This window comes from Eubalaena glacialis, chromosome X, assembly GCF_028564815.1.
Source record: "Eubalaena glacialis isolate mEubGla1 chromosome X, mEubGla1.1.hap2.+ XY, whole genome shotgun sequence".
NCBI classification, from domain to species: Eukaryota; Metazoa; Chordata; class Mammalia; order Artiodactyla; family Balaenidae; genus Eubalaena; species Eubalaena glacialis.
This window is the reverse complement of record NC_083736.1, coordinates 135,240,955-135,313,043: the sequence shown is the minus strand read 5'-3', so window position 1 is coordinate 135,313,043 and position 72,089 is coordinate 135,240,955. Positions and strand designations below refer to the sequence as shown.

Genomic DNA, 72,089 nt, shown 5'->3' with positions numbered 1-72,089 from the left:
CTCCCCACCCGGTCCCCATGGCCGTTGGTTCCTGGAAATGAAAGGAGTCTCTCATCCACTTTCCAGGTTGTGGTGAGGGATAGGACCTTCCACCATGCCCCTCCCCACCTCAGGGCGCAGCTTCAAGCTATACGACCGCTTGGCTGCAGTATGGAATTGTCTCCTCCAGACACAGCACTCCATGTCTTGCGCTGCCGGTCACCTGATCCTCGTGGAACTGAGGCCACGAGGAGGTGACAGGAGCTCAGTGTGGAGCTCAGACAGGAGCCGGTCACCTGATCCTTGTGGAACTGAGGCCACGAGGAGGTGACAGGAGCTCAGTGTGGAGCTCAGACAGGAGCCGGTCACCTGATCCTTGTGGAACCGAGGCCACGAGGAGGTGACAGGAGCTCAGTGTGGAGCTCAGACAGGAGCCGGTCACCTGATCCTCGTGGAACTGAGGCCACGAGGAGGTGACAGGAGCTCAGTGTGGAGCAGTGGGAGAAGATAAGTTCAGACGAGGCCACCTCTCCCCACTCCGAGGTCCTTCCCAACCCCTGGTTTCTTGCCTTTCTCATCTCGTTTCCTACCATCTAGCCCAGGAAATGTACATATTTTTCTCAGTTCTGATTATAAAAATAATATGCTCCCATTGTGGCAATTTTAGAAAGAACCACTCACAGAGAAAGCCATTATTAAACTTTGTATATATTGCCGTCCTGTTTTTCACTCTATAAATCCAAATTTACATCATTTAGTTTATGCAATGTAAAAATTTTTGTTAATTTACTTTGGTTTTTTATCTGATTATACAAGTCATAGTATGCACATTATAAAAACGTTAAGGCAAACATACGTATATAAAATAGAAAGTTAAAAATCACCCATAATCCCACCGCCTGGTTAGAATCATTTTAGTATTTGGGATTTATCCCTCTGTATGCTTTCTTCCACTGCTTTTTCCCCTTGACAAGATCTTATGACTTTGTGGGCATCCCTTGCATTGACAAAGCGTATGACTGAACCAAAGCTTCCCGATTTCCCACTTCTTTCTGATTCCAATTCCCATTGCTCTCTTTCCATTGTAAACAACGCTGTTGTGGCCTCACTGGTACACTCATCCTTGGCATTTGACCATGTTCTCCTTTTGCTTTCATGCTTGCAAAGCCCTTCTCCACCCCCAACATTTTTTTAAAAAATGACTCATGTCACCATTTTTATGTTTTCATTACTTAACATGTCAGTTTTTAATCTGTCCAGAATTGAATTTGGTTTAATACTTAAGCTAGGGATTAGCTGTATTTTTTCTAATTGTTTAATCTGTTTGTAAAACATCGTCATTTCTCCATCCGGGTTGGAGAGAAAGGGTGGCTTAGGGGACTTGAGCCCCTATAATAGCTATGTTAATTAACCTCCCCTCCCCAGCATATATTTGATATAGACAGTTAATATTCCCTCAGCCTTCAAGAATCACCCGCCACTACTGACCAGAGAGCCGCCCTGAAGATTCATCTCTAAAGCAAGTCTGAAGCCACAGCTACGCCACACTGATTGAGGTGCCAGCCCTGCCATGACCTTCTTATATATCCTTGGCTCCATTTCTGGTCTAGCCCATCTCCTCCTATGTCAGCCACACACTGTTAAGACCAGTGTAGCTCTAACACGCCTGTAATATAGGCTGGGGCAAGTACCCTCTTACCCTTTGCGCCTAATCATATCTACTTCTCTCCCCCCATAATTTCATTATTGCTTATTTACTCTTCTATCAGAACTCTGGAATAGTTTCATAAAGTTACAAAAGAAAAATAATAGCATCGATATCATGGTTGTAACTGCATTAAATTTATGCATTAAATTTGGAGAAAACTGATAACTTTACAATATAAATCTTTTCAATCAAGCTCATGGTATTTCTCTTTATTTTCCTAAATCTTATGTCACGTTCCTCAGTAAGGTTTTTGAGTTTTGTTCTTATATGCCCTACATATGTTTTAATATTTTATGTAGAGTGTGTGTGTATAAATACATAACATATATGTTAACATATGTTATATAATGTTATATCTAGTCTATTGTATATATTATACATTTTACATAACATAGGATATATTAGCATATATTATATAATACGTAATGTATATATATTTGTTGCAATAGTGAATGGAATCTTTTTTCTGGCTGGTTATTACTGGTTTATGAGAAAGGTGCTGATTTTTGTAAAATTCTCTTGTATCCATCTGTCTGGCTAAAAACGTTTCTTAATCAGGTGTAGTCTTCCAAGTAGGTGATCATAGAATTTGCAAATGATGATAAAAGTATCTCTTTCTTTCCAATATGCCTCCCATTTGTTTCTTGTTCTGATCCCACTGCAATGTCCTGCCCTTGGCCTTCATGGCAACCCCTCTGGGGATTCACTATGCATACCAATGTTTCATTTACCATTGGTTCAGATACATTTAATATATCATGTTGAGGAAGAATCCTTTTAGTCCTAGTTCACTAGTATTTGTGATTTTAATCAGAAATAGAAGTTGAATTTTATTAAATAACTTTTGTTGATTTGCCATATTTTTAAATGAATACAATTTCATTGCATGGAGGTTTCAAAATGTACCTAACCATTCCTCAGGGAATTGGAGGCTTAGGTTGTTTCTAGTTTTCATTATTGTAAATGATGCTGCAAATGAATATCTTTCTTTAAAAATATAGATATGCATCTTTTTTTTTTTTCTTTTTTACATGAGGAGGAAGAAAAGTGAGTGACCTAGATTGTCAAGCATCGCCTATGGACCTGGTATTTGGAATGGTGTGTCAAGTCTGCTGATCTTTCTGATTCATCCATGCTCAAATTAGTTGGGGGACACTTCTAGCAGTTAAGTTTTGGTGAATTTTCGAATGAGTAGGAGGTAGCTAACACAGAACGAGGAGTCTATTTTTTTAGACTTCTATTCATTTTTCAGCTTAATTTAGCTCAATAAATAACCACTGAGTGCTTCTTGTGAATCAGGGAAGGTGTGGATTAAAGGCAGATTCTACCCAGCCTCTGCCTTTAAGGGTCTCTTGGTCACCACGTCCTCATGTAAATGAGAATATGCATCTGTTTCTTAAAAGTAGAATTATGGGGAGTTCCCTGGTGGCCTAGAGGTTAGGATTCCGGGCTTTCACTGCCATGGCCCGGGTTCAGTCTCTGCTTGGGGAACTGAGATCCCACAAGCCGCGAGGCACGGCCAAAAAAAAAAAGTAGAATTATGGGTCCCTAGCAGTAAAATGATTGGTTAAAAATATAAACCTTTACAGGGTCTGATCCTGAAGAGCTGAGCTGCTATACAACAAGGTTGGTCCAAATCCCAGTGTGTAAAAGTATTCATTTCACCTTGCTTTTGCCAGCAAAAAAAATATGGTAGTTTAATTTTCTTTGCAAAGCTTATTAAAATATTTCATAGTTTTATTTTACATTTCTATGATGCTCAGTTTTTCACACATTCTTTCACCATTCTCCTTTTCTTTTCCATGAATTATCTGTATGTTCTCATTTTTTTGCTGCAATCTTCCTTTTTTTCTCGTTGATGCACATATGCCCTTTGTACATATTTACACTCTCGCTTGCCTTTTCTTGTTGCATATCTTCTTGTTGTTCCTTTGAGATTCTTTCCATTTCTTTTTTTTTTTAATTAATAGCTACTTTATTCATTTATTTATTTTTGGCTGTGTTGGGTCTTCGTTTCGTGCGAGGGCTTTCTCTAGTTGCGGCAAGCAGGGGTCACTCTTCATGGCGGTGCGCGGGCCTCTCACTATCGCGGCCTCTCTTGTTGCGGAGCACAGGCTCCAGACGCGCAGGCTCAGTAATTGTGGCTCACGGGCCCAGCTGCTCCGCGGCATGTGGGATCTTCCCAGACCAGGGCTTGAACCCGTGTCCCCTGCATTGGCAGGCAGATTCTCAACCACTGCGCCACCAGGGAAGCCCTCCATTTCTTTTAAACATAGAAAACCTCATCCATCCAGGGATCAGAAAGATATTTCATACATTTTTTTCTTAGGTTTTTTTTTTTAATGGCTTTATAGTTTCAGGAAAAAAATAAATTTCCCAGGCCTTTGCTGTGGAGGTTTCTTCTCCCTGTAATGTCCACCAGCCCCCCTTCTCCAACTGGTGACATTCATTTGGAGCTGAGATCCAGTAGAGGCCTGCACCTGGACTCCCCTTCTAGCTAGAAAGGGTCTTGTCATCGTTTTTACCTCCACTCAACAAACTACTACATGCTTCCATTACAGCGTCTGCACGTCTTCCACTTTTTTTTTTCAATATACACCTAATGCTTGTCCACCCTGTTTCCTGGGCTCTGGAGAGAGTGGGAAATCAGCCTTGAGCCCACTCTATGATACTTGCTGTTCAGAAGCAGGGGCAGAAGGCAAATAGTTATTTATTCAATATGTTTAAGTCCATTAATTCACTTATTTATTCAACAAAATAATATATAAGTACACATGGATATAATTAGTGTCGTTAGGAGCATTTATGAGAGGGGAGAGGATTATAGTTAAAATAATATAGTAACATTAGAACAAGAAACAAGAGGCATACATATGGAAAATGATACATGGCAAAGGTATATCATTAATAGCAAATTCTGTGATTGCTTGCTTGGAAAGCTAAAAATGATTAACTAAGAAATCTTTTTAGCAAGGCGGATGGATACAAGACAGCTTTACCCAAAAAACCCAACTGTTTTATTAATCAGCAATAACCAGCTAGAAAATATAATGGAAACAGATCCCACTCACAGTTGCCACTTCTGCTTTGAGGAGGAGGTATTTAAACTGAGACCTAAAGGGAGAGGTGGAGTGAGCCACGTAAGGGGGTATTAGCTGATAAGCATTTCTGGCAGTCCCAAGGCAGAAGAGTGCCTGATGTTCAAGGCCATAAGGGAGGCTGGCGTGGTTGGGGCCTGGAAAGCAAGGGTGGGGCAGAGACAGGAGAGGAGTTCAAAGAGAGGGCAGGGACCCTAGAGGACTTTGCAAGGGGCTCACAATCTCTCTAAGTACAATGGAATGCATTGGAGGGTTTGAAGCAAGCAAGTGATGTGATCAGTTTTACATTCTATAAAGACCACTCTGGAAGTGGTGTAGGGAATGGACGGTAAGGAGCAAGAATGGAAGTAAGGAGACCAGTGAGGAAGTCCTCGCAGTGAGACACGGGAGAGACGGTGGTGGGAAGTTGGCAGGTGAAGAGCAGCAGATGGATGATTTTGGCAGTCGAGCCGACAAGACGTGGCTATTGAGTGGATATGGAGAGTGTAGAAAACGAAAGTAGTTAAGGCTGATCCCAAGAGCATTAGTACCATAAACTGGGTGACTGTCTTAGTCACCTGGGGCCGCCATTATGAAATACCACAGGCTTGCGGGGCTTAAACAATAGACATCTATTTTCTCACGGTTCTGGAGGTTGGGAAGTCCAAGATCAGGGTGCTGGCAAATTTGGTTCTTGCTGAGAGCCCTCTTCCTTACTTGCAGATGGTAACCTTTTCGCTGTGTCCTCACATGGCCTTTCCTCTGTGTGAGCGCAGTGAGAGAGGAATCTCTGGTGTCCTTTCCTCTTCCTCTAAGGATACCAGTCTTATTGGATCAGTTCCCCACCCTTAGAACCTCATTTAACCTTAATTACTTCCCTAAAGACCTCCTCTCCAAAAAGAGTCCCATTGGGGGTTAGGGCTTCAACATATGAATTTAGAGGGGGGTACATAATTCAGTCCACAACAGTGGTTTAAATAAGAAATGTATTGTCTCCCAGTTCTGGAAGCTTGAAGTCCAAGATCAAGGTGTGGGCAGGATTGGTTCCTTCTAAGGGCCGTGAGGGAGAACGTGTTCCAGGCCTCTCTCCCAGCTTCTGATGGTTTATTGGCCATCTTGAGTGTTCCTTGGCTTGTAGAAGCATCACCCTGATCTCTGTCTTCATCTTCACATGGTGTTCTCTCTCTGTGTGTCTGTGCTCTAATTTCCTCTTTGTATAAGGACACAGTCATAGTGGATGAAGGACCCACCCTACCCCAGTATGACCTCGTCTTAACTAATTACATCTGCAATGACCCTATTTCCAAATAAGGTCACATTCTGAGGTCCTGGGGGTCAGAGCTTCAACATATGAATATTTGGAGGACACAGCTCAGCCCATAACATCAGATTGCTGCCTTATAGAACTGGGGGAACGAAGGGTTCCATCTACTGAAAGAGGGAAGACTATGGGTCAGTTGCATATATGAGTCTGGTTCGGTGAAGAAACGTGGTGTGGTGTGGTGTGGTGTGGTGTGGTGTGTGTGTGTGTGTGTGTGTGTGTGTGTGTGTGTGTGTGTGATTTAAAGTTATGGGACTGGATGTGATCACCTAGTGTGTGAAAGGAGGTAGAGAAAAATCCAAGACCCAAGTTTAGGAGTCGGGAGGAAGAACCAGCAAAGGAGAGTGAGAAGGAGCAGCCAGTGAGGTAGTAGGTGGGGTAAACAGAAGTGAGGTGTCCTAGAATCTTAGAGAAGGGAGTGTTTCACAAGAAATGTTGTCCAGTGAATCAACACTGCTGAGAGCCAGAGTAACACTAGGGCAGAGAAATGAAGGGTGAACTTGGCAACATGGAGTTCATAGGCGACCGTGGTAAGAGAAATTTCAGTGGAGGGGTGGCAGCTGAGGCTGAATTCAAGTGTGTTGATGACTACACTGGGAAGAGAGAGGAATTGAAGACAGTACCTGCAGACAGGTGCCTTGAAAGGAAGGAAAAAAATGTGGCACTTTCTGGGGAAGGAGGTGGGAGTCAAGAGATGATTTTTCTTTTTTTTTAAGACGGGAACGATGACAGCACGTTTGCATGGTGAGGGGACTAGTTAAGTAGAGAGAGGGAATCCAGTGAGGCTGGACAGAGTGGCAAGTGGGAGGGGATGGGATCTAGAGTACAGAGAAGGCATCAGCCTTAGAAAAGAGAAGGGAGATGTCCACTGTTTTAGCTTGAGGAGAGGAGGAAATGTTGGTTAGAGAGGAAGGCAGGTTAATATGCTTGGTGACGGTATGGTGAGGGGATTTCCATTCCATATGTTCTCATTTCTAAATTGAATGTAGACAAGGCAAGCAGCAGGGAAGTGGGAAGACATGGGGACTTGGAGGAGAGAGCAAATCACCGTTCTGAGAATGGACTGGAAAAACACAAAACACAGAAGTCCTTCTGCACAGTGAGGTGTGCCAGGGTCAGGCTGGAGATCATAAATCTATAGGGCTGTACAATCTGCCAGCTTGTGTGATTCTCTCTAGCAACACAGAGATGCTTAAGTGCAGGCGCACAGAGTACAAATAGTTGGGTTCAGGTACCACCCTTCGCAGCCATTGGGAAGAAGCAGCTGCAGGCCCAGTCACTTGTCAGAGTGCCTCCTTGGTACGTTCAGGTACATCTCCCATTGTGTCAGCACGTGCAGAGCATTTCCAAGAACCAGTTCTCTTAGCCAGGGAGCTGACCAAGGGCTGGACTGAAATCTTGAGGATAGCATTCTGTCCGGCGTAGAGCCTGGCCCAATGTAGGTGCTCAGGAAATATTAATTGAATTGGTCACAAGGGAGCCCACTGGGGAGCGGCAATACTGTGACCATACGCCAGGGGGCAAGAGACGACAAGAAATGAGTCTGACCAAGCCCCGCCTAAAGTTTGGGGGCTGTGTGGCCAGAGGCCCTCCTGCCTGCTCTATGCCTCCTCAGGCCTCGGGGGTAAATGATGCTGCCTACCCAAGCTGGAGTCTACTGTAGGCACCACCAGGTGGCTGGTGGTGGAGTGTGTGGGGCAGGAACTGAAGAAACCATGAGCCTTAAGACAGAGATAAAGGAACCTCCTTCGTGCGTTCCTGTCCTGCGCTCCTGGTTCATGTCTGGGCTCTGGGGAATGCCCCAGCCCTGAGCAATCACACGCTAAGTGTTCTTGGGCACCCTAAGGTACAGAAAACTGGTACCAAGAAGCCCAACCTATGTGTTGGCCCTGTGGAGCCATCCCACCTTCCCTCTGAGACTAGTACCGTGGGATATAGTCTCACATGCTGGCCCTGACCTAGAGGGACCCTAGAAGGACCCTAGAGCTACGTACCCAGAATCTGGAAAGGTGTTTTGCTGAAGCAGGGGCCTGGGAAGTTTCTGGAGGAGAGGAGAAGCCCATTGCTCAACACATCTTCCCTGATACCGCCTGTGTGCCCAGCTCATGTTGGGAACACAAGACAACGTCAACTATCCAGTCATCTGTTCATCCATTCACTCCCTCATTCATTCACACTTTCCCTGCCCCCTACTGTGTGTTAGTGGCACCAATGTCTGACTCCTGGCGTGGGTAACTGAGAGGATGAATGTGCCTGTCCCTGAGAGGGGAGCTGGTTTCCGGAGATGCTGAAGAGCCGGTTTTTGGCTGCATTGACCTTGAGGTGCCCAGGAGACATCCACAGGGAGACGTCCCGTATGCAGTTGGATCGAAGGGTTCGGTGGCCAGCGGGGAAAGCAGAGTGGGGTATTGGGGTTTGGGAGTCATGGTCATTTCCCAAGTGGGGGCTAGGGGCTGGGGAGGGGGAAGTGCAGTAGTCAAGGTGGAGGTGGGTCTCAAGGGTGGCTGCCAGGGGGCTGCTGTCCTTCCCGGGAGCCCTGCTGTCCATAGACGCCCCTCTATGCACGAAGTCTGGCTTTTCTGGTGGACCACGTGCTCCAAGGTTCTGGGCGTAAATCTCCCCGTGAGCCCAGCTCTTTCCCAGAGACCTGCACCCTGTTGTCAGCCGAAATCACACCCCAGTTCAGCTGGACTTCCAGCCCCTCTCCCACCTACCCTCCCCCCAGGCTGGCAGGCTAACCTCTAAATAGATTGCACAAACACTTGCATGTGCAGTACTAAATACTACAATTTGTCTGTCCTGTCTGTTGACCTTTGCCTCCATGCCTTTGACATGTTTTGATTCTCCAGGGTTGTGGGTTTTGTTTCATCAACAAGGTGACCGTGTGGTTAATTACCCTTTGACCTTTGGGGTCAGGGCCTCCATCTGGGCAGGAAACATCCACGGCTCCGGGAGTTTCTTGGCATTTAGTTGTCACTGCCACCCCGCCCTGCGCTCCTCCCCCCCACCTCCCTGCAGTATTCCTGCCTCGCCTGGGCCACAAAGGGACGTGCCAACTCGAGGGCAATGCTTCGTGCTTCACGACTTGCCCCCGGCTCTCTCATCCACCAAGCCCTCCACTGAGTCCCATTGGAAAGTGGTGATTCAGGGGCCAAGACTGTGGCCCCAGGGCAGGTTCTGCTCGCCCTCATCTCTGAGTCCCTGCCTGAGGACGAAGCCTGAGGAAGGGCGGCAAGATGGCGGGCTAATGTTCAGGAGCTTAAGAAAACTTACACCTGAGCTCAGTAGAAGGTGGGCTGCCTTTTGGCCCCAGGGACGGCCTGCTGGGAGTTTGCCCAAGAAGGCTGGAGGGCCTCACCAGCTTGGCTTGTCCCTTGAAGATCCTGCCTCAAGCAGCTGTTTTTCTTTGTGAAACGTTCTCCAGGTAGCTGGAAGGACCGTGGTTGAAGATACTCATTGGAACGTGTGTAGAGAGAAGGCTCGGTCTGCCAGGTATTGTGTTCTGGGGGCCCCAGCTTCTCTGCCCGCTGAAGCTCAGCCGAGAAGAGGCAATGGCACACGTGCAGCAGGGGCTGAGCAGGGACACACGTGCTCCAGGTGAAGCCCAGGCAGGGAGCAGAGAGAGCCTTCAGGCCAGGCTCTGCCTCATGGGCAAAGATCAGAAATGCAGAGACGGGAGGGGAGGACATTCCAGGTGTAGAGAAGAGAGACGAATCCATGAGGGCAGGAAAGCCCTGGCTTGTGTCCAACCCTGCGGTTCCACGAGGCCAGGGGCAGTGTGTGACGAGCAGAGGGCCGTGCAGTTGTGGAGGAAGGGTGAGGCCGGGCCACGCCAGGCTGAGAACTCGGGTTTTATTTGATAAGCAATGGAGAGCCATTCAACATTGTCTTGCTTAGCCGTGAAAACAGAAGAACATTCCAATGATTTCCCATGCCCTATGGAACATTTAATTGGGTCCTAGCTACAAACTGGAGTCTTCGTTACGTTTGTTGGGACCCGTTTTGAGAGATGGGGATGGAATTTGCGGCAGCTCTAAGCCCCCAGGCCCACCTCAGCCCCTTCTCTTCTGCCCGACCTTTCTCCCTCAACCTTTCCTTCCCAGGGATTTTGGCGGAAGTGGACAACACTCACAGCCCAGAACGTTCAGAGGCCGCCTTCACTTTCATTGCCTTCGAAGTACTTGGGACACTCGAGACACCATGGAGGGCCTTGGCCGGTGCTGTGCTGTGTCCTGCCGATGCAGGCAAGGAAGAGCATGGATCAGGGCTGGGGTTTTAATGACTCTTCCTTCTTTATTATCAAAGTCGTTTGGGAATAGGAACATTTATAAATATTTGATGACACAAAAACCACATGAACATTCAGCCGTTAAAGTCTGTGCTTGGAATATTCTATTACGTCCTGACTGAGTCTCGCTCAGTGAGGAGGCTGTGCTGCCCACCTGGGGGTGAGCTGACGGGGGCAGGGGTCACGGCGGCTGTGTCTGGAAGGTCTGCCACGTGTGGCAGCAGGGGCAGCTCTGTCGTGTTCCTCCAACTTCCTCCGCCCTATCAACCCCCAGAGAAATGCAACTCCCATAATTTTCCAGACAGGGGATGCCAATTTGGCTTCATGCTAGAGGGGTAAAGAAATCCTCACCAAGCCACCTTGAGGTCCTGTGGGGTAACGGTAAGGCGATGATGCTCTGGGTCAGGGTCCACCTTGCTGACCTCCTTGCGAGGGGCTGCCCGCTTTGCATCTTGGGGCTGCTGGTGCCAGTGTCGAGGGAAGGAAGGCTAAGGTCTGGGGTCCTGGACTGTGTCTGGGCCCACTTCTGCTGTAGGAGCCCCGTGCCCACAAGATCGTGATGCTCTGGGCACTCTGTCTCTCCGCTCCTCCCTCTCCCAAGGACGAAGCTGGTGCGGGCCAGGCAGCTGGGGTGAGGGCAAGGCTGACCAGCAGATGCATGCAGCAAGGCCAGGAAACTCTGGGGATAGCAGCCCTTGTGTCCCAAGCCACGTGCCCAGCCATCGAGTCCTATGTGGGTCACGGTGCTCAGGGCCTGAGGCTGAATGCTGCTGCCTCTCTGAGGCCACCCAGGAAGGGGAGCCGGGTGGCCGAGGCTGGGGTGCTAGGAGTGGGCGTCCCCTTCCTGGGGATCTGCTTGCTCTCGGGCTGCTGGAAGAGTTTTCCGTCATCTGAAAAGAGTCTGAGAGTAAAGGCGAGGTGGCTGTGTGGGTTGTGCACTGTGTGTGTGTGGCCCGTGGGACCAGGAGGGAGCGTGATGGACAGAAAACGTTTGTCCTGAGTAGCTCCGGGTGTAGCGTCCATTTGCGGTATGGGCTGCAGAGCCCCCAGAGCCCCCTGGAGCAGTTTAGCACAGACCGTGGGGACAGCCACAGCTGTTTCCGGGTGGAACTGTGGCCTTGGAAGCTTGTCCCATGACCAGGCTTCTTGACACAAGTCATGCCCAGACTTCTCTCCTGCCCTGGGCAAGGCTGGGACAGAACCCACCCCTCACTCAGTTCACGATCTGGAGTGCGTGCAAGTGTCACCAGTTTCTCATTTCTTTGTTGCTAAAGCCATCCCTGACCCTCTTGAGGACACTGGCATCTCTTGGCCTGGTCAGCCCTGCCTCTCCCAGAGCCTGAGAGCGGACAACTTTCTCCCGGGCTACAGTCATCAGGAGACACTCTAGGGCTGGGGGAATTAGGGCTCGTGCCTGGGAAGATAAGCGAAAAGAAAGTACCAACTGATCCCAGTTAAAGCCACTGGTCTGCCCAGGCAGCCAAGTCTAAGGTCTCGGCCAGGAGTACCAAGAATGCCTCGGAGCAGGGGCTGGGCTCAGAACTGACTAAGAGAACACACCACGCTTTGACTTCAGTCGTATCCAAACTCAACGATGGGACTTGCCGCATGTGAGCACTGGTTCTGGGCTTTTAGCCCCTGTGCCCTCAACTTTCCCCATCCTGAGACGGGGCAGCCTTGTAGTTACTCCTGTGGGGACCCTTGGAAAAAAGCAGAGCTGGGCAGCTGGCCCCTCTGACCCTCTGGCAACCTGGCTTGGGGGCTGAGCCAGGAGTTAAGCTGGTGATTGAGGCAGAGCCTGAGGGGACCACAGACTTCCTCAGCTCAGGATCCCTGTCTGAAATCCAGAGGGTGGTGAAGCCAGAGTAAGGTGGGCCAGATCGGACAAATCCTAAACATGGAATTCAAACAATAACCCCAACTGAATGCATCCAGCCTAGTCAGCTTTTATAGTGCCTCTCTTGAAGGCTCTACAAGGCCATTGATCATCATCTCCTCTGGGAGCTACGTAGGAAAGGCACTGTCTCCTCCTCTCTCCTTTTTTTCTGATGGAGAAACAGAGGCCAGAGAGCTTCAGTGACTTGTCCATGGTAGAAAGTGGCCTCAGCTGCGTGTCTCGGGAGTGCGCTACTCTAGGGCCTGCCTGACCACCTCTCCTTTCCATGTAAAGGGAAAAACAGAGCAGGACCAAATCCTTCTGTTAGAAACACCAGATCTGGCTATGGAGACTACTGATGCTGCACAGTCAGCCTGTGAGCTGCCCCCGAGCTGTCCCCAAGGTTGGAATGCTACCAGCTGAGTAGCTGGAAGGAGCCTGCCTGCCCGAAGGCCCCGCCCCGCCCCCCCCCCCCCCCCACGGTCTAGAGGTAGTGCTTGACCCCGAGCCTGGGCCACTCTGCATGCCAGCAAAGCAGTGCCTCTTGCTCCCTTGTGATCTCTTATCACTCTCTTTAACGAGTGTGGCGTGGTCGTGTACATATGTGGTCCTTCCTGTAGTGTCGGGCAGGAGGGGGTACGGTGGTCCCATGGCCTCCCGAGACAAGGAGGCAACAGAGTCCCTGCCAACATCCCAGAACACCAGCCACTTCCAACTCTACCCATCCAAAGTCAAAGAGGGTACCAAGAATGACCCTGACCTCTGCTTCCATCTCTGTGGGGCAGCCCAAGAGAACTGGTTCTTGGAAATGCTCTGCACGTGCTGACACAATGGGAGATGTACCTGAACGTACCAAGGAGGCACTCTGACAAGTGACTGGGCCTGCAGCTGCTTCTTCCCAATGGCTGTGAAGGGTGGTACCTGAAATCAAATAGCCCCCGTGTCTTGCTCAGCTTAGGCTGCCGTAACAAAATACTACAGCTGGGGGGTGGGGGTGGCTTCAACAACAGATTTTTATTTCTCACAGTTCTAGAGGCTGTCAGGGTGACCAAGATCAAGGTGATAGCAAGGTAGGTTTTATTCTGAGACCTCTTCTATTGGCTTGTAGGTAGCCACCATCTTGCTGTGAGCTGATATGACTGCCTCTTTGTGCATACAAGGTGAGAGAGGGAGCAAGCTCTCTGTGTCTCTTCTTCTAAGGGCACTAATCCCACTATAAGGGCACCACCCCCACGACCTCATCTAAAGCTAATCACCTCCCAAAGGCCCCACCTCCAAATACCGTCCTATTGGCGGTAGAGCTTTAACATATGAATTGAGGGGGACCCATTCAGTCCATAGCACCCTGGTAGAGATCAGGCTACCTGGGGAGTGTCAAGCTTCTCCTGTGGGTATGTGGCCTCACTGTCCCCTTTATTGTAACTTGCCACCAGGGACTGGGGCTTCCTTGCCTTCTTCCTGCAATGGCTCATTACTTTAAGACTGACATTCAAGGCACATGATGACTTCAGGTTAGGTTGTCCAAGCCCCCCTACCCCGGCTTCCCCGCCTCTGTGCAGACAGCTGGGAAGATGCTCTCCTTGGTGCTTGACTGAGAGCAAATCGCTCTTCCTCCAGGAAGTACTCCTGCCCGAAAGAAGAGAAGGAACCTGCACGCAAAGCAAATGGGCACTGTGCCCTTGAGCAACCAGGCTCACCTCTCACGGGCTGTATTAGGCATTGGCACAGTCAACACAGAGTGGGTAGCCCCAGGCCAACTGTGTTGGGCCTCAGCTACCCAGAAGACTTGGGCACACAGCCACTCGGGAAGGCAGGTACCATTTCTAGGTTCCAAAAGTCAGTTACAAGTTCACAGAGAGTTGTAGTAAAACACAATTTTTATTAAGCAGCAAAGCTGTGATTACTTTAGCACAAAACTTTTGACCTGGTTTCAGCTTCCCACAGTTGGGTTGCTGTTCCCCATGCGGTTCCCCATGCGTTTCCCCAGCTTGACTGTGGAGGAGGTGCCGGCCTTGATTGTCAAGGCCAAGGCCTCGGAATTTTCACAGCCTGATATGGAACAGCTTCTACTAGATTGCAAACCATACTGGAAAATACTTCTTGTCAGAAAAAGGCTATTCTACCCTGAGTAGACTCCGCAGCCTGCCTGCCCATGGTAGAATCGGCGTCTGCGAGGCTGGGCAGCGCACGCTAGGGATCACAGGCTGCCTCCGCAGCACGACTTCAAAGAAACAGGTTGTGCTCAACTAACAATTACAAAAAGAACTTCTCAGGAAAGAAAATGAACGATCCACCCCACCCCTTACCCCTTACTCCAGGGGACTCTGTGAGCCTTGGAGGTCCCCTGGTCATGCAGGCCTCATCAGCTTGTCTCCCGCTCTTCTCTCGAGGCTAGAGAGGAAAATACACGTGGTGCTGCTACTCGTGCAAGTCGGACTGCACTGCAGACATGAAGTAGCAGATTTGGTCTGGCTCATATTCCACGTGGTCTTGGGAAGTCTGTAGACCTGAAGAGCCCTGGACTTCTGCCTCAGGGGCTGGTGCCTGCTGGGAAAAAGGGGGACAAAGTGGAGTCCTTTGCTAGAGTTCCTGGGTCCATTTTGCAGCGGTGGGAGAATCCCTTTAGTCCGAGTCAGCAAGCCAGTGAGAAGCGAGTCTTTGGAACACAAGCCTGCAAAGTGCTGGTAGAAGTTGGAGCTGAGGAAATGGGATCACCGCTGTTTCTCTCTCCCAATGGCATCTTGCCTTAAAGACCAGCAGAAGCAGTCCTGGGCTCTCCCAAACTTGTCTGAATGCCTAAGGCGACTGGGCCCCGTGTCTGGCCCTCCCGGTCTAGTTCCCTACCAGCCACGGCCAGCCGAGGACTTAGAAGGTCTCTCCCTGCCCCTACCTTTGGCCCTCACCACTCTGCTCAGGCTAGGTGACTTCCACACTGAGCCTGACTGGCAGCTGCCAGGCTCACTTGAGCAATGAGACAGGGAGAGGTAACAACCCACTCTGGGCTGTGGACAGGGGAGGCGGGACAGACACACAGATGGTGTTCCAAGGACTGGGCTGTGCGAATCTTTTCTGCTGGAGAAAGAGGGACCCCTTGGGCTGGGTTTTGAAGGTGATATAAGATTTCAACAAGTGGAACTCAAGAGGGTGGAGGAGAAGGTAGAGGAGACAGAAGGAGCAGGGCTGCGCTATGGGCAGAAAGCCAAAGGTGTCTGGGGACCCGGTGAGAGGGAGGGTCCAGAGCGTGGAGAAGACGAACCAGGGCAGGGTGTGGGGAGCCCCTGAAGTCTCGTGGACAGGGAGCCTCCGACACAGTCCTACCTTTGGCTGGTCCACTGCATTCTCCCATCTGTGCAACCTTGCGGGGTCCTCCCTTCCCCACTTCCCTGGGACATCTGCTCAGCTTGCTCTGCCTCTCAGGGCCCATCCAGAGGGTAAGTGCCTTGAGAGCAGGCATGAGGAAGGCTCTCACCAGAGCCTGGCTTGGTAACTGAACCACAGGATCCACTGACCATCTGATGTCTTCGTGTGGGCAGTCCCTCTAATGGGCCAACTTTCTGGAGGGCTGGTGGCCCAGCTGGTCAAGGGGTCTATGTGAAGTTAATCATAGCCATTTAAAACATCCAAACCCCTTCATTCTGCCTTAGTTTACTGGATTTTTTTTCTTGTTGTTAGTTTTTGTTTTTTTTTTTAAAAGAGGTTAAGTAAGTTCTATTAAGATTTCTAAAGCCAGAATCCAAGCACCCTTTGTAAATGCTGTTAGTCAGATTGAGAGTTTGTGGTCCCCAAGGGGCCTGCTGGGAGTGTACCTGGGAAGTAAAACCTGCTATGTGACTGCCATCTGGACCAGCTCCCGCCACTGCCCTAGCAACACAGCCAAGACAGATGGTCCCCAAGGTGGGGTCTGCCCTGCCAAATACGGGGCACCCCGTGGATGGATACCTTGCACATTCATTCAGTGGAAGGACTCCTGGTTTACTATCAGTACAAGGAAACATGCCACACCAGGCCTTGGATTTTGTAGCACAACTAAAGATCCAGAAGTTCAGAAAGCGGTCTGGGCTGGGGCATTGAGCTCAGCATATGGCAGGACTCATTTTGCCCAGGAAACATATTTGTGAGAGGTTTCCAAATTAGATCGCCTTTAATATCACTGAGGACAGCTCACTTTTTCACGGAAGCCGAGGGAATCTTTTTGCTCAGCCGTGACTGCTACCCCATGTGGGTACCCACCCTCACCCTCAGATTTCTTTGAGCTTTGAAGTGTGGATTTCACACACGGAACATATGGGGAAGGGTCCAGCCTCGGTGCAGAACTTCCTGACCTGGGCCAGGGGGCAGAGGAGAAGGGGGTGTATACCTGGACCCAGGTAACTTGGTCCTGCAGGGCGGCCTGCTCACTGGAAGGCCAAGTATTAACTTGGAGGTAAAGGTGATGCTCTGGGTCTTCTGGCTGTTGCCAAAGTTGGATGTAATCCTCTGGGATCTGCAGCGTGACTACGTTTGAGTCAGAACTTATCTGATACTGAGGGATGATGGTAGGAGAAATCATCTCAGAGCTGGGGTTACGTGCCAGGACCACTGGACCCAGGCAGGGCCCCTGCTGGTCCTCAGGAAGAAAACTGTAGGAGAAGAAACACGTTACAGTGACACGGGTCTAGAAACGATGGCCCAGGAGACACTGTCTTGCTCATTACTGGGTGCTCAAGGGACATTTGCTTTGAGTGGCTCAATCAGGATTCATTTGCTTGGACTCTCACTTTGGCCCGAGTAAGTCTCAATTTGCCAAAGTAAAGCGAATGTAAACATTAAGAAAAATTAGTCATTTATATCAAGTGGTTTTATTTCTGTTACTTGGACAGTCCTGGTTCTTCCACGATGGTAACCTCTGTGGCCTTGTGTCGCTTCACCTACCCCAAATTCAGGAACTTGCCCTTGGTCGCTGAAGGAGCTCATGGCCAAGAGGAGCTTGCAAGGTCTGTTTTCCTTCTCTAAGTCCAGGGCTCCCTCTATCACCCTAAACCTGGGGGTCATGTGATAAACAGAGATTTCTGAGCGTCATCCCAAACTCTGAATCTGTACTGTCAACAACCTCTTCAGGTTGATTCGGATGATCAGGCCAGTGGGAAACATGGCACTAACCCACCCCACATGTCAGGGACACTGATCCTAAAGGAACGCCCGGAAGAAGACCCAGAGAGCTCTGGGAGACCCGCTCAGAGAACTGGCATTCATTCAAAAATAGTTACTGGGTGCCAAGAATGTGCTACAGAACCCTTCATTGCTGAGCAGAACCTTCTTTCTCTGGCATTTGGGACCAAACATTTTATCCCTGAGCAGAAAATGTGTTTGTGTGCTCATACTGCCTCCCAGGACTTGGTCCTTCTGTGTTCTTGGCTCTTTCGGCATCCAATGGCAATCTAGCAACTCTTCCACACCTGCTTCCCCCAGAGAGATCGTCAGTGCCCTGGAGACCCCTTCACCTGGTCTACTGTGACCACCGGATCCCAGGGAAGTGGAAGAAGGAAGCTAGAAGCCAGGAGTCATTCACCTGGGACACTCAAGACTTTACCATAGACACCCTGTGCTGTGAGACTGGGCTTGGGTGGGTGAAGTCAAGTGACTTCAAGAGTGGCATGCTAACTCCCTAGCTTGGAGACTTCCTGATCTGGTCCTCTTATTTTCACGGAGGTGCCTCTGTTCCATCAAGGCATGCTCGGCTATGCACCATGCCTGCGGAGGCGGGGTTCAGCGGCCACAGAGCAGGATGAGTGGGAGTATGTTGCTTGGGATGAGGGGACTTTTGGTGCCCGTGGGCAAGTCACCCACGGTTTCAGGTATGGTGTCCAGCCACGAGGGGAAAGCAGTGACCTCAGCCCTTATTACCATTCCGTGCACTTCTTACCTATGACTCCTGTCTTCCTGGCCCCCAAGGCTTTCACCATGATCGTCGCCGAAGAGCTGTTGCTCAGCTACTAAGTGGACAGGAGCCGTGGTGGGCTGGGTCGGCATAAACATATGGGTGTTATCACTGAGGGGCAAGGAGAGGCCAGGTTGGCTTGGCAGGAGTATTTGCAGCACAGGGTTCTCCACAGTAACATGATGCTGCTGTGACTGCTCCTGCAGCCTCTCCTGCTGTGGCGGGCATTGCACCAGCTCCTGAGCGGGCTGCTGCGTCAAAAGAAAAGAGATAACAGAGCCTCTCAGAAATGGAACACGAACACTCCATTCTCCCAAGGTGGAAGACAACAGCAGTGCCGCCTCTCTGGGTGACTGTCTGCTTGTTCGGGCACGAGCTGCAGTCGTGCTCCCAGCTGTGAGAAGCTGCGGTGCAGCACATATGTACACGCACATGTGCGTGTGTGTCCAGGTCTGGTTGGCCAGGATATTTTTTTATCTCAGGCAAACGAATTGCAGCCAACTGGGTAGCCACTGGCTCCTCAAGGAGAAACAGCTGAGCCCACATTTTCATGAAAATGAAATCCCCTTTCAGCTACACAGATGAAACAGGCTTTCCATACCTGGGAAAAGGCATCACAGGGCTCCTCAAGCTCCTCGGGGAATTGGAAGGACTGGGATGAACATGATCCACAGAAATGCTTGGCCTCCCTGAGGTCCGGGAAGGACCTGTTCATCGGCTCAATGCGTTGTTTCTTGGGCACTGGCTCCAAAGACTGGGGCTCAGGACTGTGAATGTGGCGTGAGGTAGACGGCTGCATCTGTAAGGACACAGTACCACAGAGGTCTTATTCAGGGGCCACAGCTTTCCTTAGGGCACAAGACATGCTGGTCATGGAGCAAGACTGCCTACAGGCCAGCCCACAGGAAGCCTTGGCTGTACATGAGCCACATCTGCCACTGCCAGGGCCTGGCTGGGCCCATCTCAGCTCTTGCAGCCAAGAGAAAAGGGGCAAAGCCAAAAGTCCCTGCTGAAGATCATTCCAGATGTCCCATGCTGCCCTGGAGGCAGCAGCTGTTACTATTAGCAGGCCCTATTGACTAACTCCTTTAAGACTGTCAAGGTCCCTTTCTCCTCTCCCTTCCGCCACTTACATAGAACTGGCCTTTGACCTGGAACTTGGAATCCTGCATTGCCTGGAGCTGCTCCTTCAACATTTCCAGCACGTGGCTCTGGTTCCGGATCTCACCCTGCAGCATCTGCGTCATCTTCTCCAGCTGCTTCCGGAACTTCTTCATCAGCTCCATCTCCCGTCTGTTGATGTACCATGTGATGGATGGTGGTGGGTGTAGTGACTGTGGGAAGGAATCACTTATGGTTCATATACAGGGCCATTGGGTTCTCCAAATTCTACCATATTGCTTTATTTCCAAGTTTTGAAAGACTGAGAATGAGAAAAATGACACTCCAACCCTGATTTCATTCACTACTAGAAAGTTTAAAGAAATGGTTAGGGAATCCAGAAATTCTATATCAGAAATGGATTATGGGGATCATTTAGTCTAATTTTCCCCCTAAACATAAAGCTGTGGAATTGGCCCAGAGACATGAAGTAACCTTCCCAAAGTCCTTAGTGAAAGAGTCAGAGTGAAGCAGGTCAGATCACAAATGAGACATGGGGAAACACCTATCGATGCCTCTGCTAGCAATGCAGGAAGAAGAAGCATGCTCAACTGGCACTTCCTTTATTCCAGGCACTCGTCTAAGCACTGTACAGAATTCACAGATCCGATTTTCACAATCCCCGATCAAGTAGGTACTGTCCATATACAACCATAGTACTTGGTGGAATACTCTCTGCTTGGCCCTAGAAATCTAATTCTAACTTGAGTACCAGCCTCAGATCTGGAAATAAGCAAATGTACAGGTTGATAAAATTAGAGAATGTGTTGGGGGACAAACTAATGCTTCGGATTGGCTGGAAAGGAGGGATGAGGCAAATCACACGTGGAAGGGAAGCCAGGAAAAGAGCCTTGTGCAAACCATACACATTTAGGTGGCCGGGGAACTTGAATTTTATTCATCAGCCACCTTGCACTGCTGCCAGGAGGAGTGTTCTAAAACACAAATCTGATTGGGGAAGTAACATGCTCACATCAATGTTGTACAACATGCCTTCTGGCAGCTGTGTGGAAGATGAACTGACAGGAGGAAGTAAGTTTAGAGTCAGAGAGAAGCTAGTTAGGAGGCTGTAGAGGTAATTCAAGGTAGAGGTAACAGGGGCCTAAAACAGATCAGAGACAGGAAACAGAAAGGAAGGGTCAGAGGAGTGTCCAAGATGGCAGAGTAGGAAGACACTGAGCTCACCTTCTGCCATGGGCACACCAAAATTACAACTGTCTACAGAGCAACTGTTGATCAGAAGACTTGAAGACCAGCAGAAAAGATCTTCTACAGCTACATATATAAAGAAGGAACCATAAAGAGATGGGTGGCAGGGATGGAGTCACAGGATAGTCAAGACCCATACCCCCAGGGTGGGTGACCCACAGACAGGAGGATAATTACAATTGCAAAGGTTCTCCCCAAGGAGTGAGAGGTCTGAGCCCCACATCAGACTCCCCAGGCTGGGGGTCCTGCCCTGGGAAGATGAGCTCCCAGAAGATTTGGCTTTGAAGGCCAGTGGGGCTTACTTTCAGGAGAGCCAGGGGGCATAGGAAATAGGGATTCCACTCTTAAAGGATGCACACAAACTCTCACACACTCTGATACCCAGGGCAGAAGCAGTAATTGGATAGGAGCCTGGGTCAGACCCACCTGCTGATCTTGGAGAATCTCCCAGAGAGGCAGCAGGCAAACGTAGGTCACTCTGGGGACACAGAAACTGGTGGCAGCCATGGGGGGGGAGCTCGTTCTGGCACAAGGACACTGGTGCTGGCAAGAGCCATTTTGGAGGCCTCCCTCTAGCTTATTAGCCCCAGGACCCAGCCTAGCCCTGGCCCAACAGTCTATAGGTGTCACTTCTGGGACGCCTCAGGCCAAACCAATAGCCGGATAGGGACTCAGACCCAACCACCAGCAGGCTGGCTGCCTTAGGACCACCTGAGCTCCCAGCTACCCCGAGACCTGACCCCATCCACCAGGGGGCTCAGGATATGGACCTGCCCACCAGGAGCTGGCACTAGCCTCAAGCCCCCCGGGCCCCAGCCCTGCCCACTGGCAGGCAGACACCAGCTCCAGGACCACCGTAGCCCCACAGACTGCCCTGTCAGGACCTAGTCTAAAGACATCACCAAAAAACGACCAGAACTTATAAATGAATTTGGTAAAGTTGAGGGTACAAAATTAATATACAGAAATCTGTTGCATTTGTATACATTAACAACAAACTATCAGAAAGAGAAATTAATGAAATAATCCCATTTACAACTGCATCAAAAAGAATAAAATACCTAGGAATAAACCTAAGGAGGTTAAAGACCTATACTCTGAAAACTATAAGATACTGGTGAAAACAACTGAAGATGCCATGAATAGGTGGAAAGCTATACTGTACTCACGGATAGGAAGAATTAATGTTGTTAAAATGACCATATTACCCAAGGCAATGTACAGATTCAATGTAATCTCTATCAAAATACCAATGACATTTTCACAGAAGTAGAATCATTCTAAAATTTGTATGAAAACACAAAAGATGCTGAAGAGCCAAGATAATCTTGAGAAATAGGAACAAAGCTGGAGGTATCATGCTCCCTGACTTTAGACTACACTACAAAGCTACTGTAATCAAAACAGAATAGTACTGGCACAAAAACAGATATATAGATCAATGGAACAGAATACAGAGCTCTGAAATGGACCCACACTCATATGGGCAATTAATCTACAACAAAGTTGGCAAGAATATACAAGAGAGAAAACATTCTCTTCAATAAATGGTATTGGGAAAACTGTACAGCAACGCACCAAAGAATTTCACAACTTGCATAAAAATAAATTCAAAATGGATTAAAGAGTTAAATGTAAGGCCTGAAACCATAAAACTTCTGGAAGAAAACGTAGGCAGTATGCTCTTTGACATCAGTCTTTAGTAATATTTTTTTTGATATGTCTCCCCAGGCAAGGGAAACAAAAGGAAAAGTAAACCAATGGGACTACATCAAACTAAAAAGCCTTTGCACTGCAAAGGAAACTATCAACAAAATGAAAAGGCCACCTACCAAACGGGAGAAAATATTTGCAAAAGATATATCTGGTAAGGGGTTAATATCCAAAATATACAAAGAACTGATACAATTCAACATCAAAAAACAAACGAGGGACCTTCAAGATGGCAGAGGAGTAAGACGTGGAGATCACCTTCCTCCTTACAAATACATCAAAAACACATCTACATGTGGAAAAATTCCTACGGAACACTGACTGAATGCTGGCAGAAGACCTCAGACTTCCCAAAAGCTTTGCTTTAGCCATTTGTCCTAGGGTTCTGGCTGTCCGTTTTTTTTTTTTTTTCAGTATAGATTTTAGCGCTTGTTATGATTAGTGGATTTGTTTTTTGGTTTGGTTGCTCTCTTCTTTCTTTCTTTCTTTTTTCTATTTTTAATAATTTTTTTATTTTTTATATTAATAACTTAATTTTTTTTCCTTCTCTCTTTTTTTTTCTCCCTTTTCTTCTGAGCCATGTGGCTCACAGGGTCTTGGTGCTCCGGCCGGGTGTCAGGCCTGAGACTCTGAGGTGGGAGAGCCGAGTTCAGGACATTGGTCCACCAGAGACCTCCCGGCCCCACATAATATCAAACGGCGAAAGCTCTCCCAGACATCTCCATCTCAACGCTAAGACCAGTTCCACTCAACAGCCAGCAAGCTACAGTGCTGGACACCCTATGCCAAACAACCAGCAAGACAGGAACACAACCCCACCCATTAGCACAGAGGCTGACCTTAAAATCACACTAAGGTCACAGACAACCCAAAACACACCACTGGACGTGGTCCTGCCCACCAGAAAGACAAGATCCAGCCTCATCCACAAGAACACAGGCATCAGTCCCCTCCACCAGGAAGCCTACACAACCCACTGAATCAACCTTACCCACTGGGAGCAGACACCAAAAACAATAGGAATTACGAACCTGCAGCCTGCGAAAAGGAGACCGCAAACACAGTAAGTTAAGCAAAATGAGAAGACAGAGAAATACACAGCAGATGAAGGAGCAAAGTAAAAACCTACCAGACCAAACAAACAGAACGGAAACAGGCAATCTACCTGAAAAATAATTCAGAGTAATGATAGTAAAGATGATCCAAAATCTTGGAAATAGAATGGAGAAACACAATAAACATTTAACAAGGACCTAGAAGAATTAAAGAGCAAACAAACAATGATGAACAACACAATAGATGAAATTAAAAATTCTCTAGAAGGGATCAATAGCAGAATAACTGAGGCAGAAGAACGGATAAGTGACCTGGAAGATAAAATAGTGGAAATAACTACCGCAGAGCAGAATACCTGGTCCACCTCTTCCACCTCTTCCTTCTCATCCACCTGCTCCATCTCACCCATCTGGTCCATCTGCTCCACATGTCCCACCTCAGGTTCGAATTCAAAGCTCTGCAAAGATGATGTTGCTGAGGAAGAAAAGACAGTGGAATTCATGATGAAAAAAGCAAAAGTACTAACACTATCAAACAGATTACACAGATATCTCTGTTTATTTCCTGTTATAAATTATAAAAACAGGAAAGTCCAGTTTTATTCCATATTAATGATTAGGTGTGCCAGGTACCAGGAGTAATACAGAACACTAATTAAAAATCTGTTCATATTTGAGGGACTTCCCTGGTGGCGCAGTGGTTAAGAACCCGCCTGCCAATGCAAGGGACATGGGTTCGAGCCCTGGTCCGGGAAGATCCCACGTGCCGCAGAGCAACTAAGCCCGTGTGCCACAACTACTGAGCCTGAGCTCTAGAGCCCACGAGCCACAACTACTGAGCCTGTGTGCCACAACTACTGAGCCCACGTGCTGCAACCACTGAAGCCTGTGCACGTAGAGCCTGTGCTCCATCCACACAAGAGAAGCCACCGCAGTGAGAAGCCCGTGCACAACGAAGAGTAGCCCCCGCTCGCCACAACTAGAGAAAGCCCACGTGCAGCAACGAAGACCCAGCACAGCCAAAAATAAATTAATTAATTAATTTAAAAAAATTTGTTAAAAAAAATCTGTTCATATTTGAAAATGAAGTAAAAGAAGGGAATGTCTCACTTTACCTCCATCCATCCAAGCATAAGCGGGCACCCAACCCATTCGTGTTGTGTCTTTTCTTTATAAAAGTTCTTTTGGCTCTGCTTCTGGAATTTGGTACCTTCCAACTGATAAAACCAAATCAAACCTACTCATAAATCACTTCTGTAAAACTAGGTTCCCCAGAATGTGGGATCTTGGGAGTGCCTGAAGCGTTCTTGGAGGTGTTGTGACATGACTTTCCTTTGGCAGCCACAAAAAGCAAAGTGGAGAACATTATTTGAATAATGCAAAATTATAGAGTCATTTCAGAAAAGAGTTTGTCAGTTCTCTTCATACACACTTCCCATATGACCCAGTAGTCCCACTCCCAGGAATTTACCCAAATGAATTAAAAATATATAGGCACACAAAAAACCTCTATGCAAATGTTTACGGTAGCTTTATTTATAATCACCAAAAACTTGGAAACAACCCAGATGTCCTTCTTCAGATGAATGAGTTAAAACACACACACACACACACACACACACACACACACACACACACACACACAGAAAACACTGTGGTGCATTCATAAGATTAAGTACTACTCAGCAAGAAAAAAGGAATGAACCATTGATTCACACATGTATGAATCTTAAATTTATTTTTTTAACAAAGCCAGACCAAAAAAGGCTAGGCATTGTATGATTCCATTTACATGACATTCTGATAAAAGGAAAGCAGGGATGGAATGCAGATCAATGGTTGCCAGAGGATGGGGGACAGAGTTTGAGTTCAAAGAGGCAGCACAAAGGAATTTGGGGGGTGACATAATTGTTCTGTTTGGTACTGTGGTGATGGATGTATGACTCTTTGCCTTTGTCAAGAACTGCACACCCCAAAGAGTGGATTTTACTGTGTGTAAAGTAAATTGCTCTTATACATTTTTGAAATCACAATCATGGGTTCATGGACTTTGTTCCCGTTTTGTTTTGAAAGGATTTTTTAAACAAAGCTTTGAGATTGACAACAATAATGGAAGAATTGTTAACTAGAATATTTCAAAAATAGAAGCATTACTTCTATATGTGGACATTCCACAATACAAGTACGATAAGGTCAGCTAATTGGAGGACATGATTTGCATTATGTATCCACCACTGCTTTAAGGTTTGTATTTTTTATACAATTATATTTATGAAATGTCTTTAATACTGAAACTCCTGTAGTAAGTATCACTGTTTTTGAGAGACTATCACTTCGTCCTTTACTAACAATTCTTTTTATAGTACAGTTTTTAAAAAACAAGAGGTTTCTTTGGACTGCAACTACTATGCCATAGCAGAAAAGGCTGCACAAGTATGAGAAGATAAGATGCTACTCCTCCTAGGACTGAGATCTAGCACCAATCTTTAGATTAATATTAAATGGGAGATTTACAATGTTTTGTTAGTTTCAGGTGTAAAGCAAAGTGATTCAGTTATATGTATACGTATATATACAGATTCTTTTCCATTATAGGTTATTGCAAGATATTGAGTATAGTTCCCAGTGCTATACAGTAGGTCCTTGTTATTTATCTATTTTATATATAGTGGTGTCTTATCAGTTAATCCCATACTCCTAATTTCTCTCTCCCCCCAGTCCCCTTTGGTAACCATAAGTTTGTTTTCTATGTCTGTGAGTCTATTTCTGTTTTGTAAATAAGTTAATTTGTATCATTTTTTTAGATTCCACATATTATATTTCAATAAAAACTTTAAAAAATTAAGTGGGAGAGAATAATACCATTCCCAAGCACTTGAACCATTGATAAGATATTCATTTTCACTGCTCTCAAATCATCACCTCAAAAAATTTACAGAAGATGAATAAAGTTAGAAATCACTCTTGCAATTTCACACCATTACAAATAGAACATTATCTTCATTTGAAAAACTGTAACTACTCTGTAGGCCACTATTTTTCTTCTGAGAGTCCTCATCCAAATGTCCAAATGTACCCACCTGGCGATTCAGGTATGGTTTCCAAGGTGGATGTGGAGTCATAAGATGTAACAGACTTTCTTTTAATGACACGAACAGATTTTTGTCGTCCATACTTGTCAACCATTACAATATCAACTTGACCCTAGGAATTTCCAAAGGGGACGGAGAAGATGACATTTCAATTTGGCGACAAAGATATATAAAACAACAAGAAACTGGCAGAACACAAACTCTGATGCGTTTCACTTCACTTCTAACATTGTTTCCATAAATTGAATACCTAACACAAAACCATCATGAAACACGTACTTGAAAAAAATTGCTGGAAGATAACAACAAGCAAAGATTATGGGTGCCACATGCTATCCAACGTCAAAACTCAGAAGAGACATACGGTATAGATGTGCTAAAAGCACAAGCATAAGAAAAATGTGTGCCAACCAAAGGCCGTGGCTATATATATATATATGCACTGCAGAGGTGTTGGTAGCATGCCGGTTCAGAGAAGTGGGAAGGCTGTAGGAGAACTACCCCCACTGATGGGGCCATTTTTCTAGAGGTCCTGCACGTACAGGCTAGGCTTAGAGAAAGGAGAGGATGATTGGGGGCTGTTTAACCACTTCATGTTTTTTACACAAATTAAAGTTGAAAGTATTAGTAGCAAAAATACCTTTAATATATAGTAGCAGAGAGATGGAAGTGGCCCTGGGGAGCTTCTAGTGCAACTTCCCCATTTGATAGTGTCAAAGAGGAGAAGGTCATACAGCAAGTTAGGAGCAGAGTGAGTGACGTAATCCAGTGACTTCAAACTCAGCACCACTTTCCCTAACCCTGGTACCTCAATTTAAGCCATTTGTTGCTTTAAACCATATACATTATATTCCCATTTAGTGATGCACTTCCATTTCCATAACAACTGGATCCTTTCTGAATAGGCTGGGGCTCACTGCTCATATGAAATTTAAGTACCTGGTTTATCAGTGAAATCTTGTACATCTCTGCCAAAGAATTGTTTGTTTGTGTGTTTGTTTGTTTGGGACTGGATTAAGACATAGACTCATGCTCATTTTTCCTTAAGGAAGCTGTTTGTCGGAGCACTTTCATCCAGATCAAATCCCAGCGTTTGAACTTCAGGAAATTGTGCAACTTCACTGTTCAAGTACACTGTGTTTTGTACTCTTCAAAATAAGCAATATGTTTCTGGGGATGTGGCAATCTTTTCATTATTTAGAAAGATATTCTGCTGGGGTGGTATTCATTGAGATAGGATATGACCTCTCTTTCTCTGTCTTCTTGCTTCTGCTCTTTATCATAGCCATATGTCAATTTAATCACTAGCTCCTTGCTTCCTGGATGATTTTCAATAGAAATGTATATACTTGGGTGTTAAGATGTCCATTTTTGTGCCTTCATAATTTTTAGCCCATCAATATAAATGCAGTGAGTTTAAATGATCTCAACTGATGGAATCATGTGCAGTAATAGTAAATGGCTTGGGAAAAAACAAAGCAAAGAAACTATTTTGAAAGCTAAAAGATTCCAGTTTAAAATACAATTAGGACGAAGGCCTGAAGACAGTCTTTCAAGAGAGGCAGCTAGAAGCTAAAAAGAAAGATGAAATGAACATGCATACATGGGGGCAGGGAGGCAATCAATAAGCTTTTACAAGTTCAAGAGGAGTTTTGGATTCACTTTTACTCCGTAACAGTTTCCATGAACAATACACTAAAGGATTTTAAAGAGAAGCATGGCCTTTGAGGCTAGACACAGAGCAGGCTTCCAATGCAGCCTCCAATACCTGATGCTCCTGTGACCTAGAAAGGAGTGTACATTGCGGGGGTGGCACTCCAGAAGTATGTCCTCCAATTTTCACATTTTCCCCTTGATCAGCTTAATGTCAAAAGTGCTCTGCCTAATTTTTAAGAGATGCTTGCATTTTACTTTTTGGAAAAAAAAAAGTGCCATAGGGCTTCCAGTCAAGATGACAGATTGAATAGCCATGGGAAAAACCCTAGGTAAAATAGAACAGAATTTTACAAATGCACTCCTTTAAAAAAAAAAAAAGGACAGAAATAAATTAAAAGTCATAGGAATGATCAAAAGCACGATGAATAAGCTCTAGAGAGTAGAGGTCTACTGGACAACATTGTACCTATAGTCAATAATAATGTATACTTAAAAATTTGTTAAGAGGGTAGATCTCATGTTATGACTCTTATGGCAATAAAATAAATTTTCTTTAAAAATGGGGTAAAAAAAATTCTCTCTGGAGAATTCCCTGGTGGTGCAGTGGTTAGGACTTGGTGCTTTCACTGCCGAGGGACCGGGATCGATTCCTGGTCGGGGAACTAGGATCCCACAGGCCACACAGTGTGGCCAAAAAATAAATAAATAAAATAAAACTAAGCCAAAACAAGATAAAAATAAATTTTACAAATTCTCTCTGGATCCCACCTCTTCTCCACCTACTGCCCTGTTTATGTGATTCCCTTGACAGCAAAACTTCTCAAAGGGAAGTCCTCAACATCTCCAGTTCCACTATCCTCTCTTAAACGTACTCAATCAGATGTTATCTCCCTGCCCCCATCTACACTCCACCAAAACTTTTCTCAAAGTCAGCAATGGCTTCCAGGTCCTAAATCTAATGGTCACTTCTGAGTCATCAACCTACCTAATCTATCAGCAGTGTTTGGCACTGTCATCATTCCCTCCTCCTGGAAATACTTTCTTCACTTGGCTTACCTCTTGCCTCACTGGTCTCTCCCTCTCAAGTCTCCATGGCTGAGTCCTTCTCTTCTCTCTGATCTCTTAACGTTGGGGGTGCTCCAAGCTTAGTCCTTCGTCCTTATCTCTATCTTTACTTACTCCCTTGGTCACTTCATCCAAGCTTTTAGCTTTAAGACCATCCATGTTGATGATTCCCATATCCTTATCTCCAGGCCAGCTCTGCATTTCCAATTAACTATGTAGTAGGCTTCTCAAACATTTTCAAAACTGAGACCCTGTATTACACCTCCCAACAAACACTCCTAAGCCTGCAAATTCTTCCCACAGTTTTCAAAGTTAATGCAATACCATCCTTCCAGTTGCTCAGGTCAAGCACCTTAAAGTCATCCCTAACTTCTCTCTTTCTCACACATTTCATCCGATGTCAGCAAATCCAAGGGCTCTATCTTCAAAATATATCTACAAAGAGACCACTTCTCACAATTTCCACTGTTACTACCCTGGTGCAAGCCATCGTCATCATCTCTCACTTGGATTGCTGAGATAACCCCCTAACTAGGCTCCCAGCTTCCACTCTTGCCTCTGCTCCCCACAGCCTATTCTCAACATAGTGACTCTTTTTAATAAACCAAACATATCACATCATTCTTCTGCTCATAACTCTCCAATGGCTCCCCATTTCATTTAGAGTAAAATCCAAAATCCATACAATGGCTTCCAAGGCCCTACTTGACCCGATTGCCATGACATCTCTGACTTCATCCGTACCTACTCTCACTTTTGCTCACTCTGCTCCAGCTAGTCCTCTAAATACCAGGCACGCTTCCACCTCAAGGCCTTGCACTGGTTTTCCCTCTTCTCGAATTTTCCCCCAGATATCTTCACGGCTAGCTTTCTCACCGCCTTCAATCTTTGCTCATACTTAACACTGCACTCCCCCATCTGTTGCATTTCCAATCCTTCGCTTCCTGCTCTACTTTCTTCAATAGCTCTTCTCACCTTCTAATATATGATTTGTTTATTTGCCATACTTATCTTGTTTATCTAAGTCTATCTCCTCCTGTTGGAATGTAAGCTCCTCTAGAACAGGAATTTTTCAGTTTTGTTAACTGATGTATCTACTCCCCTCACCTAAAACAGTGTATGTTACAAAGTAGGTGTTGAATAAATATTTGGTCAATGAATTAATAAATGAATCTAAAATGGCCTTTAAAAATAGGTATGTTTAAAATGTTCAAAAATATAAAAAAAAGGAAGTCATAAAACAAAGAATAGGACAATATGAGAAAACAAAGAGCTTTGATTTGAAGGCAGATGCTTCCCTGTGTAGGAAGAGCATAGATATTGGGACCAGACAGGCCTTGGTTTTAATCTGGGCTCTGCCACTTATTATGTAACTTTGGGCAAGTTTTTCAATAGCAAGAATCCAAGATTCACCATCTGTAAAACTGGAATAATAATGCCTCATAGAGTTATTGTGGGGGTCAAGCACCTAGCCCAATGCTTGACACGTAAGTCCTCAGTAAAACTTAATCCTAAGTACCATGTCACCCCCCACTCCCCACACCCCTAGATTGAGTTAGGGCTGACCTTCTTAGACCACTTTCTGGATACAATAAGTATCTGTTGGATGAACACATGATTAAGTGCTTAGCACACAGTAGGTGTAAAATCAATGGAAGATGCTTTCATGATTGCTCCCTAACTCAGGTTTGTCCTGTCCTCCTCATTAACACATAATCAGCTTGGGCAGAGGGCTTCTGAGTCTGATATATACTATGGCTCCCCTGCCCCACCCAGCCCCTGGTACGTGCTCAAAGCCAGCTCCTCCTAAAGAACAGTCTACCAGCTCCAGGCACAATGGATTTGAGTGAAAAAGCAACCTGATAATGTACAAGCTCCAATTTTGCCAAAATGCCTGCGTAGTGCAACACAGTCCAGGAACAACAGATCTCCAGGGATGGATGACAGAATGTCAGAAGCTGGCAACACGAGTCACCTAAACTCATCATTTAAAATAAAGTATTTGGGACAGAGTCAATTAGGAAGAATTTGCTTTGGATTGGCATTGATGCTACTACTTAAAGCCACTGCTGTTCAAATGGTGAGGTGGTGGTTCTGTGGAAAGAACTTTGTTCTCAATACATTGCCTTGTTCTCAACTCCTTGCCAGTTAACAGCTGTTCTCAACAGAACCTGCCTTTTTTGAATACGGCATTGTCCATAGTAACAGCTGACAGATCAAAATATGATGATCCCTGGCAGGGGTCAGTGTATGCTTTGTGTGGTTTTCTTCGTGTTTCTTTTGCTTAGGTTTAGTTGAGATCCTTGAATCTCTGGGTTTATAGCTTTTATCAAATATGGACAATTCTCTGGCCATTATTATTTCAAATATTTCTGTGCTTCCCTCTACACTTTGGAGACTCCATTTACACATATATTTGGCCACTTGAAGAGTTTCTAACAGCTAATTGATGCTCTTTTCTTTTTTCTTGTTCTTTTAAAACTTTTTTCTCTTTGTGTTTAATTTTGGAGAATTTCTATTGCTTTGTCTTTAAATCCCCCAATCTACTAAATCTGCAATGTTTAATCTGCCATCAGTCCCATCTGGTGTTGTTTTCATTGCTCAAATTTCAACTTGAGATTTTTCCCCATCTTCCACGTCTCTACTTAAAATTTTGAACATACGCAACACATATGTTAATATTCCTGTCCACTAATTCTAAAACCTGTGTTTGATCTGGGTGAGTTCCTATTGATTGGGCTTTCTCTTCAGTAAGAGTTACATATTATTATTGCTTTTTTTGAATGCCTGGTAACCTTTGACTGAATGCCAAATATTGTTAATTTTACCTTCTGGGGGTATTGGATAATTTTGCATTCCTATAAACATTCTTCATCTTTGTTCTGGAATGTAGCTAAATTACTTGATTTGATCCCTTTGGTCTTGCCTTAATGATTTGATAGTCAGAACCAGAGTAATAGTTAGCCTAGGGCTAATTTTTCCCTATAACTAAGGCAAGACCTTTCTGTGTACTTTTATACCTCATGTCCTGAGTATTACGAGGATTTCCAGTGTGGCTGGTAGAAACAGGAAGTACCACCAGCCCTGTATGAATGCTGGCACTGTTCCCTCTAATCCTCTTGGGTGGTTCTTTCTCCTCACAGATCCTTGGCATCCTCTACCCATGCAGCCCTCTCCCCTCTGGTACTCTGCTAGCAACTTTAGACTACCTAGTCTCATGTCAATCTCCTCAGCTCAGGAATTCCACTGGGATCCCTGTGTGTTCTCCCTCTTGGCTACATGGCCTGGAAACTCGCTAGGTATAAGCTAGGGCAATTGTAGGGCTCATTTGATTCGTTTCCCATCTCTTCAGAGTCCCTGTCCTTTGTTGCCTGATGTCCATTATCTTGAAAACTGTTATTTCATATATTTTTGTCTTTTATTTTTGGCTGTTTTGGGCAGGAAAGTCAATCTGGTCCCTGTCACTCCATCTTGATTGGAAACAGAAGTCCCCCAATTCCATAGTATATTGTACAGTTACTGAAATGATTAAATTTGGGACTGTACAAAGGTAGAATTTAGTGATAAGTGAAAGCCAAAGGGAATGGAGTAGCAGGCAAGCTATCATTATAACTAAGTAAAAAACAGATGCGATGGTAGACTGATACTGAATGGAAATTAGCAAAATTAAATAGCAACTGTGCCATTGTGATAAGATTATGAATTTCTTTTAAAAAACTTATCTTTCAATGTTAAAATTACTTAGGTTTTATAAATTTTATAAAGTGAGAATTTTTTTAATCCAACTTTCCTCAGAACATTAAGTTGAAGGAATGGATTCTTCACACATAGCACACTACAGATCCTGGGTAAATATCTGTTGACTGACTGATGAAGTCCGGCTGTCAGCCGTGTAGATGTCAGACTGATGGCCAGAGCTATATGGATGCCTTGGCCTTTATTCCTAGCATAGCTGAAAATTAGTTTGTGTGTAAACAGAGCACTGCTCTATTTAAATTAACCTTCTTCTACCTAATTTCCTCACTGTTTCCTACTGTCTTGAACAGAATGCTAGGTTAAGCAGAGGTACGTCTTCAGAAGGGAGAAAGTTTTATCTACACAGAAGTAGCTTGTTGAATGAGCAAGAGCTGGAAAATACAATAGAAAAATCAGCACTTCATATTGAAAATATGTGTTCACAGCATCTCCATGTTACAGAAGAACTTAAATACCTGCATAGTCCACAGAACATGAAAATCCTTTCAAGCAAAATCACATGGAAGCCTGAAAACCAAAGTGAGAGTCTACACATCCAACCTGTTGATACTCCTCTTGAAATCCCTTTACCAGACATTTAAAGAGTGCTATAAAAATAATAGTGCTTTAACATACAATATTCATTTGTGCATCTAATGTTTATTATGAGCACCTACTATGTGTGGCCAGCCCTGTTCAAGGTATTTGGTGATATGCTGATGAACAAGAGTACCCTTGCTCTCACAGAAGTTTCATTCTATTGCATGAATACAGACAATATGTTAATAAATGAGGTTCCTTTGAGCATTATCATATATCCTTATGAGCTAGCCTGGCAGAGATTATTACCACTCCTATTTTACAGATAATGAAACTGAGGCTCTCCATGGTAAAATAACATTCCCCCAGTCACATAATTGGCAAATGGCTGAATCAGGAATTGAACCCTTATCTTCTGATGTCTAGGTCATCTTTTCTCTCTGTAGTACTGTCACCACCGCAGCGAACCAGCCTAGCAGCTATGTTACATGCACCCATGGAGTGACAGGTAAGGTGAAAGACTATCCATTGGGAAGGTTTCCTAGGATGCTTTTTCTGTTCTTCTATATCTATTTTTCTTGCAGTTTGATCTTACCTCCCAGACTAGAATTTAGATCATTGAGGGCAGAACTAGGTTTCATATTTCTATTAATGTGTATCCCTATAGGATTCTCTAGAGGAACGTCTGGTGAATGGATAATTGGATGATACATTTAATGGCTTAAGAAAAAGATGGAGGCAGGACTTCTCTGGTGGCGCAGTGGTTAAGAATCCGCCTGCCGACGCAGGGGACACGGGTTTGAGCCCTGGTCCGGGTAGATCCCACATGCTGCGGAGCAACTAGGCCCATGCGCCACAACTACTGAGCCTGCGCTCTAGAGCCCGCGAGCCACAACTACTGAGCCCACGTGCCACAACTACTGAAGCTCGCGTGCCTAGAGCCTGTGCTCCACAACAGGAGAAGCCACCGCGATGAGAAGCCCGAGCACCACAAGGAAGAGTAGCCTCGGCTCGCCACAACTAGAGAAAAGCCCGTGCACAGCAACGAAGACCCAACGCAGCCAAAAATAAATAAATAAAATAAATAAGTTTATAAAAAAGAAAAGGAAAGGATGGAGGACAATCCAGATTAATTAGGAATTGGGTTCTGCCCATAATGGGCAGATGACTCTGCCATCTCATGAGTCTACTCACATAGCCTACAGTAGCAGGCAGGTCACTAACCTCTCATTTCGAAATGCACTCACAAGTCAAAAAGACCTTGAACAATGTCTGGCGTAGAGCACAGCTTAATTCTTTTTAAAGCTACTACAGGGATCATTCTAAGCATGGCCATTACTGGCTCCCAATAAGAAATGGCTACAAAAAGGCAACTGTGCAACACCGCTCAGGTGCTATGCCCATATGGGATATTTCTTGAAATTAAAACCTATGTAGGACAAGGGAAGCTGAACTTGCCACCCCAAAATATGCCTCCTTGGCATAAGGATTATTTTGAGCTGGTTATGTTTAAGAAACAGCAGACAGAGGAGAAGCTCTGAAAACCAACAGAAGTTACTCTACTGTAAGAGATACTTCCATTTGTAAGTGTGTCTCCCTCTTTGCACCGGGAAGAAAAGGATGAGTCGAAATTTCTAGGAACTCTTATCAATGCAGAAAGCCAGGACTCAAATCTGCCTAACAAGCTTCCCCACAACTGACTCCCTGCCCCCAACATCTTCTTTTATCTTTAGCTGAAAATGGCATTTAAGCTGGTAGCTTGAGCCATTTTGAAGAGTTATTCAGTATTCCGGGATCTCTCCCACGTATACAAGGAGATGTACATGTTATTAAACATCTGTTTGTTTTTCTCCCGTTAATCCTGTCTTTTTATTACAGGGGCATCTCAGCCAAGAACCCAGAAGCGTAGAGGGAAATTTGTTTTCTTCCCCTACCTTGGCAATACACATTAACTAAAGAATCAACATTATGGGAATAAGGGTCCAAGCTTTTACTCTATGTACTCAGTGTACGTACTTCTGAGGCAGGAGCATCAGGTTCAGCATGCAGGAGTTCCATTCTAGAACGTCTTCTTTGGCCTTGAACGCTTCTATAAATAAGTGAAAAGAGAGATGGTAAACACATCTCACTTGCCATTTAAATCTAAATTCTCTATAATACAATAAAAATGAGGTTCTGTTAAAGAGAAAAACCATAGGCCCAAAATGGCATCACTTGTGCTAAAGTCCATGATACCAAACCCAGATTTAATACCTAACTTAACTGCAGTTTCAACCTTCACCACAAATGTAATCCTAATTACGGTCTGGAATTTCCTGGTCAGCACCAATTAAGTAATCTGTCACATGGGTCCTCTCTATCCCCCAAGGGAAGAAGAGGCAACCTGCAGGATTAAACCCTTGCCATTACTTTTCTCCCCCAAAAGATGTCCTGGCCTAAAAATAATCCTTTCTTTTCTTTTGCTAATAACTCCCTGGCCCCACCCCTCTTCCTATAAAAACCTTCCATTCTGTACAACCCCTTGGAGCACTCTTCCCGTTGCTAGATGGGACGCTGCCCAATTCATGAATCGCCTAATAAAGCCAATTCGATTTTCAAATTTACTCAGTTAAATTTTGGTTTTTAACAGTTCAAATAAGAAAAAAAAATCTGTTTTATTTTTCTTAATACATAACATCATCAATCTTTGACGTGTCGCTTTTCCTACAGAGAAAGTTGTTCTGCACCATACCTATAATAAAGTAAATCATCTGGACCCTCATTAGAATGAAGTTTTTATTTTTTTGAAGTTTTGAATTTTATTTCTTTATTTTTTATACAGCAGGTTCGTATTAGTTATCTATTTTATACATATTAGTATATATATGTCAATCCCAATCTCCCAATTCATCCCACCACCACCCCCCCAGCCACTTTCCCCCCTTGGTATCCATACGTTTGTTCTCTACATCTGTGTCTCTATTTCTGCCTTGCAAACCGGCTCGTCTGTACTGTTTTTCTACATTCCACATATATGTGTTAATATACGATATTTGTTTTTCTCTTTCTGACTTACTTCACTCTGTATGACAGACTCTAGGTCCATCCACCTCACTACAAATAACTCAATTTTGTTTCTTTTTATGGCTGAGTAATATTCCATTGTATATATGTGTCACATCTTCTTTATCCATTCATCTGTCAATGGACACTTAGGTTGCTTCCATGTCCTGGCTATTGTAAATAGAGCTGCTATGAACATTGTGGTACATGACTCTTTTTGAATTATGGTTTTCTCAGGGTATATGCCCAGTAGTGGGATTGCTGGGTCGTATGGTAGTTATCTTTGACTTTTCCCTCTTTCTCAACTCTCTTCTGATTTGTATGAAAGTTTTTTATTACTTTCTGTCTGCCTTTTCTACCTGGTGTATTTCTTGAAGGCGGTGCGCTTCCTTTGAACCTCTTGTATCCCCAGCACCTACCACAGTGAAGAGCACTTACTAGGTGTTTTCATGAATATGTGCTGAGTGCATAAAGGAATAAACAAACTGACCAGTTAGTTCATTAAACTATTTGCACATCCCTCATCCCAGGCCTGCTCAGCTTGACACAATTATTTTCAAAGACCAGCTGAGGCTTCCATCTGTTCCTTAAGAGCAATTAAATGACTCCATATTGACTTCTAAATACTAAATACCTTTATGCCTGAGATAAACAGCATGTGAATGAATGTCTAATATGGTACCCACTAACTACATGTGGCTAAATTAAAATCAAAATTAAATAAAATTTAAAATTTAGTTTTTCAGTCACAGCAGACATATTTTAAGTGCTCCATAGCTACACGTGGCCAGTGGCTACTGTATTAAACAGAACAGATTAAAGAGCATTTCTTTCATCACAAAATGTTCTATTGAACAGTGTTATATCAAAGGATGCAGTGGGTGTTACTGGACAAGACACTAACTTTGACAAGAAAACATTATGAGGCAGTTAGGTTTTGCTTTAAATCCACTGGCTTGAATACTGAAAATACAAAATAAAGAAAAGCAAAGTTTTCCAAATTCTTCCATGAATTTACATTTCATACTCCTCTATATGTCAATATAGATGGCAAATATTTGACTTAAAATCAGAATGTACAAATAACCAATAAACACATACATTGTTAATGAAAAGTATTGAGGAGTCTTTCATACCTAACCAGTCTATGCATGTATAAAATAGAGGGTTTGCAGTCACATCCATTGCTGGTCTTTGGTTAGGAACAGATACAAACAGAACTTTCCTTTTCCAAATTGCACCAGTTAATTTTCAAAAAGAAAGAAAACGATCAAAGAACACTTTCCTAGCTATATTTACATGAAAAGAACAGTTTCTAATTTTACGAAGAAAAGTACCTCTGTCTCATTATGTAAAATCTCAAAATGTTAGTCTTAAATTGGGCCCTTAATGTTTTTTACTTTTTGAATTTTTCCCCAAGGTTTGATATTCATTGGTAAAGTAGTCAACGCTGCTGAATTACTTTAATGGAAGGTTGTTCTTGGCTCAGAAAAGCATCTACTTCTACTTGCTATATAAATGAAACTGTAAATATGAAAAAGACGCCCCAATGAATACTGTCCTTTCATACGTCAATGAGGCACAAACTAAGGTGTGTTTTGAACAGTTGTGGCACAGAGTCAGGAAACTGATGACAGTAAAAATATAATCCTAAATGTCTCTGCTTGTTTAATTTACAGCCGAGATGATCTAACCTGAAGCGATGGAAGAAAGGCTGTGACCAAAGTTTAAGGAGCTAATTTTTAAGATTATTCTAACGAAAGCTACTCCGTAGGCTCACAGAGGAAACCCATTACCACCCCATGTCTGAAATGTGAAATCTTGAGTCAAGTTGTACGTATCCTTTTTTCCTTCAGGCCCAACTGCATCTCAGCCATCCCTGGCAACTGCATTAGTACTAGCATCTCCAGAGCCTACCTGTCCCCAGGAGTCACTATGCACTTAAGTGGTTCCTTAGGGATCATGCCTGAAATGGCCTCCTGTTTTTCCCAGCCCCCATGCCTACTATGTCAGAGTTGCCATGGAAGATGGAGAGAATTTGGGGGTCACACACACTTGGGCTCAAACTTCAGCTCTGACACTTCCTAGCTGTGAGACCTAGAGCAAGTCTCTTAACTTCCCTGAGCCCCAGTTTAAAAGTGAGACTCATAATACACACCTTTTAGGTGTCTTGTAAAGATAAAATAGTGTTTGGGAAAAAGTGCTTGGTAATCTGTACCGTCCAACATGAGCCTCTCAAACGCCCTCATTAGCCATTCTCCCTTTGATCGCTCCATTCCTCTAAGTTTCTTCTCCACTTAAATATATGATTTAGGACGTATAATACTGTAATTTGCTTCAAAATGGTTCTTTTATGATTTTAATTCTCTTCTCGAGAAAATGTGTTCCTCAGAGATGAATTCTGCATGTGCTATCATTTATTCCTTCAGAGCCAAGAAGCAGACTCTCCAGTGCTCATGTAAGCAGACTGGGATCAAGAGTTGATATTGCTATCCACTACCTAGACCAGTACTCTCCTTTGGGCAGGGATGGAGGGAGGAAGAGGGGTGTTTTATGGCTACAGGGCTCTGCATACAATTCACTCTTGTCAATACCCCTTGACTGAATGTACAAACTGATCCCCCCTAATGAAAAATAACTACTCTGCTTTTTAAATATTTCTTCTCTTTCAATATAGCTTCTTTCAGTAAAGAAATCATTAGAAAATGTCATCTTAATAGATTTACATGATCCGAAGACTGAACTAGTTTATTTCAGGAACCTTATCCAAAGGCAGATAGGCAAAGGAGATGATTTTGATCAGTTCAGAAAATCAATAACTTGAAGTGAGTGCTCATCCATCACCTTCAGTTATCGTAAGGTAACTGTTAACTAACCCTACTCCTTACCCACCACCAATCTCACCTCTGACTGGCAGGGGAGATATCATCATTTACTGAGCTCCTATCATGTGGTAGCTATCTTACACATATTATCTTTTTGCATCCTAAAGTAAGTCAGTGGTATGTGTTTTGTTTTAATTCCCACTTTACAGATGAGGAAACTAAAGCTCCATAAGGTGAATAATGTATAAGGTCTGTAAAAGATTAATAAACAGAAAGGTCATTTAAGTAGAGCTGGGAGACCAGAAGGGGGCGCACTCACGCCCTGTGACAACAACAGAGCACAACAGGAAGAAGAAAGACTCCTTTTATTTCCTGGCAAGGACTCAACCAAAGAAAAGCCAGGGACTCTTTGTTTACTGTAGCCCCCCCAACTCCCTTTTCCCCTCTATAAAAGGGTTCTCCTTCCCTTGCCGTGCAGGGGTTTCTAAGTGGCTAGCCATGGTTGCAGACCCCAAATTGCAATTCTCTGTTGATCCTAAACAAATGCATCTTTGCTGGAGAAACATCTGGCTGTCTAGTTGTCTCAGGTCAACACTTTGCTTGCCCTTGCAGGGACCAGAGAATACTCACAACGGCTCCAGGACTGGTGAGCAAGCCGGTGTGGTACCTACGTTGAGCCCATTGTTGTTCACTGTTTTTCTCACCAACCCTGGAGTTTGAAGGTATGTCTTTCTCCTGGATCTGGGTTCACAGCCTCTTTGCGCTTGAAGCTCTCCAGGCTTTATTCGCTATCTACATTAAGGTTTCATTTTTCTGGTAAGGGCCTTGTTCTGTACGCGAGTATTCGTTTGGCAATTAGGTCTGATCATGAGATCAGATTGCTTCAACCAAAGCTGGCTGAAAATGCTTTTGGCCCAATTCCATCGGGAAGGGGCTGCTTCAAATAAAACTGTGCCGGTTCAGCCTTCAGCCTATTCCTTTGAAAGGGCTGTCTTCTGGAGACTGGCTTTTAAAAAAACCTTCAGCGTGGCTCCTCCAAAACCAAGCTATTTCCTCAAGATTGGCTGGGATTCGCTTGCAAGCTGAGCCATTGAGCCATTTGTGCTGTAAGCTGTTTAAGCTGTTTGAAAACTGTTCTTTAGAGGAAAAACCTCTAGGAAATGGGTCCCAGTTATCTAAGTATTTTGTGGGCACCCCCCACCGACAGGAACTCTGCCCCATTTTATGTTGAAAAACCTTTGGTCCTTCCTCATGCACATTTCTAACTAAATGGACTGACCTGACCAAAGGCAATTTAGAAAATCCATGGCCATGATGGGGAACTTTTGAAATCCCCAAACTTAATTTCCTTAAAACTGAATTGGACTATAGTAGCTCAAAACTTTTCCAGGACTGAGTGGAATGCTGATTTCGATTGGTATTTTGAGGCTTCCCAATATTATCAGGAGTCTAAAATTGCCTCTCTGCAAAATAAGATTTTAAGATTAACTGAGGCAAACAAAGGATTATGGACAGATAAAATGGCTCCCTAAGCCTCGGACTCTTCTTCCTTGGCTTCTTTGTCTTAGGTTCTGCCTTGGCACCATCTTGTCTCTCTCCCTCACTGCCTCATAGCCTCACTTCCAGCGCCATCTTCCTCCTTCCCTTCTACGCCACCTATGCCTCCTCTATACCTTCAAATCTCCCATACCAATTCTCCCACCAAACTTTCCCTTTTCTCTGAAACTCTCTCCTCTCTCTTCTCCTCTGAAATTGTCAGGACCTGTCCCTTTAAAGTTAAGCCTTCTGAGGATACAAAGGCTTAAACCATTTATTTCTCATGTTCCTTGGACTAAAGCTGAACTGCGAGCCATAGTCAAAGACTTTCCCAAAGTAACCAAAGATCCTCACAGATTTTCTGAAGAATTTAATATAGTCATTCAAACTTATCAACCTGGTTTCTTTGCTTACATGAGCTAGTTCATATGCTTGTCTGTGAAGGCCAGGCCCAGCACTAGATGAAAACCACTAATGGGGAAAATCCTGAAAGGTCTCTAGAATTACAACGGGGAGACCAGCCCACTGACTTATTATATGATCAGGCTCAGGCAATCACTAGGCAACTTTGTGAGCAATTCCTAGGGCTTTGCTAAAGCCTGTTTATTGGAACAAAATTCAGGCTTGAACACAAAAATATGATGAACCTGTTCATGAATATTATAATTGACTTCAGATTATTAAAAACAAATTCTGGTCTTCCTTCAGATGTCGATTCCACCTGGGTAGCTTTTAATTCTCTGTTTATCAATGGACTGAACTGGGACATTTTCCTTCTAGTAAAAAGGACCAGGATGGAATGTGAAACTATGTCCAGTCCAGATTTAATTAATCTGGCAAACCAGCTCTCTCACACTCTAGATAAGTCACCTAAAAGGAAGGCCACCAAAATTCTTAATCTTCAACTCAAGTAAATGAAGGCTCCTAAATGAAACCAAAACCCTCCTAGTTTCTGCTATTATTGCAAAGGGCCAGGACATTGGAAAACAGATTGTTACAAATTTAAGCATTTTAGGCACCTTTAGCCCTCTAACCAGCCTTTTCAATGCTCTCCTAACCCCCAGTGATGGGCTCTGAGGAACTACAGGAGCTCTTCCTAATCCCATTAAGAGGGAGGCCTTTTAATCATCTTTGAGAAATATTTCTCCAGATGTGGAGTGAATCTCTTCCAGTCCTAATTGACACCAGAGTTACACTCTCAGTGTTCAACTCCACTGCTGTAAAACAGCCTCTGCTTCAGAGTACGAAAACAATTCAAATAGCGGCCATCTCTAATGAACCTCAAGAGGTTCCTGTCTCTGAATTTATTCCCTTTTGTTTAGGCCCTTTGAGAGATACATACTCTTTTCTCCTTAGTTCCTCTGCTCCTACCCATTTACTAGGCTGAGACTTCTTAGAGAAGTATCATGCTAGAATTTCTGTCTCGCAAAAGGGGGAAATAATTCTAGAAATTGATAGCGGTCATCAACGTAACTCACCAGATGAATTAAATGGCCCTTTGGCATCTTTTATTTTTCATCTCTGATGATTAATAAAATAGATTCTGGAAACACTGATCATTTATCCCTGTTGAATCAGCTACCACTTTCTTTATGGGCAAAATCTCCAACTGATGTTGGCAAAATTCACAGCACACCTCCCATCAAAATTAAAATAGACCCCTCAAAACCTCTTCTCAGAATTAACCAATATCCTATAAGTAAAGAACCCCACGAAGGCATAGAGCCCATAATAGAAGCTTACAAGGCTCAAGGCCTCATTATCCCTTGTTCTAGCCCCTGTAACACTCCCATTTTACCAGTGAGAAAACCTAAGGGCTGAGGGTGGAGGTTTGTCCAGGACCTCCCAGCAATAAACTACACTGTTATCCCTTGACACCCTGTCGTTCCTAACCCTCATACATTACTAACATACATTCCTACCAGAAGTAAATTCTTTACTATAATTTACTTATGCAGTGCATTCTTTAGTGTTCCAGTTGATGAAGCTAGCCAATACCTTTTTGCCTTCACTGGGGAAGAGAAACAATTCACCTGGACAGTAACACCTCAGGGTTTTACTGAGAGTCCTTATTTCTCACAGATCCTGAAGGCTGACCTGGATGATATGAATTTCCTTAGAGGTTCTACTTCGTTGCACTATGTGGATGATTTGCTTCTTTATTCTCCTTCTCAAGCCTCCTCACAGGAAGACACCATCCACTTGCTAAAGCTTTTAGCCTTAAAGGTACATAAGGCGCCAGAGAAAAATTACAGTTTGCCCAGTTTGATATTTAGGACATCTCATGTCAGAACAAGGGTTACACCTAGGTCCAGCTAGACTTCATGGTGTCCTAAGTTTCCTCAAACCCAAAACTAAGCACCAACTGTGAGGTTTTCACAGGCTAGTCAGTTATTGCCGAAATTGAATTCCAGATTTCTCTCTTATGGTCAAACCTCTGGATGTTTTACTAAACAATTAACAACCCCGACACAATTTTATGGGATGAACTGGATGGCACAGCCTTCACAGCCTTAGAGTCTGATGAAGCCACCTGCCCTTGGGCATCCCAATTATCAGATTCCCTTTTTTCCTTGTTTTATATGAAAAGGAAGGGAATGCCCTTGGGGAACTCACCCCAAAACATGGGATGACCATTAGCCCACAGCAACTGGACCCTGAGTCACAGGGATACACCCCTTGCCTTAGAGCCATCACAGTCACTGCAATACTTTTACCTGTCAGTTTAGCTATTATTAAGATTCCAGGGCATTCTGAACTTGACTCTCTGGAAGCTAAGAGAAATCAGCTTGCTGATATTTCTGCAAGGCCTGCTGCCGTTCAAAGGACCAACAGCAGCCAAACCTCTGTCATGGTTCAAAGGGATATTTTCCCAAATGATAATTTAGAAAAACTGGCTAGAGAAGCCCCAAAATTGGCCTCAGAAAAGGAAAGACAAGATTGGAACTTCAACAGTTGTTGGTTTGATAAAAAGAGAAAGCTCTGGGTTTGGACCAAATAATGACCCAGTCCTACTGGAGACTCTAAAATTCCCACTGCTCACCACTGTACGTGGATTAAACAACTGGTCTAATAACAAAATGATAAGTCTTCATGAACCAATATTGGTGGAGAAACATCAATAAGGTCACAAAAAGTGCCTACACCTCACTTATCCCACTTGTTCTAAGTCCAACCCAGGGAAGTCTGTTCGTACTGCTCCTGGACATTTTAAACTGCCTAACGGACCATTCGAGGTCTGGCAAATGGATTTCACACAACTTCCTCCATCTGATGGATATAAACATGTTTTAGGCATGGTCTGTATGTTTTCACACTGGACTAAAGCCTTCCCTTGAAGATAGGCTACTCCTATCTCGGTGGCTTACGTTCTTTTGGAAAAGATTATCCTTACCTGGAAAACTCCTCTTGAACTTCATAGTGATTGGGGAACCCATTTTACTGGCCAGGTGCTTTGACAAGTCTGCTGTTTGGCTGGTTTTACAACACTTTCTCTGTGCTTACCACCTTCAATCTTTTGGTTTAGTCCAATGCACTAATAGCATTATTAAGACGCAATTGGCAAAATATGTAGAGGCCCTCCAAATACCTTGGCCACAAGCACTGCTGCTGGTCCTTCTAAATCTCAGATCCATCCCTTTTGGAAATATAAACTCTCACCCTTTGAGATAGTCACAGGACACCCAATGCACTTGGCTCTTGCTTCTTCTAACTCACAATGGATAAAAGGAGAGATATTCCAAAACTGCAAAGGCCTAGTTGTTTCCATTAAAAATATCCATGCTTTGTTCAAGCAATCTTTTTACCATGCACCCTTGGGAAATGAAGACCTTAAGCGTTATACTTTGCAATGTGGAGATTTTATCTATTAGAAAAGACAACTCCAGAAGAACTTTCTTCAACCTTGCTGGAAAGGCCTCTATGAAGTACTGCTAACCAACCCTTGTGCCACCAGACTGAAAGGAATAAACTCTTGGATTCACGTGACACACCTAAAGAAAACATCAAACCCTGACTGAACCTGCACATCATCTGGTGACCTGAAAGTAAAGATTTACCAGAACTGAAGCATACAACATCTGATGTCACAGCTTTCCCAAGATATCCAGACCAGGCCTGTTGGAAGTTTGTTGCCAAACCTTTGATGATGGCATAAGGCTTTGGATGATCTTCAATATCTATGATCTTGATAACATATGGACTTCAGATAAAAAGTGTCTGAGAGTTCTCCCTCTTACCCATCTTTATTACTCAAATGTTAATAGGTTTAACATTACTAATAAATTAATGTGTCCACTCTGTGCACTTTCCCTCTGACGTGAGACACTACACCCAGGAAAGGTCCTTCCTGACGTTGAGGGACAAAAAGTAGCTGTAACTAAAAAAACCGACTCTTGATCAACAATGCTTTCAGAGAATGTAAAAAATTAATAAACAGAAGTCTCAGTTAAATAGAACTGGGAGACCAGAAAGGAGACCTGTCATGCCCTGTGACAATAACAGAGCCTAACAGGAAGAGAAAGACTCCTTTTATTTCCTGGCAAGGACTCAGCCAATGAGAAGCCATGGACTATGTTTACTATGGCCCTCCCAACTTCCTTTTCCTCTCTAGAAATGTGCTCCCCTTTCCTTGATATGCAGGGCCTTGCATGTGGCTAGTCATGGTTGCAGACCCTGAGTTGCAATTCAGTGCTGATCCCAAATAAACGCATCTTTGCTGGAGAAACATCTGGCAGTCTATTTGTTTTAGGTCAACACAAGGATATAGTCATTGAATATATTCAAGAATGTAGTCATTGCATATAATTAAGAATAACATTCATATGAAAAAATACAAATTAGTTGAAATATATAAGGGCTCAGCCTGTGAGCCAAAATTGGCAGCAGCCTGTTTTTGTACGAGGTAAGAATGATGTTTACTTTTTAAAAAGGTTGTAAAACAAACAAAGAATATGCTATAGAGACTTTATGTAGTATATAAAGCCTAAAATATTTACTATCTGGTCCCTTTCAGAAAAATGTTTTCAATCTTTGAAATACATTCAGGAAGAGTATTTCTTAAGACATGCTTTTTGATGAATCAATAAATTTGGGTAAATTTTTTACATTGGTCATTCTATGGATTATTTTTGGATAAATTAATTTTTGGCAATTTGGCCACTGGACAAATTGACCATTTAGCAGAAAGCTTTTTAAGAACTTGTTTTTGACGAATTCACCTGGAGCTGGTCATGACTTCTCCCAAATGAAAGACACTGAATAAACATATCACAATTTCAAAAAACACAAGTAGGTAAAAGATTTCTTTCCCCCCAATGACTATGGAAGCCAGTGGAAAACTCAGAGTCCCATCAAAGAAGCCCTGTCTATTCTCACTTGGGAAAGATCTTGAAGGATCTGAAATTGTTAAAGATTATAGTTTCCTGCTAACAAAGAGACAACAAATCCACCCTCCCTTTTTAAAAAAAAAAAAACATTTTAGAATTTGAATATACAAACACTTTCTGAGTGGCTGCTTCCAGAAATATTTTTGGATTAAATGATCATTTTCAGTCTCAAAAAGTTTTTCTTTCTTTCTTTTTTTGATGGGTAGGGCAAAATATGATATTTTATTCAGATATTTTGAATAGAAGGAGTGCATTATATGAATCTACCAGACTCTTCTTCCAAAGTGCAGAGAGGATTGGTGCCCATTAGAGGATGACATCAGGTCTGCAAGCCAAATGTACTTTACCAATAGCACCTTCCATTCTTCCTGCTCAAGCCATGGACATAGATTCTTGGGGCTTTAAAAATCGTACTGTTTGTGTGGGTTGATATATATCTGATCTGAAGCTAATATATCTAAGCTGATATATAACTGAACTTATATAGAATAGTCCAGATGATTTTACATATTAGATTATGAAGATTTAAAACAAAATGTTGAGCTTAAACTATTTAAAATATGGAGTCGCTTTTAAAATTATCTGGTAGGTAATTACTTTTATCACACAGCTAAGAAAACTCAATCTCTGTCTTAGTTATATGTTAATAGACTTGCTTCAAAACACTACTCATACACAACTAAAAAGGAACAAAACTCAAATGCTCCAACCCTCATATATTTCGATGTTTTACAAAGGAGGGAGTCCAAATGGGAAAGTTTCCACCAGAGGCTTACTCCATCCATTTCATAGAAAACATCACTCTCTAAAGGGCCAGTGCGAACTTCTTTAATGTGCTTTTTTGGTTACGCCAGTTTTCCACAAACACATCAAAAGAAGAAAAACATCTAATGGCACTCAGTGGTATTTCCTCACCAGAATGGAAAAACAAGAAATGCATAACATTCATAACACTTTGAAAGTAATACAAATCATCAACACGGTAAGAATCCTAGTCTCATGTCCCCTGTACCTCAAAGGGCAAGTAATCTATGATGAGAAGTGCTCTGATGTCAAAGAATCAAGAGAAAACAGACAAACACCAATCAAACAAAAACCCTATTGCTATGAAAATAATGGTAGGCCATCAATTACCAAAATATTTTTTGCAAGGTTTTATCATCTTGAAAAGAATATTGCTGTTATTGGCCTCTTCTGAACAGTGTAGAAATATTAAGCAAATAAGAAGGCACCTTTAGAATCTGATTAGTGTTCTGTGGTCTGCTCCTCTTTCGAATGTAGAGAAGGTGACATATAGTGTTGGTTGGTGAGTCACTGGAACATGCCTGGAACCGAGCCTGGATGCCAGCTGCTAACACTAAAGACATTCATAGGCAGAATGAATGTCAAGGCTACACAGTTCTCCATCATATATTTGTGGAAAATTCATTCCAGGAGAAATTCATAAATCAGACTAGAGACTATACTAAGACCAGCACTGTGTGGTAAGATATAAAGAGAGTTTGCTCTGTTCCCACTAACTAATAAGCCTATTAGGCCAAGCCTTCCAGTAGAGGACAGAGAGTTCTATACGGATGCATCTCCTACTCCAAGAGAACACAGTATTTGAAAGACTAGAACTGACAGCTCAGATGTGTTTTTATAGTTCATCTGCTACCATATTTACTTGCAGATGTCATTATTTTCATATTATCAAATATTTGATGATCAAAAATTTTGATCTACTATCAAATATTTCTCCCACCGTGAAATGTTCTAAAAACTTTTTTAGAAATTGAAGTTCATCGGGGCTTCCCTGGTGGTGCAGTGGTTAAGAATCCACCTGCCAGTGCAGGGGACACGGGTTTGAGCCCTGGTCCGGGAAGAGCCCACATGCCGTGGAGCAATTAAGCCCATGCGCCACAACTACTGAGCCTGCGCTCTAGAGCCCGTGAGCCACAACTACTGAGCCCACGTGCCACAACTACTGAGGCTCGCGCACCTAGAGCCTGTGCTCCACAACAAGAGAAGCCACCGCAGTGAGAAGCCCACGCACCACACCGAAGAGTAGCCCCCGCTCGCCGCAACTAGAGAAAGCCCACGCGCAGCAACGAAGACCCAACACAGTCAAAAATAAATTAATTAATTTTAAAAAAATTGAAGTTCATCACTGTTCAGTCAAAATGACTCCCTTGACACAGCACTTCAAAGGAAGGAAACACACATAACATTTCTACATCTCAAAACAGAGCAGGACCAACTTCTTTTTAATACAGCCAGTGGCTCCAGAGGGCCGGGCCTGGGGACATATGTTCATGGTAAGGTTTTGCCAAACAGCCTTGTTTTATTTGGCAACCCAATCTTCCTACTTTAAAATCCACTCTCTCAGTCATTTCTCAAAGGTGACATTCTGTGTGTTTCTTCTGTCACTTTTATAGGACTAGTACTGAGCCGGTTGTGGAAATAAAGCAACAGAAATCAGTCAAGTCCCAACACACGTTAAAGAAAAAAAACTTTTTATGTGTCTTTGCTGCTTATTAAAGCACTGGTGGCCTAAGTGTTGGTTGTGTAGATATGAGATATGACTTTAAATTGGGGCTTCTTTTCCTTTTTCATCCTGCAAATTAGACCCCTTAGCTTCTAGTTGCCAGGTGGACACACGGCCTATCACACGCTTGTCTCCTAGAAATCAGAAAGTGAGTTAACTGGAGAAGACGACCTATTCTCTGAACTGAGGGAGACACAAGCTGAATGCAATTTGGATACTTCCCTCTTGGAGCTTTTGATTCTCTAGAAGAAGAGCTAAGCCAGTCCCTGTGATGGCAAGGCAAAGTGGAGAGTGTCAGTAGGAAAGTAGAAAGTAGAATGGGGAGAGCTCTTCCAACCTGGGTGGCAGGAAGGACTTCTGAGAGGAGGAATGAACTGGTTCCTGAATGGTGAGGAGGGTGTGAGCATACAAAGCACAGAGGTAAAAGACATTTTAGTCCATGCAGAAAACAGGAACGGAGGTACAGTGAAAGGGGTTCGACGGCATTTCCATGGAATGGTGACTTTATTATCGTTTCTGGTTTACTTGTCCATCTCCACACCAGGCAGTAAGTTTTGAGGGCAGGCACAGTGCTAGACACTGAGAATGCAGCCTTGTGGAGTTTATAGTTTCATGGGGAATCCAGACAATGAACAAATAGTCCAAAGATAACTATACATTTACAAATTGCAAAAAGCATGACAAAGTAAAAGGGCAGGGTGCCATGGGAAGAGAACTCAAAATGGACCTAGGAGAGTATCATGCCAACCACGTGACAGCAGAGTTGAAGAGTGTTTCAGGTTGAGGACCTAAGCATGTGCACAGGCACTGCATTGGAAAAGAGCTTGGAGAATTCACAGAGGACAAGAGGCCAGTGCATCTGGAGCAGGATAGATAAGAGGGAGTGTGGCACAAAATGAGATCTGAGGACTAGACAGGCATGAGAGCAGCATACCTTACAGATCATACAAAAGGACTGTGAATTTTCTTCTAAGAGCAAGGGGAAACCATTGAAAGCTTTTGAGCAGAAGAGGGACAAGATCATATTTCAACAAATGGCTTTGGAACAATCGGACATCCATATGCTAAAAAATATGAACTTCAACCTAAAACTCACACTTTATAAAAATATGAACGCAAAATGGATCATAGACCCAAATATAAAACTATAAAACTTTTAGAAAAAAATAGGAGAAAATCTATGTGACCTTCGCTTTGGCAGTTAATTCTTAGACATGGCACCATGACATGGCAGAATCCATCAAAGGAAAAAAAATGGTAAAATTATCCCCCTTCAAAATTAAAAACTTTTGTTGTGCAAAAGAACACTGTTAATAGAATGAAAAACGAAGCTACAGACTAGAGAAAGTACTCGCACATTAAATATCTGACAAAAGACTTGTATCCAGGATATACAAAGAATTCTCAAAACTCAATAATAAGAAAACAAACAACATAATTTTGAAAATAGGCAAGACACTTGAACATTCAAATGATGAAAAGATACTCAACATCTTTAGTCATTAGTGGAATGCGAGTTAGTGTTTTTGTTTCTTTGTTTGTTTGTTTGGCCACGCCGTGTGGCATACAATATCTCAATTCCCCAACCAGGGATCAAACCTGTGCCCCCTGCAGTGGAAGCGTGGAGTCTTAACCACTGGACCGCCAGGGAAGTCCTGGAATGCAAGTTAAAAGCATAATTCAATACCCTAAAAAAGTGAAATAAAAACGTACGTCCACACCAAAAACTCGTCCACGAATGTTTACAGCAGCTTTATTAATAATTGCCAAAACCCATCAACAACTCTGATGTCCCTCAACAGGTGAATGACTAAACTGTGAGACATCCATACAACAAAATGCCACTCAACAATACACAGTTATTGATGCAACAACTCAGATGAATCTCAAAGGAATTATGCTAAGGGAAAGAAGCCAATCTTGAAAGATTATATACTGTATGACTCTATATGATATTCTCAAAAAGACAAAACTATAGGGCTGCAGAATAAATTAGTGGTTGACAGGGGTTAAGGGTGAGGTGAGATAGGACTGACTATAAAGGGACAGCACGAGGAACTTTTGGAGGTGTGATAGAACTGGTCTTTATCTTGACTACGTTCATGGCTACACAAATCGATGCATGTGTTAGAAAACACAGAACTGTACATCAAGAGAAAACAAATCAATTTTACTGTATAATTGAACAAATGTGTTTAATAACTTAAAAATGAAAATAAGTGTCCACAAACATACTTGTAAAAGAATGTTCATTGCAGCTTTATTCATGGTAACCACAAACTAGACATAAATGTTCATTGAAAGAAAAATGCCTAACAAATTGTAGTCTATCCATAGAATAGAATATTCCTCAGCAACAAAAGGGAATGAACTACTGATACATGTGAACATGATGCATCTCAGGGACATTATGCCAAGTTTAAAAGGGCAGACTCAACAGACTATATATTATATGGTTCCATTTTTATGACGTTCTAGTAACGGAAAATTTAATCTATGGTTAAAAACATCAGAACAGGGGTTGCCTCTAAGTGCGGGGATAACAGGGAAGGGGTACAAAACAGCTATCTAGTGTGTTGAAAATACTGTATGTCTTGATAGGACTGTGGGTCCCATGGGTTTATGCATTTGTCAAATATACTTAAGATCTGTGCCTTCCATTATGTGTAAATTTCACCTTAAAAATGTAAGCAATATGAACTTAATTGAGGAGGTTCGCTTTTCACAATGACATGACATGGCAACCCTACAATTACTCTCTGTGCATTCCTGACTTGAGCAAATAAGTAAATATATGGAGGATAATGAGCCCAAGCCTCTCTGACTAGTGGAAAAGAGTGTTGCAGAAGTGGAAACGGGAAGACTGGAATGAGCCTTGTAGTGTTGGCTCAGGATTGGAGGTATCGGTATGAAGTCATGGCATGTATTATTTGATACAGACACATACACAAAGGTATACATACATATAGATGGGCAGATATGGAAATAAATATAGATATAGATCTTTATGCCTATGTATACAGTATGTGTATTGTGTATTTGTTTCCCAGTTCGAAAAGCACCTATAAGCAGTAACAAATCAGTAACTATGAGTACAAGTAGCACCGAGAGTTTCTAAATAGCTGCCCTTAAGGAAGCCAGGATTCCCCTTTGACTAAGTCTTAGAGAACAAGCTGATTTCATGGCTGAGGTGGAGATAGTACAAAACGAACCTGGAACATCACATAGTGCCAGAAAGGAAGGAATGCTCCAAGAATGGTGTGAAGTATCAAAATGACACAAGAGCCAGACTGAAGGGGCTGTCACTGGTCGATGCTAGGACAATCAGAGCATTGAAATAAATAATAATAGCAAAAGATTAAAATCCACTGAATAGACAAACGAATAAATAATGAATGAATGAATCAGGCAGAGGGCAGGGGAGAGAGAGAAAGAAGAGAAGGGAAAGAGAAGGGAGAAAAGGGGGTGAGAGGGGAGGAGAGGAGACGGGAGAGACGGGAAAGGGAGGGCAGAAGTGGGACAGAGGGGGAAGAGAAGGAGACAATAATGATAAAGCAAATGGGGCAAAATGTAAACAGTTGTGAGTAAAGGAGGATGCATATGGTAGTTCCTGTCAGATTGAAATAAAAAGTTTAAAAGTTAAAAAAAATGTTTAATGGAGCTAAAGCAAAAGAATATCCTGGGATTTAAAAAAAGGTAAAGCATTAGGAGTTTGAGTAACATATACACACTACTGTATATTAAATAGATAACCAACAAGGACCTACTGTATAGCACAGGGAACTCTACTCAGTATATTGTAATAACCTATAATGAAAAAGAAGCTGAAAAAGAATATATACATATATACGCATAACTGAATCACTTTGCTGTACACCTGAAACTAACACAACCTTGTAAATCAACTATACTTCAATTTAAAAAAAAAAAGGTAAAGCAAAAAGTATTAAGTTGAAAGAGAGCAGCATCCTATCCCACTTCTTCAGATACCTAATACACAGCCTGACATCTTCATTACAGGATGACAAATGCATACCATCAGGAAAAAAATATTACATTGTTAATTGTCTGAGTAGAACAAGCAGCTGCCAGCATATTTCTCCAAAACTACTTTTCCTAAATAGGCTAATACTCAGATAATTCAACCCAGATTTTTCTAAACTTTGATATTTATTAGACTTCTTTTCTTTAGGGTCTAAACCCTCAGTGATTTCAGGGTTGCTTCCATGAGTTTGAAGTACAAAACTTACTTTGAGCTTTTCAAAAAATATTAACATTGAGGGACTTAACCTGGTGGCACAGTGGTTAATAATCCGCCTGCCAATGCAGGGGACACGGGTTCACGCCCTGGTCCAGGAAGATCCCACATGCCGCGGGGCAACTAAGCCCGTGCACCACAATTACTGAGCCTGCGCTCTAGAACCCATGAGCCACAACTACTGAAGCCCACGCGCCTAGAGCCCGTGTTCCGAAACAAGAGAAGCCACTACAATGAGAAGCCCTCGCACCGCAACGAAGAGTAGCCCCCACTCGCCGCAACTAGAGAAAGCCCACGCGCAGCAACGAAGACCCAACGCAGCCAAAAATAAATAAGTAAATAAATAAATAGAAATATTAACATTGAAACTGCTCTTATCAATCGTAAATCTAATAAGACTGTCTAATGATTTTATGCTTTTAGATGATCAAAATAATTTGTTATGTAGTTGAAGATGGGATACCGGTTGGCTAGAGGTCGGAGAAACACGATGAAATCTAAAACCCAGAATCCTGAGACTGCACCCCTTCTTCTGTCTTTTGTTTTATGTCTGCCCTTCTTAAGGACCAGACCCTGAACATAACAATAGGACAAGTTAAATAGCTCAGGGGCTATTTCCTTTGACACCAGGCTGCTGGAAAGCCCCAACTCCTTTCCTTATCTGTCAGCGTGCCTCCCAGGTGGGTGTGAGGGCCCGGAATCATCTGACTGCATGTGGCCTCCAAGCTGAGAATTCCATCACGTTCAGACTGGGTCACACCTCCTCCACCCAGCGAGGAGGCATGGACACTTTTCATGAAACAATTTGGGTGTTAATGAATACAGAACCGTCTCATAAGGATGGAGGTTTAAAGATGCTGGCTTGAAACAGAAAAGGAGAACAACCTTAAATTAACAGAAAAGTAGTAAGAGTATTGAAGAAATCACCAAACATAGACTTCAAATCATGTCCGTAAGCCGGGTTCACAGGTAGCCCTTTGCACTTAATAATGTCTTTATAGCTCAGTAAGGATTAAGTGGTTTTTTTGGTTTTTTGTTTGCTTTTTTGGCCATGCGGCTTATGGGATCTTAGCTCCCTGACCAGGGATTGAACCCGGGCCCTTGGCAGTGAAAACATGGAGTCCTAACCACTGGACCACCGGGGAATTCCCAGGATTGAGTACAGTTTTAAATTTTAACTATTCAAACAAAAACTGTAACTATTCTATAATTTGGAAGTACTTCCTAACTGATAATAACTTGACTTTGTATAGTATTTTACAAAGCATATAGTTTTCATTTACTTATCAAAACAGATAGATCTCATTTCCTGATTTCATGGTCATGCACATTCTGCAGTAATTATCCTCACCATTTATAGATAAAGAGCATGAGACTTAATGAGGCTTCTCTAAGATCACACAGCCTGTAACTGGCCAAGCTAAGAAAAAAACAAAAACAAATATTGTAGCTTTAAAAATCCCAATCCCATGTTTTGGTTAATGGTGGATGACTCTAACAAGGCTGTCTCCGGGCTACTCCACCAGTGCAGAGGCGAACTGGTGTGCTCCCAGTTCCTCCCCAAAAGCAGCTCTCACCGTCTTGGCTGGAGTCCTCCCCAAGTTCTGTGGGTTCTAATCCTCCAATCCTCTCTGCCCTCCTCTTCTACTAGTCGTCCACTGCTGAACCTGCTCCAGCCACACTGGCTTCTCAAACACACCCCATGTGCTCCTGCCGCAGGGACTTTGCTTTGCATCTGCTCTTCCTTCTGTCTGGAATATTTCCTCCCAAATTCACAAGGCTTGCTCCTCCACTCCTTTCAGATGTTAACTAAAAAGTCACCTTCTTGTTGAGGCCTTAGCTGGCCACCCTATCTATTATGTTGACCATTGGAAATTGCCAATATTGCACCATCTCTTAAACAAAAAAAATGTCAATTGCATATGGCAAAATCTAATACAATTTAATTTCCCCTACAACCTTCCCTATCTCTCTTCAATGCTTAGTATTTTCCTTCGGTCCTCCTTACCATCTAACCTATTTTGGTGTATTGATTGATTTTCTTTCTCCTCCACTAGAATATAAGCTTCCCAGGAAGATAAGGATTTTTGTTCACTGCTGTATCCTCAGAGCCTAGGATGGAAACTCCCACATAGTAGGTGCTAAATATTTGCTGTATGAATAAGTTTCATTGGGCTGGAGTGATGAGACTCGGCAAGCTAAATATCTAGCGCTAGAGAAACCAAACCAAATGGCATGTGATACAGTGAGGTACAGGGCCCTCCCCCGGTCGAGATGACGCAGACATAAGGGATGAAGTCAGTACAGAATAGTACCAAGGCTCCGTACAACAAAACCTCACTAATGAGGACCACTGTGTATCTTTGCAAAATTCTCCTCACACCTTTGTACAAGATAACGCTTCTCTGAAACAAGCTGAAAGGGGAATTAGCCAGGAACACTCTTTTCGGTGCAGTTGCTGATAGGTGGAGTCTCCCCCCGGGGAACCAACTCTGTAGCAGTTTCTAAAGACTGCAAACAAAGGTAAGAGCTACTAGAACTCTCGGAAATACCTGCCATTTGATTTTCCAGTATTGTCTACTCTACCTTTGGGTGAAAAGATACTATCTTTGTAAAAAGCGTTAGGGCTAATCAGTGTGATCGCCTTCCCTACTAATTCTTCTCTCTCCCTACATTTAAGATGAAATTAAAGAAAAAAAAGTTTTCTCACAGTAACATCCCCAATCAAGTACTTCCCAAAGACTTCTTGAGTTTTCTCCTTGGAATCCCATACCAGCCACAGCTCCTGAAACTGATGTCCTAAGAGAAACGAGCCCAGGACAATCTGGGTCCCAATTCCAGCTCTACTGCTTAACCAACTGCGTGACTTTGGGAAAATCATACATCCTCTGCGACTGCACTTTCTCATCTTTACAATGGGTCTAAAATCTATGTTGTTGATTTGTGGAGAGTAAGTCAATAAACATGAAATCGCATCATGAAGAATAAAGTACAGGATGCAATTCTATTAAGATGATGCTATGACAGAACTCTGGGCCTCACTTATACATACAAACTAAGAGTAGCTCGCTGCTTCCTCTGACTCTAGCAGTAGGAAGATGGGAAAGGACTCTGCGGTATTCAATTCTGTGCCTGCCCCTCACCAACTCTGAAGTGTTCCTTACTTCTTTCTATGTTCAAGCAAGACCTTCTACTCCAGTGCATCTGTAGCTCTAATGGAAAACCCAGCTGTTGAGTCCCTCTCCTGAAATGAAAGGTTCTTTAGCCTCAAACCTGAAACATGCAAGGACAGGACATCCTACATGGAAACAGACCCTTTCTTTTAAACATTTTAACTTCCCCTCTTTGTGTTTCTTTCATAAGCACAGACAAAGCTTTCAAACCTCTTAGCAGGATGCTTCTTCCCTTTCAAAGAACATTGAGAATTACCAAGGAAAGTTCCAGAAGCATCTGGGGAGCTCTACGTCCCTATGACCTTTGTGCCTGATTACTTTTTTAACCATCCCTCAGACTGTAAAATGGGAGCCAGGTTATCAATGACTGCTCAGGGTGCCTACAAACTAATGTCCAACATGCCACAATCTCTTCTTCTTGTTATCTGAAAATATCCTGAAGACAAAGAGTAAGTCTATGAAAAAAAATAATGCAATACTGGTTTGCACTGAGCTATAACAATACTGCACTATGTTTGCGAGGTCTCATGGCATGGAATGGATTACCATTTTGATAGGATCAATCGATCAGTCCCTGAGCAGATGTTCATTTCTGCCTGCTCAATGTCAAGCTCTGTGCTAGACAGGGATGAGGCTGACTGGCCCTCCTTTATAGACCTCAGACTAGTGGACGAGTCAGGTCCACCAACAATCCATCATGTGAGAGCTGAGGTCATTGGAGCCAGAACAGCGGCCATGGTGTTGAGGAGAGCAGAGGGCTATAAGAGGGAAGAGAAGGGGGCTGGAATTAAACAGAATTTTCTTCATCAAATCCATCAGTTGTTTCCTAAGTGTCATTTTTCCATGTTACTGTCTGCATGATAAACAATCCATTGTCTAATATTTGAAGAAACTAGGAATATTTTATGAAAGTATTAAAATATATAAAATTGTAGTGCATTCACCCAATAATGATAATTTCTTACTATATTAGAAAGGATATGATTTTAAGCCTTAAGAAAACACTTTTCTTGTATTGTGTGAAGACCAAGTGGCACAGATGTAGTAACTGGCTCTTTTCTGCATCAGAATATTTTTCATCCAATTAAGTTCTACTTAAAAATAAAATGTAGGTCTCCTCTGTCTCTGAACTCTCACTCTCTGAAGATTTGCTACAATTATCTGCTAATTTACATAAAATTCACTACACAAACCTACTAAACAAATCTGTCCTAGGTTGCATGCAAGAATATGTTTAAGTCATGTGCTCCTGGGTGAAAAGGATATGGTGGGCTGCTATTGTACCTCAGGTATTCTCACAGAATAGTGCCTAGAGTTCACGTTGCTTAAACACGTTATGTTTTATAGATGTCTCTCTCTCACCTTATTCAGTAAAAGGTCTTCTATATATATAAAGTAGAGGAAGTAATAAGGGAAATGGGTAAGCCTAAGAGGCCCAAAGAAGCGCACACACTACAAGAACCGTTGGGAATGATAAAGCACATTAAGAGAGTTGAATGGCTATTAGTCTTAAGCTTGGTGGTGCACATGTCCCTAACTCCTATGAACCACAAATACAATGGTGAATATTTACAAGAAATTGAGATTCTGCAAAAAAAAATCTTGCTGGGGCAAGTGAGTGTGATGGTGGCACGAGCAGACATGTGGCACTCAACACACAATTACAAACTCGGTCTCGTGTTAGCAAGAGTTGTAGACCGCCCAGCAAAGGGAATGCAAACAGACTGCCACCTCAAGCTCTGTTTGGCATCCCATGGCTCTGTGTGTAGCTTCAGACAACGGTTCTTAGCCAAACACCTCTGAGCTCTCCTGCCAGGAAGGGAAGATTCTCCCCTGTTCCTCAGATCCAGACACAGATGCACCTCAGACATTTCCTGTTTAACTCATTTCTTCACCAGCTCTTTCTGCCTTACCTCGTCCCCCCACCAAAGAGTAACAGACAGCACAGCCTCCAGCTTCCTCCTTCCACCAGACCTCACACAAACACGCCTTCAATCAGAAGAAGCCTCTCAAAACATCATCTAGTTTATTTTATTTTGCTAAGTATTACTGGCATCTAGTGCTCATCTTTAATGTATTGTTTTGTTATTTATTTACATATCCATGTACACTGTAATATAGAAGGAAAATGTAATCCATTCTCAATATTCTACACTGAGCAGTGTCTACTATTATGGCTTACTACATACAAAATACCTACTAATGAGTTTATCAAATATGCAATGATTAGATAGTACTACAAGTAATTTCTATTCTGTAGAAATTCTTGGTAGATTATTAAATAGTCGTATTAAGGGGTTTTAGTGATACCTAGCAAGTTGGCATTTTCCTGTGGGTTAGGAATGCATTTTTGTTTTTCCCACTCCAAATAATGGAATTACTCACTTTGTTCTCTGAAAATTTGTTAACAAACAAATGTTAAAGAATAGATTAGGTTCACAAAAAAGAGGGACACCTGCATAATAGCAGTTACCCCAATGCTTATTTTTTCTTCTATCATTTAAAGTGTTTCAAGAAAAGGAAGCAATCAAGTCTGTTTGTAAACGTATTGTCTTAATTTGAAAGTAATTAAATGTCTGCATCAGTTAAGGTTGCTCTATTTATTGCTTTATTTCTTTTATAGAAAACCAATCACTTGTATTTATATTCAGTTAGAAAAATATGAATTATACTAGCTGGGAAAGGAAATTCAAACTAGTAGATTGCTCATCTGGATTCAGTTGTTTTTTTTAATTTTCATTTTGATGGAAAAATATTCATAGTGATTTGTCTTGTTTCAGTTTTGTTTGATGAAACTGTGCCCTAGGTCTCCATTACTCATGGCAACATTAGCCTCTCACCTGTGGTCCACAGGTAGATGTTCCTCGTCCGAATCTGGGACCAGCAGAACATCTTCATTGGACTCCTTTACAGTGAAAAGGTCCTGCAGAAAAAGTGGCATTTTAGATACTTAAAATGTACTTATAGAGTAAAAATACCTGACATGTTTGTGTAGGATGTAGTAAATTTGAAAATCCAACTCATCTGTATACCAGTGTAAGAAAGGCACTTGATTTTACAGATGTGAAAACTGAGGATTCTAGAGATAGAATGATTTGGTCAAGCACGTACAGCTAGTACATGCAGGATCAAAGTAGGTCCATTTCAAAGTTGAACTCTTGAGTTCACTGCCCTTCCACTGTTACACAGCCACCCTGTGAACAAAATCTTCCTCCAAAAAGCCCTCTTTTCTCACGAGATTTGTTCTCTAAAATGACCACTAGTATAGAACAAAAATCCCAGAAACCCAGAGAAAAACTGGCATAGATCACAAATAGAGATCCCTGTGCTAAGAGGTGGCCTAGGGTGAGGGTGGTGTGTCAAATGAGATTTTTCTTTCTCAGAGGAGGAAGTAGATTTGGGGGGTGACCCTCTAGATGGGATGTCTGCCTTCTCATGGCAGATATGAGAGCTCAAATCCCAGAGAGCTGCTGGAGAGGGATACTGAGTGGGGCCATCAGACCCAGCAACTTCCTTCAGTTGCTTTTCTCTCGACCAATTTTCTGTCTTAAATTTGGAAAAATGATGACATAGATCACTATTCTAAAATTGAATGTAAAGGGGTCCTTCACAGCTTCTGAAATGTGGTCAGTTAAAGCCCAGATTTTAAACTTGAGAGGAAAAGTAAAGCAGGTCTTTTGCCCTGTCTGGATCGTAATGATAACAATAATAATGATAATAATGACAATGATCATGACTGTAAAGGCTCATATTTACTGAGTGCTTACCTGATAAGAGGTGCTGTCTTATTTGTGCTTCACAACAACCCTCAAGGAGGTACTATTATCGCCATTTATAGAAAGAGAAACTGAGGCTAAAAGATGTAAGTGACTTAGGTAAGGTCCTGTAGCTAGTAAGGAAGGATGTGAAATCTGGATCCAGAGGCCTATCTTGTAAGGCAGTTGAATGTGTTGTATGTTACAACATCATCACAATATTAACATGGCTCAAACAGACGTTTGGATTTTGTCCCCATGCCCTCCACCTCATCTGCCCAATCCACACTGTCCCAGTCTTGTTCAAGTCAGTTGGTGGCACTTCCATCCACTGAGCTACTCGGGCCTAAAAGCTGAGTCATCCTTGAGTCATTTCTCTGTCTTCTCCCACCCACTTCCAATGCATCAGCAAGGACTTAGGGCTCTACCTCCAAAATGTCACCCAAATCGGTGAGCTTCTATCTCTGTTACTGCAGTCCTAGTCCAACCCCTATCACCTCTCACACAGCTCCACCTGCTTCCATTCTTGTTCCCCTGTACTCCATTCCCAGCCAGCAGCCAACCTGATCTTTTAAAAACAAAATCAGATCATGCCATCCTCCTACTTTCCCCTCAAAGCTGTACATAATCTGGCCCCTGCCTACCTCTTGTACCTTATTTTCTACTACTCCTTCCCTCTTTCACCTTTTTCTAGTCACATGATGGTCCTTGTTTCCTGGAACTCTCCAAGCTAGTTACTACCTCATGACTTTTACAGCTGCTGAACCCTCTACCTGAATTGCCTTCCTGTCTTCACTGGGTTGGCACCTTATCATTCGTGGTCTCTGTTCAAAAGACAGGTCATCAGAGAGAGACCTTCCCTGACCACTCTGCTGAACTCCCTACCCACACCAGTCATTAGCACATGATTCTGTTTTATCATCTCCATGACACTTGTCAATATTACTTGTCTATTGCCTGTTTCCCCAGCACCTAGCACACTGCCTGGCACATAGTGGGTGCTTACTAAGTATGTTACTTAGTGAATAATTCATTAGCCTGAATTGATCAGATGAATTCTAAAGACTGATTTTTCTTTTTAGAGACAGAAACTGTCAGTTCTCTTTTAGGAAGATACTAAGTGAGCATTGGGCGAGCAGGAGAGCTGCCTCAAAACTCACCGGGTGAGAGAAGCCTTTCTTTATCCACCTGCCAAAATGGTCACTTCTCTTACTATGTCCCAACCCCCAGCCCCTGTATACCTGTTTAATATTATACCAAAACCATTTGTCAATGAGTGTGCATCTCTTCTGGGTATGTCCAGATCTCCACTTAGATGTTCAACTTCTGAAACACGGGAGCTGATCTTTTCTCATTCACGTATCCTAACACAGCCCTCTGCACACATCAGGTGCTTTAGCAGTGCCGTGCAGTGGCTGAGAGACCAAAGGGGACATGTCCCTTTAAAGGAAGCCCACATGGCCACAGTGGGGGAGGCACACACACAACATACTCACCCTTAGAGTTTGAACCCTGAAGATACAAACGGTCCCCACCAGAAAAAACCGATCCTCCAAAGAAAGATTTGTGGCAGACGACTCACAGGACCGGCTGGGGAAGAAGCTACGGAAGAGCACCAAAGGCTCTAAGGGAGACAGAGATACACATGTGACAATCCAATAGAAAGGTGGAGCGATTACACAAGAGGATGGGCACCTGCCGTATCAGTGTGCCGTTTGCCAACCCACTGACAATTTTCAGAATTCCGAACCACCAATTTTTTCTGTCTTCCTTCCCAGTCACCCCCCCACCCTGGTCTCCACCAAAACATGAAGTAATTACTGAGAAATACTTGTGAGTTCAGGGTGATCGTCAGTCTTCTGTCCTTACCCTGTGAATGGACATGTTAATCTCCAAAAAAGTTTAGCTCCCCTTCTTTACATAGACCATGTGGGTATCAAAAATGTGTGTATAATTTGTGTGTGTATGTAGTCAAGTTTTTTTTAAAGGTATTTGACCTTTGGTTTCCAAAGGCACGTGACAAAGATATCAGACAACCATGTGTGAGCTAATTTTCATTATTTATTTACCCATTCATTCATTTGTTATATCTTTAGACCTCAGTGGCAAAGAACTGAGTTAATTATATTCTTAGTTCATGGCATATTATGAACACAGATAAAATTCCCACTCTTGTTTTTACTTTTTTCTTCTCTCTGTCCCTTCCCCACCCACAGGTACCCACTGTCATCTACCACATTTAATATATAACTTTGTAAAATATGTAGTCTGGTTCTATGTACTATATGCTTTTACAATTTACAAAAGTGGCATTGTGCTATAGATCTCATTCTGTTTCTCAATCAACAATACGGTTTTAAGGTCTAACCATGTTGTACTATGTATATCTAGAGTTCATTGCTTTTTTTTTTTTTTTGAGTTCATTGCTTTTGACTACTACAAAGTTTTCCATATTGTATATTTCCCCAGATTTTATTTGTCCATTTCCCTAATGATGCACACCTAGGCTGTGCATCATTCCTCCCTCCTACCACGAACAACACTATGACATACATAGAACATGTCCCCTTAGACACAGATCTCTCTGCAACTTCTCCTCTGGGATATTTCCACCCAGCGATAGGATTGCTGAGTTACAAGATAATTGACTTCAGTTTACTCTGTTTTCCAGGATGGCTTCATGAGTTTACATTCCTCTCGACACCGTATTAGTGTTTTCATTTCTCACATCCTCACCAATATTTGGTATTATTCACACTCCTAATTGTTTACATTTTGATGCGTGTACAGTGCTACTCATTGGTTTTTGAATTTTTCATTCTTTGCTTACTAGTGAGTTGGAGCATCTTTTCACATATTTGTTGGGCTATTTACCTTTGATTCAAGCCCTAGATCTTTTAATGGCCCCAAATCAGTGTTTATGTTAATTTATCAGCTTGCGGTTCCTGAAACCTTAAAAATTACAAATTCAGATCCCGTATCCACATGTAAGACACACAGATTTGGGTTTTGATTTCCTGTAAATGACACATTTTTTTCCATTCAAACTCTGAGAGAGATAACAAGCTTACTCTTCCTCTAGGCCAGTGGACAGAATTTTACTGATCATTTTAAGTCTCTAGGTTTTATGTGTTGGTCCTTGAATGAGTGTTAGAACTCCAGACCCCAGCCAATGGAGCCAATGTATGATTTAAAACTCACTTAGGCCCAGCACAAAATCAGCTCCCTCTTATCACTAGGTCTTGTACTTTATCCTTTAATTTCTAGCACCCATGGATTTCCCTTTCTTTTAAGATTGGCTATGCAATAAACTTCTTAGATTATGTTTTAACAATAATTTCCTTGTTTTTTGTAGAAGGAAAGAGCCATCCTTATCAGATCAGTCCACCATGTTACCATATGACCCCACCTTGTAAATTTTGCTATTAATTTTTTTAAAGTCTAATGAATGTCTGTGGTCCACCAAAACCTGTGATCATAGGCGTAGGAGAGAGTGTGAGAGTACCAACAGTAGAAAGGCATTTATATTACCAATGAAGGGCTGCATAATTCATGAACTTCATCTAGATAAGATTAAAAACTGTTTTGCTTACCATTAGAAATATCTTTTATACTCAGGATGAATTTCACATATTCATAAGCAGGGCTGCTACCATGTTCAGCATCTCCTCTTTTTAAATGACAGCAAAAATCAATATGTTTTCCTACTAAAAGAAAACAGATACAAAACGTGCTTACATTTGTACTTAACTATATTCTGCAGGATTCTTTCATATGATTATTGTCTTACTTAGACTAGATTTTACAAAAATATTATTTTCTTTTCATGAACATTAGCACTTGCAGTTATCTATGTTGTATCTGCAGAGTGGGGTATCAGCTAGAACATAATTTATAGAACACTAATACAATTATACAAAAGCTGAAATAATCAGGGTTCATGATTAAGAACAAGATTTAATAGAGGAGAGATTTTTTAATACTAGAAATATAATTTGTGAAATGTCTTTATTATTCCTGTAAGTGATTGTTATCTGTCTCTTAAAATCTAAGAACTTACTATTTGAAACAAACAGTCTGTACCTGAGTTTGGCAAAGGAAGTTTGAGAGCAATCTTTTGGTAGACTTCATTTTTCTCTTTATCAGGCAGAAGGCTTAATAATTTTTTACCCATGATGTCATCCTGAAGAGGGAAAGAGGGAATAAATTTTGTTATCTGTACTACTATATTTACTTCCTCTGTCTCCTTACTTAAGCTTATCATCTGGGAGGGAGATGCAAAAGGGAAGAGATATGGGGACATATGCATATGTATAACTGATTCACTTTGTTATAAAGCAGAAACTGACACACCATTGTAAAGCAATTATACTGCAATAAAGATGTTTAAAAAAGTAATAAATAAATAAGAAAAAAAAAAAAGCTTATCATCTGCCCCACGTCAGCCATCTTACAGTCAGACCTGTTATACTTCTAAAGTCCCAATTCACATTACGCCATTCTATGACCATCACCACCTACCTTTGCAGTGCGCTCATGCAAGTACCCCACCTCTCCAACAATTATCCCACCCACTGAGACCTCCAGTCCATTCGCATCCCATTTTCACTGAACATTATCTCCTTCAAATTGTCACATCCCTCCTTACCCAGTTCAGATGCCATAGTCGATCATTCTAATCACTGCCATGAGCTCTTATTTGCCTGGGAAAATCCCAACTCTGCTTAATTTCAACTCTTCATCTACCCTGTACCTTCCCCCAAGCAACTGAATGTGTATGGAGAAAACCCCACACCCATACTGTGTATTATTTTAAATGGGCACTCAGCTCTGCCTAGAAATCATTCCACATTTCCCTAGATAATCTACTCTTCAATATGACTATTTCTTGCCTTCTCCTCCTTCAAACCTGCAAAACCGCCCCCTCCCCTGCCACCCTCCTCATATTCAGCTAGGATCTCATTTCTTATTTCAATTAAAAACAAAGGGAGAAGGAAATGTCAGTATCTCCCTGCACCAAATCTTACCGACCTATCTGCTCCTGTGGCCAGAGACCTGCTTTCTCTCCTATTGCACCAAATAAGCTTCTACCTAAGTCTAGTGCACTGTCCTTCATCCTCTCTCGACTATTCAAGGACATCATTTCAGAAATTCTCCCCCTACCCACCACATCTTCAAGCTTTCCCTTTCTGCTGGGTCTTTCCCTTAGCACACAAATGCTAAATCAGAGATGCTATAATATCTGCCATCTTAAAAACAGGAACAACACAAAAATCCAAAATCTTCCTTGACACTACATCCTCTCCTCCATCTCTAACTACTTCTCTGGTCCACCTTAGAACAAAAATCATTGAAAGGAACTATACTTGCTGTCTCTCATTTCTTCGCCTCTCACTCTCCCTTAAAACCACACTAATCAGATTTTTATCCTAACCACTCCACTTTTCTGGTTACCAATGACGTCCATATTGCCAAATTCAATAGTCGATTTCAACCCTCATCTTGCCTAACATTTCAGCATTTGATATAACTGACCTCTCCTTCATGCTTGAAATACTCTGTTTACTCGGCTTCCAGGACACCATACACATATGGATATCCTTCTGCTTCAAAGGCTACTCCTTCACAGTTTCTTTGCTAGATCTTCCTCCTCTTCCTGGCCACTTGGCACAAGAGTGCTCAGGGCCTGGTCATTGGATCTCTTCTCTTACTATCCTGTCTCCTGTGGTCTCTTCCAGTTCCACCTCACCAAATACCATCTAACTGTTAATGACTACCAACTTCTCACCTCCAGTCCAGACTTCTCCCTGAACTCACCTTGATAACTAAACTTGGATGTCTGATAGGATTTCAATTTTAAGACGTCCAAAATAGGGCTTCCCTGCTGGCACAGTGGTTAAGAGTCTGCCTGACAATGCAGGGGACATGGGTTCGATCCCTGGTCCCGGAAGATCCCACATGCTGCAGAGCAACTAAGCCCGTGCACCACAACTACTGAGCCTGAGCTCTAGAGCCTGCGAGCCACAACTACTGAGCCTGCGTGCCACAACTACTGAAGCTCACGTGCCTAGAGCCTGTGCTCTGCAGCAAGAGAAGCCACCACAATGAGAAGCCCGTGCACCGCAACGAAGAGTAGCCCCCGTTCGCCGCCACTAGAGAAAGCCTGCGCACAGCAAAGAAGACCCAATGCAGCCAAAAATAAAATAAATAAAATAAATAAATTTTTTAAAAATAAAATAAAAATAAAAAGACATCCAAAACGAGTGCACCAGATATTTTCCCCTCACAAACATGCTCTTCTCTCAGTCTTCCCCAATTCAGTAAATGGTACCACCATTTACCCACATGTTTGTCCTTGACTTGCTTTTTTTCTCTCAAGCCCCAAATCCAGTCCATCAGCAAACTCTGTTGGTTCTACCTTCAAAATACATATAGAATCGGTCCACTTCTCAGCACTTGGTTTAAGCCATCATTTTTATCCTGGATCCTGCAATAGCCTTCAGTGGTCTCCCTGCATCTATCTTTGCCACACCCTTGCTCCCACTCCATTCTCCACAGAGCAGCTAGAGTCATCAATTTAAAACATAAGTCAGATCAAGTTATTCCTCTGCTCAACATTTTCCACTGGCTACCCAAGTGATTCAGAGTGAAAGCCAAAGTATACTTCCAACGTCCTTGACAGCTCTATGTTCTGGCTCTTTGCTGCCTGTTGACCTTAGCCTCTCCTACCCTCCCTCTTGCTCACTGCATTCCAAGTACACTGAACTCCTTGCTCATGTTCAAATACAGCAAGCAAACAGTCATCTTGGGGCCCTTAAGCTTGCTCTTCATTCAATGTGAAACACTCTTTCCCAGATATTTGCAATGACTTTCTCCCTTACTTCATTCAAGTCTCTACTCAAAAGTATTTTAAATAGCATCAATTCCCTGACATTCTCTTCCTGTGTTTTTTTTCATACCACTTATCATTACCTGACATCATAGTCACATGTATATATTTATCTATTCATTATCTGTCTCCCACAATAAAATGTAAGTTGCATTAGAACAGAGACTTCGGCCGTCTTACTCACTGCTACATCCTCAACACCTAGAACACAGCTTGGCACAAGTGAGCACCCAATAAATATTAGTTGAATGAGTGAATAATACTGTACCACATAGTTGAAGTATGGTGACACATGAATAAACTGAATATCAGCCTTTAAGTAATGAGTTTTTAATGTGATAGGAACAAAATAATAAACAAAGTACTCTTTGTAGCTTAATTATGGCTTTGGTTGATGAACCACAAATTCAAATGATTTTTAATTGATTAATATTAATAATCTACAGTCAAAATTCAGAAATATATTTTTATGGCCCATTTGTAGAAGCCAGCCTACGAGTTGGCCAATGCTCAAATTAGCAGATGGATCCTGTCTCAATCAAGAAAAGTCTTGGCTCAATTCAGGGCAGAAATATAACCCTAATTTAGCAAAGAAAACATGAAATTAACAGGAAATAGATTTTTTTTTCTTGGCCACGCCACACAGCATGTGGGGTCTTAGTTCCCCGACCAGGGATTGAACCCTTGTCCCCTGTAGTGGAAGCACGGAGTCTTAACTACTGGACCGCCAGGGAAGTTCCAGGCAACAGATTTTGACAATGAAAGTCACATAGTAAGAAACTGACTTCCCAAAAGAAAAAGATATTTTTCATTCAACTTAACTTTTTCAATAAAAATGCTTTTATTGATTTAGTTATAAAATACACTTTAGGTACCAAACCAAGTTATCTCTGGTCAGTAGAGACCACTCATTTATTCCTTCACCTAACACTTAACAACCGCTTCATGCCAGAACATTATGCTAGGTATGTTCACACGAACTAGCTCACCTAATCCCCTGTGAGAGGAAGAATTCTCCTCTATTGAATTCATGAGGAAACGAAGGCTTGTCCGATTATTGAGAAGTCACAAGTTCAGAGATGAGATTTACACCCAGCTCCACCTAATTCCATATCCATTGTTCCTTCCACTACAACATAGCTACCTTGAGCCCAATTTGCACCAAGAGCAGCCAGTTTGCTACCGGACCAGTTTCTGCATTTTGGACACTCTATATGAATTAATTTATTATTTTTTTTGCTGAAACTTATGAGAGTTTAAAAAAATGAACCTGACATGTTCATTCTAATTTCAATGAACGCATAGTTCAGGAGGGAAGACAACACATGCACAGACAATTCTGATACAAAGTATAAAGTAATACCTTAACAAGAAGTACAAAATGCTAAGGCTCACCAGTTCTTTCATTGGTAGAAGGAAGTATAGCATTGTCACCTAAAAGAATTCAAAGTGAGCAGTCTTTTGATGGTGCACATTCCTTGGATGGAAATAGTGGCAATAAGTTTCTTATTAATTAACTACATTCTTTAAGGAAGGTGACAGTGACAATGAATGCCTTATAACTGACCACCAACTAAAAACAGTGGACGTAATGATCATCCCAGTGACCCTGCTATATATTAGATAAAGGGCAGAGATCTGAAAGCATTATCAACACCATGTTACTTTCGTAAATCTTTGGCATTTGCTCTTCTTATTACACAAGGCAGAAAGATCAAGGTACTTAGAGCTTAATGAAGCAAGGATAAATACCAGTGAAAAATTAAGGCTTTTTAAAAGCCAAGTTTGAAAATAACCATTAGTTGTCCTACAAATATTAGTAAGGTGAGTCTCAGTCATGCCAAAAAAAGAATAAAGGAATTTACTCCACTCCTTGACATTTACTGAGAATCCAGGCAAGCAGCATCGTTTTGCTGGCAGAAACATCCACATTAAACATGCATTAGAAAACTGTTCAACTGTATAGGGCACCAGGAAGGATGAGAGCTTCTGTACGAGATTCAGACTGCACCCTGAATCAAACAAGACTCATCGCTAGTGATTCTCTACTACGCTGTAAACTTCGCAGGGAGAACAAAGCAAAACTCATCACAATTATCACCAACTAGCCATATACCTATGTCTAAAATTTTTGACTTTCTAAAGTCTTTCTGAAGTCTCTTTCTAAAACTTCCTAAAGCCTCTTAAAAACTCAATCCTGAGAAACTCTTTCCATGATGAAATCTGTATTTTAAAATTTTATTTTGTTTAAAAATTTTAAAAGAGAACAATTATATGTTTTTTTGAGGGGGTGATGAGGTAGAGTGACTAGGAAGGCAGGCTGCTAAGACAGAGGGTAGTGAATACAAGTAACTACAAGTTACTACTACCAGCGACTACAAGTTTTTCCAAAGGAAAAACCATCAATGACATCAATGATTGGGAAAATGTGGTGCCAGATTTCAGACATAAGTTTAATACCACGATGATGATGATATCAGCCATCATTTCAGTCATGGTGTGTTTTATAACATCGTAACTTGGACTCCTCCCATCTTTTTGTCACATCCCTATCCAATCCATCTGCAAAACTTATTTCACCTACAAAACACTGACTACTTCCACATCCACCTTAATGCAATCCACCACCATCTATTGCCTGGACTATTGTAATAGCTTTCCAAGTGACTCCACACTTCCATGCCTACCCCCATAGCCTATTCTTAATACAAGAGCCAGAGCGATCCTGATAAAACAAGTTCACATCATTTCCTGCATCTGCTCCAAATAGCGTCCTCCCATCTCAGAGGAAAAGGCAAATGGCCCTAAACAAGGTGGACCTCTGTTACTGCTCTGACCCCATCATCTCCTACCACTTTACTTTTTACTCACAGCACTCCCGTCCCAGTGGCCTCTTTACCATAGCTTTTCACACCAAGTAGACTCCTGCCTTAGTGACTTCTCACTTGCATTTGCTTCTACTTGAAACACGCTTATCTGCATGACTCACATACTCACTCCATTCAAGTATCTGTCTAAATGTCACCTGATCAGTGACACTAACCACACCATTTGTAATATCCCACCTCCGGTCACTCTCTAAGCAATACTGTCCCCTATTGACAGATGAGAAACTAAAGCTCATGTCGTTAGTGAGTGAGAGTTAAATTTTAACCTCCAGATTATTTGACTCCAAAGACCAAGTTCTTTCCACCTCACCATCCTATTGGCTTAGAGTTGCCCAACAGACAGAGGTTCCTTGATTTTTAATGAAACTGTAGATTCCTGGAGCCAGGCAGATACTCTAGAAATGGTTTGGTTTCCATATAAATATAAGATGGGTGACTTATAAAATGAAATTTTTAATCAAAGCCTGGGAAAAATTGCATGTTGTTAAAAATTACAAGTTAGGATTTAATGAGGAAAAGTGTGAAATTGTGCCTCAGGTATAGACCTTTTCAACCCTGTTTTAAAAGAATATATAAATTCATTCCCATTTAATGTTTACGTACAGATGTATCAATAATAGTTATAGCTTTATTTTTAAGTACACCAGTCTCAGGTTATCAAGTCCATGGTTTAAGATTAACAGTTCAAACCCATGTCCCAGACACCTCTACCTTAGGGTGACTGTGTGTGTGTGTCTGTGTGTTACTTCAAATGTTGAAGGGTGAAAGAGTCTCTTAAGAGTGAAAACTCTGAACCAAAATACATAAAGAATCAAGGAAAATGATATAACTAACACCACTGCTGTGAAAAATCTTCATGTGAGGATCCTCAGGGAAAAGTCACCAGTCTCAGTCAATGGCCAATTTGGTTTAAGTAATGTCAAATACCTCAAGAATTTGGGTAGCTTTCTGGTCTTCACTATAACAAAATTTAATGTGTAATGGATTATACTCCTACATTCTTTCTTTTAATATGCATTTAATAAGACCATTCTCCTATGATATAACTCCTCTGAGGTCCAATGCAACGAATATCTCTAATATTTGCATTTTATTCAGCTGTTTAGGTATTCTATAAATATAAGCTGAATTTGGAAATCTAAACTGCTTTCTAAAAGAAAGGAAGAGAATGAGAAATAAAGAAATGGACCTTAGTATCTTTAAATAAAAAGAAAAGAGCAGAAAAGCCCTCTGAGTTTCCAAGTGGGCCATAGAACATGCCAGCTGGAACAGCATAACTAGTGGGATAAGCTCCTAATCTTCTTCTAACTTAACTAAATAATAATTTAACAAAACTTCTACTCATTTACATGTTTCAAACTTGAGTGCTATAGATCTGTGGGTCAAGGTCTTAAGACAACTCTGTAGAGTGAGAAATATGCAGTGAAAGCAACAATCCAGATGCGTTTAACACAACCAGCCAAGTGACAGAGATTCAGGAGTGGTGGTGGTGGATGTACTCTACACAGCCCCTCTTCACACACAGGCATGCATGCAATATGAAGGTATGCAGTACTTTCATGTTTAAGTGATATATCTGGTAGGTGTCCAGCCTGAAGATCCAGAAAAATTTTAGGAAGTCATATATTCTAAGTCAATGGTGCTAGGAAGATATAGAAAGCTCTCCTGAGAGGGATACAGTGACACCAAAGGGCTCAGGAATGAGTGACTAATTTGAACATCAGAGACTCTGACTATAACTCATGTGTAGGTCTCTCCAGCAATATTTACAACATTGCTAAATTAGGCAATCATTTCTAATTTTTTTCCAAATGAGATCAGGGTTTGTTCTTCAATATAAAGAAACAAAAAGCGAATCAGACCTGGAGATGGATGTCATGAGCCAGCATGACCAAATCATGACATTCATTGTTTAATCAGTATGTGGTGGACTCAAGAAATGTACAAAATCAAACACATCCATCTTGTGAGGGCTGTCTTGCAAAGTAGTCACCTTGGGGATTATCTCCTGAGTCTTCTTTGGAGCTCTCCTTCAGGGGCAGTTTACAAACCATACACCAACGCACACACACCGTTTCATTACCTTATATCAGAGTTTGTTTTTATAGCTTTAAAACTGAAACCAATGGAGAGGACAGTAAAACAGGTGCACGTTCTGACAACATTGAGACTGTCTTCTCTGATGAGTTATATGCTGCTGAAAACAAATAATGAACCCCTAAACGACAAAGCAAATGATTCTTTCCCAAAAGCTGGGAGAACTTACTGGTAAATGGCCAAGGAGAGAAGAGATGTTGTCAGCCACGAACATTATCACTCCATCTGTGCTCAGTATTACCATAAAGCCATCTAATGACTAATGAAGAGAGAATAATAATGTAATTAAATAATGGAACAATAATAAAATGATAGCTTTA

General features: G+C 42.7%; 1 protein-coding gene across 1 annotated transcript; it reads right to left on the bottom strand.

Moving 5' to 3' along the window:
* Positions 1–14,667: 14,667 nt before the first annotated feature.
* On the bottom strand, positions 14,668–64,559 carry PASD1 (PAS domain containing repressor 1). Its single transcript, XM_061178247.1, has 13 exons — positions 64,467–64,559; positions 63,979–64,078; positions 61,392–61,519; positions 58,981–59,063; positions 35,409–35,481; positions 26,385–26,508; positions 23,661–23,779; positions 20,301–20,429; positions 19,318–19,500; positions 18,768–18,965; positions 18,152–18,417; positions 16,607–16,868; positions 14,668–14,793 (listed from the first exon to the last, which is right to left on the bottom strand). Exons 1-13 carry the CDS (start codon positions 64,557–64,559, stop codon positions 14,668–14,670), a joined length of 1,884 nt encoding a protein of 627 aa, XP_061034230.1.
* Between the last annotated feature and the right edge of the window lie 7,530 nt (positions 64,560–72,089).

Coding starts and splice junctions, on each gene's coding strand:
- PASD1 (XM_061178247.1), bottom strand. CDS start 64,559: ATGGCATCTGAACTGGGTAAGGAGGGATGTGACAATTTGAAGGAGATA. Junction 23,780..26,384: donor AACCATACCTGAATCGCCAG/GTGGGTACATTT, acceptor TTTCTTCCTCAG/CAACATCATCTTTGCAGAGC. Junction 19,501..20,300: donor GCATGTTGTACAACATTGAT/GTGAGCATGTTA, acceptor TCCTTCCCACAG/TCACTACACCCACCACCATC.